Raw genomic sequence first — 72,089 nt, forward strand, 5'->3', positions numbered from 1 at the left:
ATAGTATTCTCATAGCGGGTCAATCCAGTATAAATATTACTCTTAATATTCATACCTATGTTTAAGACTTGATAACTCCTTATCCATGATCCATGAGATGTGATCATCAGTCTATATACATAATAGTCCTAATGCTTTAATGTTATCCCACTTCACAATAAAGCTCAACTATGGATACTTTAAGAATAGTGTCCTTATGTTTAATGTGATCTCATGATTAAGTCATACTTGATAAATTAAACGGACTATTTATTCTAGGGACTTTATTAGACAAACATAATAAAGAAAAAGCCTTTTATTATTAATAAATAATTCAATACAAGTACCAAAAGTATTGGCCTCTAGGGCTTACACCAACACACGCACTGGCCCAAAACAAGCCCATTCGCTCCTTGTCCATCAGTCAGGGGGTATGTTAGTGAAATGATGGCAATATGCAGCAAAAATGCTAAAGCCCAAGCAATCAGAGCCCATACGAAATAACCATTGCAATGGTACACTTCAGCATGCCAAAGTTTAAAGTGAATTGATTCAAAATTTCAAAATAACGCGCCAAGCAAATACAATTTGAATTCATAACAACCAGGTCGTGAACCACCATGGACCACCGTGCCGGAGGTTACCTCCGACAGTGGTGGTTCTAGAAAGCTAAAGCAAGATCGTCATCAGAAGCTTCTTGCAACACTGATCAAGGATATGGAATCGAAATTGGAAAATTCTAAAGGAGGTGCTCAAATCGAAGAAGAACAGATCAAGAACCCTAGAGTTTCAGAGATAAATTAAATTGCATGTATGAGGAATCAAGCCCCAAGACCTTAGGGCTTTGATTCCTCTAGGCAAGGTCTACATGGTGGTAACAAACAATTTGAAGAAAAGGTTGAGATTGAAGATTACCTCGCCAGAGAAGATGACCGGAAAAACGTGCTTCAAGTAAGTTTTTTCCTTCCTTTTTATCTTATATGCCTCGTCTCCCCTTCTTTTTTGTTTTCTATTCTGGAAATGTGATTTTGAGTGAATTCTCGAGAGTGGGGTTCTTATGATGATGAATGTGATTCCAATAAGATTTTGATGATGATGATGAATGTGAGTAATTCCGGTGAGTGTTCAGGGAAGAGAGTGCTCTGAGATGAAAGGTTTGAGAGAGATTTGTGAGGATGATTAATTTTCTGATTTTGAGAAAATGTGATTCGATTGTTCAGTTCTGATGGAATGATTGTTGCTAGCCAATGATCGAATGATGATGATTCTATTTCTGAGTTGATTAGGACCTAGGGATTGGAGAATTTAGGTTAAAATAGTTAGTTTCCAATTCTGAAAATTGAGGCCAGTTAGTTAGATTTTGTTGTGAGTTTATTACTGAATCCAATGCACTTACAGCTAGCACATGGTAGTTAGTGTTAGTTAGATGACCATTATGCTAATATGGTCGTTAAGTTAGTAGGTTCAGGGTTAGTTATAAATTATATTTTGTGATGTAATTGCATGTTATGATTTTTTCTTGGCTAGTACATTTTGCAATGCAGGAACTTGTGTTGAATGATTTTTTGTGTTTGGTTCATTGCTTGGTCTGGTTTGTATGTTGCGTTGCGGCTGTTATGGAATGTTGTCCAACTGGTTTTAAATTGCAATGTTAAATTTGGTATATTATCTGCTTGAATGGTTGCAGGTCTGTTATTTACATGGTGCAAGGTCATGGCTTGGCATAGTTGCAGGTTTGTTATGTTTCTGCAGGACCTTTGTTTCATGTTCTTTGGCTTGATGTGCATGACTGCAGGAGGTTATTGCAATGTTTTCTATTAGACTGATGCAAAGCTTATGGAAGGAAAGGGTTTGATGCCTGGACTGATGCAAGGCTTGTGATTGTGCAGGATGTTTGGTTGGTTCAAGGCTTGGTGCAACAGGTCTTGGTCTGCAAGCAATGTGTTTGATCGTTTGTTGGCTCTTAGCTCATGACTTGGTATGCATGACTGTTGGATTTTGGATGGTGTAGGCATGAGTGGTATGTAATTTGGTGTTGGTTTCTAGTGTCATCTTACTCAATGACAAGGTTTGGCATGATGGTTACTTCATGGGTGATGGTCTGCTGCAAGGTCCATCTGGTGGTCTGTTTGTTGGTTGGTTTGGTGGTTTGGCTGGTCCATTTGGTAGTCTGGCCTGGACATGGACCAAGTTGCTTGGTCATGAAAAAAATCAAGGAAAAGAAGGTTTTTGGTGATGAATCAAAGAAAGATGGGTGGAAATAGGTCATAGGGGGTCAAGGGAGGGTCAATTGACTTTGGTCAATTGGTTGACGAAAACGTCAATTGTTGACCAAAAGTAAACTATAGTGAATTTTGGCCAAATTATAATTTTTGTATGGACATGAACATTTTTGTAATGAAATTATGGAATTGTAAATGGAAATAATATTTGTATTGAATTTGTATGGATTGAAATGATATTGAATCGATAAGAATTGTGGACTTGATTGAACATGCCTTGCATTGAATGGACTAGTGGAAATGAATACTGTAGAAATCCAATGAACCAAGCATAAGAACTAAGACCTAGCAAATTTGAATATGCTATGAATGATAACTTGATTGAAATAAATTTGAATGGACCAAAGATCAATAGGCAAATCATCAAGACATTGAAAGTGAAGTAGAATTGAATTAATGATTAAGGACTAATGAAACCAAAGCAGTCAAGGACTAAAGTGGGATGAAACTTGAATAAAAGATCAATGGCCATATGCACAAGCATGAGTGGACCAAACAATAATGGCAATGACCAGATGAAATGGCCATGAATGGGCTAAGTGGGGCTTGGGGTGCCATGAGAATGGGCTTGGGACCAAAAGGTATCATCAAGCAATAGATGAACACGTGATGACTTGAAATGGATTCAATCCAATCGATGAATCCTCAAGATGAACCAAGAACAAATGGCTTTGAATGGAGCTTGAACAAGTTAATGAATCATGCACAAAAGAATGGTAGTGAACCAGATGAAATTAGGGTTAGGTGTACCCCCAAGGAAGGGTAACCACAATTAGGGTTTTGCTTCACTAAGAAGTTACAAATGAATCCTCAGCACAAACCACACACGCAAAGATTAAAGGGACAACAAGTTAGGTTTTGGTTGACTGAGCAACCTCAAGTTGCTAGGAAACCCTAGCTTCCACTAGGTACACACATCATTGCTCTGAATCCAAGATACATGTCCTCTTGTACTAAACAATGCTTATACAAGTGAAATGACTGACCATGAAGATTAGCACATAATTTAGGGTTATTGACCTTGGTGAACATTGTGAAGGGTATGGTAAAGTTTGGGGTATGACATATTGCATAAAATGTTTCAACCCTTTGAAACCTGGCAAAAACTGATTTCCATAAGTATTTTTCAGTTTCAAAGCAGGTGTAACCGGTTACACCTTTCCGGGTAACCGATTACATAGTAGTGCGTTTGTGTCCTTTGGCTAGGTATGAGAGGTGTAACCTGTTACACCATTTTTGGTAACCAGTCACACACACAATTTTTTCAAATTCTTTAACACCGCTACAGGTGTAACTTGTTACACCCTTTTTGGTAACCGGTTACCACTGAAGCAGTGGCAGTGGTACATTCAAAATCTGACTCAAACAAAATTGTTTTTACATCCCTCAAGCATGGCATCTTTTCATGTATTCATACACTTCCAGAAAGGTTTTATGGGTCTATAAATACTCTACTAATCAGATTTTGAAAAACCACCTCACTCATTGCAATTCAAATTTCTTACTTTCTCATTTTCAAAACAAGTGTCTTGCCATAAAAAAAATTGTTGAAACTTCTGCATACATTTTCATTACATTTCTAAAAGTTTCAACTATATAATTCCTTGAGCAATTGTATAACATATTATGAGCTGCCTATTTGATAGAGAAGATCAATTCTAGTAATTGATATACATTGTTATCAAACTTCAAACTCTTATAAAAATTTAGATTATTATGGAATACCTTGTTGTGCAGGATTATTGGAAGCAAAAGAGTGAATAAGGGAGAATTGTTCTCTTATTTCACTGTGTAGAAATCATAAGGCGGTTGTCCTTATTGATTGGTTAAGGAACTTTTGTATAGTGGCTAGGATAGGCTTGTACAAATTTCTAAACAGATCGTAAAATCTCTTACTGCATAAGGGGACTGGAGTACTCTCGGATTGTAAGAGGAACCAAGATACATCGTTGTGTTCTTTATCTTTCTGCACTTTACCGCTTTCTAATCATCACTACACCAGAAAGTTAAAAGCATAAGTTCACTAAACCGAAAATCGATCAAAGTACCTAATTCAACCCCCCCCCCCCCTCTTAGGTGCAATCACTACAAGTTTAATAAGTTTAAGTTGAATACATGTGAAGATTTAACTGTTATATGGAAGAAATTTCACCGTTACGAAACAAAAGGTCTGATCGAGGTGGATGCGATGATTACAAGATCGACCAGAGATATTCTAAACATGTTGAAATGTCCTCAACCATCTCTTGATGATGAAATGTAATGTTAGATTTATGTTAGCGAAAATCTGGGTAGTGTTCCGTATTTTAATAATGTCATAACAAAGATTTATGTTAATTTATGTTGTTCTCTCCATTTCTGTAACTGTTTCTGGTGTGGGATGACAGGGAGGATTCTGAAAGTTAATTTTCATAAAAAGATTTATGTTATTTTATGTTGTTCTTCCCATTTCTACAATTGTTCCTAGGGTGAGATGACATGGAGGATTCCAAAAGTTAACTTCACCAATACGAAGATTAACCTCCGAATTGTTTCAACTCTTTTCCTTTGACTGAGTTTAGGACTTGATCGTGGTTGCATTTTGGATGCGCCTGGAGTTTAACTTCTAAATTTTATGAACATTATTAGTTTTTCACTAAGGTGGAGGAGCACCACTAAAGGTGCGAAGAATAATCACCTAATATAAATATTTGAATAGTATATCACATTTAAAATATAATTACATTTTATATTTAATACGGAATTGTTAAACTACTATATATTATAATAATATTATGATAGTTAAATTGTTCATTTTCTATCTTTTCTCATATTTTTTAGAGATCGCCCTAGAGTGTAGATGGGTTAAAGATTTTGACACCACATATTCATCAAAAGTCTTAAATCAATAAGAGTACGAGTCTATTCTATTATATATCCAATATTTCCACTATTTTTAGTCGACATGAGGTTTAACCACTCATCACTTGAATCTCTAACACTTTTTATCTTCGTCCTATTGATACTAAGGCCTTTTTTTTCTCTACCTTGGGAAGAAGGAATCAAAAACTTCAATCATCAATAAAGCATGTACTCATACACGGATACGAGACACGACACGGACATGAAGGTCCCACTAATGTAAAAAAAAAACATAGGACACGGACACGTCTATATATATATATATATATATATATATATATATATATATATATATATATATATATATATATATATATATATATATATATATATATTTAAAATAAGAAGCAAAATTTATGTTTATTTAAACTTAGTACTTTCAAATCAACGAAAAAGACATATATCCACCAAAATAAAATGATACAAATCATATCATAGTCACTCCACATTGAGAAAATCAACCTCTAAGTCTGACTCATCCAAAGATAAGTCAACAACTTCAAAAAAATCCATTGTCATCTAATATATGTATAGTGCGGCGACAAAGAATAAAAATGCAAAAAAATCTAAAAAATAAAAATAAAAATTTACAATAGAATAGAAGATGGAGAAAATGAAAAAAACTTGTGAAAACCGAAGCGGCGGTGTGCAACGAAAATGAAAAGAAAATCAAAGAAGATAAGAATATCTTATAGAGACATAAGAGTGGAATATGAAAAAATTAGGAATCCTAATTGAATTGTTTTTATAATGGAGAAGTGGAATATGAAAGGTAAAAAACCCTTTTTATTTTTTCAAAATTCTGAACATTTTTTAGTTGGGCTTTTTTTTTAATTATTAAATTTTTTGAGTTGACTCGAGTTCTTTATTTAAAATAAAGTGTTGCACATGTGTCCATTGTAATTCAAATTTCTTCTTTGTCGTTGTACAATTCAAAAACGTGTCAGATACGTATTGTACGAGTATTTGACACGGCGTGTCGGAGCTTCATAGTCAGTCATGCATGGACTGATTTGCTATGAATCTCTCTCGTTTCCAAGACCAAGATTTTTTTGTCATTGATGGTAAGATCAACTTCCTTTCAAGACCGATCCTCCTTACAACCAATGGACCTATTGCACCAACATTATTCTTTCTTGGATTTAACATTTTATTTTTGCCAATATTCTCAAATGGATGACCTTCTTGAGTAAATCCCCTATGCATTGGAAGATCTACATTATCAAGTTGATCAAGGCAGTGGCGGAACTGAGGGGGGCGTGGGAAGGCCACGGCCACCCCTCAACTTTTTATTTTTTTTAATTCATATATATTAAATTACTAAAACATCCTTATTTTAAATTAAAATTATTTTTTATTTTTTATTTTTCATTCAAAGTTAGGTTAAAATACAAATAAGGTAAAAAGCTCCTACCTTTCCTTTCTTTCTCATATGGGTTTGCTACCGGCACCGGAATCGGAACAGATTAAAGCGATCGGCATCTAACAGGTAAAAAACTTTATTCATTCTTCTTTTATAAAAAGTAACAAATTAAAGTGATTGCTTGATTTGTGTTTTTGAGATTTTTAGGGTTCTTCTTTCTTGATGTGTTAAAATAATCTATATGAGGTTTATTAAGCCAATTCATAACACTGTAATTTACAAATATAGTTATACACTGTAATAAGGTTTATTTAATCATTGTTGCTGCTAATTTCTAATAGTGAAGTTACCGGTATTTGAAAACGGATTAAAGTTGATTAATTAAGTTTATTAATTATTATTTTTTTCAACTTTTATGTTCTCTAAATTGATTTTTGGATCTGATATGATATTATAGAAAGAGTAAAGATGAATAATAGGAAAATTGATTCTTTTTTCAAAAGGAAAGCATGTCAAATTGAAAGAGAAGAGAGAGATGAAGAAATTATAATCCCGACATCCGAATCTGAAACAGTTCTTGAGAATCCAACAATTGAAGAGCATCATCATGGTTTTGAAAATTCTTTGGAACGTGATCCTGGAAAGCGTCCTCCGATTTGGCAATATCCACCAAATCAAGTGGATGCAATACGAAGAGCTTATCTAAAATGGGATCCATATCAAATTCATTTAGAAAACTATCCTTTGTCCGGTAACGAGGATCATCCGAGAAGGTTTCAACATACTTGGTTTAGCATATTTCCATCATGGTTAGAATATTCACCATCTGAAGATGCCGCATATTGCTTACCATGTTACCTTTTTAGCAAAAAACTAAGTGGACGTCCCGGATCACTTGTCTTTATTTCTATGGGTTTTAGAAATTGGAAGAAAGTTAGGAATGGAAAACATTGTTCCTTTCTTAAATACATAGGGAAGGATCCTTGCTCACCACACAACAATGCAATGAAAGCTTGTCAAGACTTGTTGAATCAAGATGGTCATATTAGAAATGTTATTCAAGTGCAAAGTTCAAGTCAAATAATGAATAATCGGTTACGACTCAAGACTTCAATTGACATTGTTCGTTGGTTAACACTACAAGCTTGTGCTTTTAGGGGTCACGACGAAAGTAGCAAATCAAGAAATCAAGGTAACTTTCTTGAGTTATTGAAACTTTTAGCATCCTACAATGATGAAGTTGCAAAAGTTGTGTTGGAAAATGCTCCACAAAATTGCAAGTATACTTCACATCAAATTCAAAAAGAGCTCTTGCAAATTCTTTCTAGTAGGGTGAAAAAGAGTATTCGTGAGGAAATTGGTGATTCTAAATTTTGTATCGTTGTTGATGAAGCTCGTGATGAGTCAAAAAAGGAACAAATGGCTCTTGTATTAAGATTTGTTGATAAAGTTGATTTAATACAAGAGAGATTTTTTGATGTGGCACATGTTAAAGACACCACATCTTTAACTCTTAAGGAAGCAATATGTGATATACTTTCTCGACATAACCTTGATGTTTCTAACATTTGTGGCCAAGGGTATGATGGTGCTAGCAATATGAGAGGAGAATGGAATGGTTTACAAGTCCTCTTTATGAAGGATTGTCCTTATGCATACTATGTTCATTGTTTTGCTCATCGATTGCAACTTACATTAGTTACATCGTCAAGAGAAGTCAAACTTGTTCATAAATTTTTTGAGAAGCTGATCTTTGTTGTTCTTCTACAAAGCGTCATGATGAGTTACTAGCTGTCCAATTAGAAGAAATTGCTTATTTGTTAGAGATTGTAACTGGTAAAGGTGCAAATCAAGTTGGTACATTAAAACGAGCTGGAGATACTCATTGGGGATCACATTACGATTCAATTTCTAGCTTGATAAACATGTATGAAGCAACTTGTTTAGTTTTAAAAAAATTGCAAAAGATAGAGGGAGTTATGCTACACGTGGGGATGCAGATAGTTGTTACAATTACTTGAAGGCATTTGATTTTATATTTATTCTGCACTTGATGAAAGAAATCATGGGAATAACAGATATGCTTTGTCAAGCCTTACAAAAAAAAATCAAGATGTAGTTAATGCTATGAACTTGGTTCGTTCAACAAAACATCTTATTCAAGGTTTGAGAGAAAATGGTTGGGATATATTGTTTACTAAAGTGGTATCTCTTTCTTGAGACAGTTACAAGAGTTGAATAGCAGATTCAGTGAGCAGACAATGGATTTGTTAACTCTTTCTTGTTCTTTATCTCCTAAGGATGGATATAAAGTTTTTAGCATTGATACTATTTGTTCTTTAGTTGAAAAATATTATCCTAGGGATTTTAGTGATCAAGAGAAGAATAATTTGCAATTTCAACTCCAACATTTTCTATTTGTTGCTCGTCAAGCATCAAACTTGAATAATTTATCAACTATTCAAGAACTATGTTCATGTTTGGTTGCATCTGGACAGGCTGAAACTTACTTCTTGATTGATAGACTACTTCGTCTTATCATGACTCTTCCCGTTTCTACGGCCACAACGGAGAGGTCTTTTTCAGCAATGAAAATTATTAAGACTAAGTTGAGAAACAAGATGGATGATGGGTTTCTTGGAGATAGCATGACAGTATATATTGAAAGGGAGATTAGTGCAAGCATTAGTTCGGAGTCAATTATTGACGATTTCAAGTTACTCGGAACGCGTAAAGCATTACTTTAAGGTAGTTTTAAGTCGTGTAATTTAAATTTTTAGTAATTAACTTTGTATTTATTTTAACTTTAATATTTTATTTAAAATACTATTTACATTTTATTTATAATCTTTATTTTACGTTAGCGGTCATCCCAAATTTTTTTATCTGACTCCGCCACTTGATCAAGGGAATATGTTTTATTTTGTCGATACTCAAGAACATATGTGTCGATTATCTCAAGCTAGCTAGCAAATGTTCTACTACTTTTACTCCGATCATTCTTTCTTTGTCAAGGAAATCACCAAAAAGATGATTGGTTCATATAGCTTAATCCATGGATTATACATTCTTTCATTTTCAACAGCTGAGTTTGTTTCTGCTACTAGTAGTTCAGAGAACTATTATACAAACAAACAAGTTTCAAATTGACATCACTACTTTTGGTTCTACCCGGTTCATTCCTTCCTAACATTAACAACATGCACCCTTAACATTTCGACCGTCCCGTCTTCGTGCAGCACAAGTTCACATAAGCATATATCCTTTTCTGTAATCTTGCTCTTTCTACAGAAATCCTCCCACCCTTGCACAAACACTCGGCCATCTCTCCATGTTCGTATTCTGCCTCTCTTTTCGATATGTTTCGCGTTGGTTTGTGGCAAGATGTGATGATATGCAGCTATTTCATTTCTCTGAACATCCTGCCATAACAAAAACAATGAACGCAGACAGTCATCAAATTCTCAACACAACACCATCAATAAAAGCAAACTAGAATTGTTATACCTTGCAGTGACAACATACAAGAGTCATATACTTTGTGAAGCAAAGGCATAGATCCTTAATCACATTTTTCGGAATATACTGCAAAAAGCCAAGCGCGATAAAAGTTTGTTTAAGGTCACAAAATGGAGAATCGCTCGATCAATATCTAGCAATGCTCTTTTCTTAAAAAGAACTGTAAGTTTGTTTAAGTGTGATACATCAAATAGGGCCTTTTCAGGCATTGTTTAAATCTTAAGTCCGTCTTTTACACCCTCAGAGATGGACCTAATAAAGAAATGACAATGAACATAGTTAGAGTAGATCATATAAAGAACGGTACCAATTCGTTCCGTCTGTAATAAATATATTTTGTTAAAAAGTACGGATTTCCCGGCTGAATATACATTTCCTCATCGATTTCCTCGTCTTCAAGTTTCGAAACTTCAGAGCTGCTTCCAATGCACCCTAAAACAAAATAGATCAACAAGTAAACGTTCACTCATGCAAAACAAACAAAAAGTTCTTTTATCAGTAAGATGTGAAACCTTACAACGATTGCAGGGTCTGCTATTCTTTTCCTCCTTATCATTTACATTCTCCTTTTCACACATCGACGATAGTTCGAGGATTTTGAACTCGAATACATGGTTTTCAATATGCGTGAAAACAATGTAGTCATTATCCTCTAAAGAATTTTCTTCTTTGAACCTTTTCCAGCCATCATCAAAATAAAGCTCGTGACCGATACTAAAAGCCTTGACATGCCAATCTCTAGCCCTGGAATTTCTTAGGATAAAATCCGGGATTACTCTCTTTTTTGAATGCAGCAAGTTAACAAAAGCATTTGGTATAAGCTGCAATAGATTAATAAAAGTGATAAAATCAAGTTTACAAAAGCTTTGGTTTATTGCATATTATAAACAAAATATAAAAGCATTATTAAAATAAAAAATACCATTCTCTCATAATCTTTCTCTGTGAGGAAGACTTTGAAGAAATCAGGGTACTCTTTCACCATCTTGTTCTACACTTCAGAGAGATCAGAGAAAAGAGAGAGATGTTGTAGAAGTTGTAATGCTAAGGGGTTGGTTTTTCAGAAACTTGGTGGTGAAGGATGATATGATTCTTTGTTATTATCTGTGTGTACAAAAATACTACTGGTATTCATTTTTCTTCCTTAGTTATTAATTGTTTGTTTTCTTTAAAGGATTAAATGTTAGTACAAGTCTATTTGTATTTCTATTTATGGTATCTAATAATGTGCAATGCAGTAGCATTAAGAGCAATATGGTAGATATGTGTCAGTGGGTCTTATCATCAAAGAATTGTATTATAATCTATTTGATAATTCATTTTGAAATGTTGGTTATTGCTTTATTTGGAGATTTTTTCTCCAATTAAATCTGGCAACCCCAATTTTTTAATATTTTTAAAATGTTCTTGTCAATATTTACACTTTAAATTTTATTTTATTTTTATAATTTTTATTTTTTTAAATTTATTAAAATGAAATATTTGATAGTTAATTAAAAAAATTTAGAACTTAGTTTTACGTATTCATATCGAAAATTTAAAAAAATATGGTTACAAATTTTGAAAATTTCAAAAAATCCGGTATACAATACCGGAAATTTTTAAAATTTCCATGGACAAACAACAAGTACTGGAAATTTTAAGTATATTTGAAATTTTCGATAACATCGCAGAAATTTCAAAAATATTTTAGTTGTGTGGTTTGGAGTTGGTAGGGTCATCTACAGATTCGTGTGGCGATTGTACGCAATTCTTCACCACAAACAAAGTATGTTTTCCTATGTAATAAGTTTAAATTTAATATTTTATCGCCCTTATATGATATTGATAGTATATTTTTTATGTGATGTAAATGACAGATATTTGAGTCTCAATCTGAAGTATTAGTCTGAGTACAAAATATTGGCAAACGACATGGTATTATAGTTGTGAATGTTTATTTTGATACTGCAAATGACTAGCGAGGTAGGAAAGATATATTGATTTTGGATTGTGAGAGATGAGGTAATTATAAAAGGAAGAATATATCTGAAAACAGTAAATTCTCATAGGGCACTTATAGTATAAAAGTGAAATGCCCTTTTAGACTGAGATCTGCGTCGAGTGGTATTGGTTGAAAGGTGATGGTTAGGTGTGGGTTTCACAATCATAAACTATCTGAGAATTTATATGGCCATGACATATTGGGTCGTCTAAAAGTTCATGAGAGACAATTTGTGAATGATATGGCGAAGTACAACATGGCTCCATGGTACATTATTTCTGCCTTGAAAGACAAAGATTCAGGAAACTTCACCAGTGTTACCCAAGTGTATAAAGCTAGAGCTACATACAATGCGAGCAAGAGAGGTTCATTGACGAAAATGCAAATGTTGTTGAGTCTTATTCATAGAGAGAAATATATGTGTTGGACAAGAAATAAGGAAGACTCAAATGTTATTGTTGATATCTTCTGGACACATCCTGATTCAGTGAAGTTGTTGAATATGTTTTATTTGGTGTTGATATTTGATTGTACATACAAGACAAATAGGTAATGTGAGTCGTGATCATGCCTTGATATCATTTCGACATACTTTGATTTATCAGACTTTTGATTATTTGCATCGTGATCATACAAGTATCGGCTACCACTGCTTGAGATTGTTGGTGTTACGTCAACAAAATTGACATTTTCGCTAGGCTTTGCCTATTTAGAGCATGAAAGGTCAGAAAACTTCAAATGGACACTGGAGAAGCTCAAAGAGTTGTTCTCTTCAGATAAATTGCCACCAAATGTTGTCATGACGGATCGAGAACTTGCATTGATGAATGCAATTGAAGTTGTGTTTCCAAATTTAACTCATATGTTATGTTCGTTCCATATTTCAAAAAACGTTAGCATGAAACGTAAATAGTATATTAAATCAGAAAGACATGAGCATGTGATGGATCTATGGAACAACGTCATGTCTGCTAATAGAGAAACTGAGTTTGTCGTGCATTTGGAGCACTTTGAGACTGCTTGTGTTGATATTCTGTTGTTTGTTCAGTATATGATTGAAATATGGTTGACACCTTATAAAGAAAGGTTTGTTGCAACTTGGACTAACAGAGTCACTCATTTAGGTAATATAACAACGAACAGGGTGGAGTCTGCTCATTAGAGACTAAAAAACATGTTAACTGAAAGTCGGGGAGATTTATGCCGAAGTTGGGATGTTGTGAACATGAAGTTGAAGTTGCGGCTTGGTTCAATCATGGTTTTATTCCAAAAAAGTATTGCCAACATTGAGCATCAGTATAACACCACATTCTGTATGAACTTGCACAGTTTTGTTTCAAGGCAGTGTATACAGCAAATAGAGAAGGAACTATAAAGGGTATAATTTGTTGTTACAAGCAAAAACGCTTGTGGTTGCTTCATTAGAACAACAGATGGGTTACCTTATGCGTGTCAACTTGCCGGTTTCCAAATACAAGTCAAACCTATTCCTTTATATCCAATTCATGTTTTTTGGAAGAAATTGCACATTGAAGAGAATGGTGTCAATCATGAAGATAGTAGTACAAAGCTGGATTTAGAAGCAGAGTGTGAACAGTTGAAGACATATTTCAATTATTTGGATATTGTAGGCCATATGGTGTTAAAGAAAAATGTTAGGGAACTAACACATCCATCCACAACTTTGATGTGTCTATCATTGGTGAAGTACAAGCCAAAGAGAGGAGTTAATAAGAGCAGAAAGGATGAAAATAGTGATGTGCATCGTGATCCTTCACAGCGGGAGTATGGTGAGGGCTCGCAGGGGAGTCAAACAACAAAGAGATCATGCATGAAACCAATAGGAAGTTAACCTTCAAGTCTTCCAGGTCAAAGTCAACCTTCAAGTATGTCAGGTCAAAGTCAATCGGCCACTGCATCTTCGAGGCATCTTTACTTGTCTCAATTTCCTGGTTTCTTGCATCCATACATTGATCACATTGTTGATATGGGTGACGATGGAAATTGTGGTTTTCGGGCTATTGCAGCTTTACTTGGATCGAATGAAGAGTCATGGTTGTTGGTTCGAACGCAGTTAGATACTCAAGTTCATCAACACCCTAAGTTGTTTTCCAATTTGTTCTATGACACGGTCTCTGAAGTTAGAAATTCCTTAAAAGTAGAACACTTGGGTGTGCAGGGTCGAGAAAAATGTACGATGATTCCTGATATGGGTTACCCTACTGCTAGTAGGCACAGTATTGTATTTGTCTCCCTGTCAAAGAGACTTAACATACCCTTTTTCCATCTTACATTGGCTCTACCTATGTATACGAGCAGTCATAAAATCATTGTCGGTTTTGTCAATGACAATCATTGGGTTTAGGTAAAATTGAAACCTGATAGTCCATTGTCACCCGTCACTGATAGAATTGTACTGAAGATGCAAAAGCATGGGAATCAACATATGCATGACGAATTAGGCATTGGGAAGATGAAGTTAGGAAATCATCCTAAGTAGTGTTGTAATCTTAGAATAAATTTTGTGGTAAATATGTATCTATTATATGTGATGACTTTTTAATCGAACCATTTATGCAGGTCGTTGCACCAAAAAGAATTGAAATTTCATGTTTTTGAGAATTTTGGGAGTATACCGAAAATTTGGCATAATTTGAAATTTTCGGTATACTAGAAATTTAAAATTTCCAGGACTTTTCACCATTTTACGCAAAATTCATTATTTCCGATATAACTCTTCCGGAAATTTTGAAATTTCTGGTACATGCCTTCTGAAAATTTGAAATTTCTGGTACCTGTCTTACAACAACGGTAAAAACTTGTAAATTCACAAAATTTCTGGTATCCGCTTAAAATTTCCGGTATAAAGCTGGAAATTTCAAATTTTCCAGAATTTTTACAAGGGTGCCATGGTCATTTCGCTCCAAACAGGGGGTGTTCCAGGTTTAGTTGGGTGTGTCAAGTTAAATTCTCCTTTATTTGGTTCTAAAAGAAGTAAGGAAACATGTTCACATTATTTACCCGGTTTGGGCTAGCTATTTTCCTTTCCATTTGGTGCATCACTTTGGGGATTGTTTCTCCCACCTTTAATGATGATTTTTAGCCCCCACAGTGAAAAATTAATAATATTGCTAAAATATGTAACTTAAACTCCGAATGGACCCAAAATGCAACCACATTCAAGTGTTAGACTCAGGACAGAACAAAGCTGAAAAATTTGGAGGTTCATCTTCGTATTTTTTACGGAGGGTAATCTTTGTATATTATATGGAGGTTAATGTTTGGACTAGCTTCATTTATATAAACACGTCAGACTTTTCTTCTTTCTTCTTAATTTTACAAATTTACTTAGAACCCAAAACAATGAGCAAACTTCATTTCCATCATTTTCCAAACTTTGTCACATCTTTTACTGCATTGCACTCAATCCTAGGACATTGCTCAATCTCTAATTCATTTCATTCAATCGAAAATCTTCAACTTATCACATTTGGTAAGTTTCACATTTTTTTTGCTTGTTTTGTGATTCATTAGTGTTAAATTGTAATTCATTATGTCGAAACAGGTTGCTCGATAGAGGCAAGGAAGTTTCGAAACATTTATGTCGAAATGTCGAAGCATGTTGCTCGACGGAGATTTCGACTTAGGCTTATCTTATAATGTTAGCTTAATTAGGTTAGTCGGAGTTCTGCTTAGTGAGCAAGCAAACTCAACCTATAAATAGGGAGTAACCCATATTATTGCACATTTGAATAAAACTTCAGTTTGAAGTGCAAAGAGAAACTCTATAGAAATATTCATCCCCTTCCCCTTTTCTCCAAAACCCTAATTCTCTTTCTTCCTCAATTCATTTTTTTTAAGTTTCCTCTTTAATTATCAATTGTGCGGTGAAATTCTCCATATGTTTTGGTAAATTTTCAAGATCTGCTATCTTGAGAACTGGTTGTGTGATTCATGGAAAGTAAAATACGATGGCGATGAATCATCTGAATGGACATTTTTCGGCGAGTCTCCTAATTCTAAAAGGTCAGAATTATGAGACTTGGTGTAAACAAATGAAGTTTGTTTTCTGTTGTCAAGATCTTTGGAATCTTGTTAAGAGGGGAGTGACGCCGCTTCCAGTAAACGTGACAGGTGAAGAAAAGGACGCACACAAAGAATTGAAGATGAAAGATTATAAAGCTTTTTTTATAATTCATCAATGCATTGATCCATATAATTTTGAAAAGTTCAGTGATGTAGAATCATCTAAAGAAGCATGGGAAATCTTGGAGAAATCGTTTGAAGGCGCGAAAAAGGTGAAAGAGGCGAGGTTACAACCTAACAAAAGAACGTATGAATTTCTTCATGGAAAACAATGAAATGATAACTGATTTCTTCACTAGGGTTACGAAACTGGTGAATCAAATCAAGATATGTGGAGAAACTTTGACATCAAGATCAGTTGTCACAAAGATCTTGAGGTCGTTGGCTCTAAAGTTTGACCATGTGGAAGTAGCCATAGAAGAGTCGAAAGAACTATGAACATTGACGAAAGGACGCTTGAATCTCATGAACAAAGAATGACTGAAAGATTTTCAAGCAAGTCAAATAGCGATGTGGCTTTGCAGGAACAATCAGAAAAAGAAAAGAAAGGCAAAGGAAGTTGGAATGGAAATAAAGGTAGAGGAGGCTACAACAATTTGACTGGTCGAAATCAGCAAGAATGAGGTTGGTCGAATCAGATAAAGTCCTTATACCAAAGCAACCAAAGAGGCGGTGTTACAGGTAGAGGAAGGTGTGGTGGAAGAAAAACTGACAAAAGTCACATTCAGTGTTACAATTGTGAGAAGTATGGTCATTACTCAAGTGATTATCTTGAAAATAGAAGAATCAGGAAATTGATGCAAAGTTTGTAAAACATGAATAAGAATAGATGTTGTTGATGGTCACAACAAGAGATGAAGAGAGATTCAAGGACCAATGGTACATGGACTCATGATGCTCATCACACATGTATGGTAGGAAAGATTGGGTTGCCAACATAAAACCCTCAATGAAGAACATGGTGAAATTTGCAAATGGAAATATCCTAGCAGCTGAAGGTATTGTTGATGTTCTTATTATGAGGAAAGATGGAAAAATGTCAGTAAATTCCAATGTGTTGTATATACCAGGGATGAAAAGTAATTTTCTCAGCATATGGAAGTTGCTCAAAAAGAACTACAAATTGTCGATCACGGATAATATAATAAAAGTTCTCGACTTAATTGTAAGGTTAATCTTGAAGGCTCCTATGTCACATGATAGAACCTTCAAGATTAAACTTAATGTGATGGAGCACAAATGCCTTGCAACTGCAGCTAGCAAGGATGAATGGATGTGGCACTATAGACTTGGTCATCTCAACTTCAAAGACATCATAGATACAAAGAGAAGAAATATGGTTTCAGGATTACCAGAAATCAATATTCCAAATGAAGTATGTGAGGAATGTGTGCATGCAAAGCAACACAAGAACAGCTTCAGCAAGGATGCAGGAAGCAAGTTGAAGGAAAACCTTGAAGTCATATACTCTGATGTGTGTAGACCTATCCAGGTGGATTTAATTGGAGGTAACAAATTCTTTGTCACATTCATAGATGATTTCAATCAAAAACCGTAGACTTACCTGATCAAGAAGAAAAGTGAAATGATTGAGGCATTTGCCAAGTTTAAATATATGGTCGAAAGACAAAGTGGTCGGAAGCTCAAGATTTTGAGGAATGACAGTGGTGGAGAATGTGTCGAAAGACTTCAACACATTATATTAGAAAGAAAGGATTGTGCATGAGGTTGTTCCACCCTACAATCCACAATAAATGGAATGGATGAAAGGAAGAATATAATCATCATGAATATGGTGAGAAGTATGTTGAAAGTCAAGCATATACCCAAAGAATCATGGGGAGAAGTTGTGTCAACTGCAACACACATCCTAAACAGATGTCTGACAAAGAATCTAGAAGGAATCACGCCAGAAGAATGTTGGTTTGGTGTCAAGTCTAGCTTGAGTCATCTGAAAGTATTTGGATCTATAACACATAGACATGTGCGTGATTAGTTGAGAAGAAAACTTGATGATAAGTCGAGTCAAATGATTATAACAGGATATCATTCAATTGGAGGATACAAGTTGTTCGGCCCAATGAACAAGCAAGTAGTGATCAGCAGGGACGTGATCATAAATATGCTTAAGGAATGGGATTAGACTGAAAATGTAAAGAAGAATTCAGTGAGAATCTTAAGTGAAGAACCAGTAAGTGAAGTCGAAAGAGAAGTTCTACAAGAAGAAGTCATAGGTCAAGCAAGCATAAGCAGGCCTTAAAGAACCAGACACATTCCTGCAAGGTTGTAAGAATGAGTGATTACATCAGATGATATGGTCAATGATAAAGGTGAGTTCGTACACTATGATTTCTATGCAAATGTAAAACTAGTCAATACAATTGATGCATTAAAGGATTTTAAATGGATAAAAGCAATGAATGAAGAATTGAAGTTCATCGAAGTCAACAACACTTGGTCACTTGTCGAATTTCCTCAAGGTAAGAAGGCAATCAATGTGAACTGGGTGTACAAGGTGAAGTTAAATCCCAAATGAGAAGTAACTCGACACAAGGCAATGCTTGTGACGATAGGATTTCTTCAAAAGGAAGGAAACGACTTCGAGGAAGTTTTTGCACCTATTGCTAGGATCGAAATAATCATGTTGGTTGTTGATCTAATAAATATGAACAACTTGCATATGTGTCAGATGGATGTGAAATATGCATTCCTAAATTTCCCCTTTAGATGAAGAAGTTTATGTTGCACAACCAGTTGGGTTTATGAAACAAGGCAAAGAAAGCAAGGTATACAGGATGCATAAATCCCTATATGGACTTAAGTAAGCTCCAAGAGCTTGGAATAAGAAGATACATAGCTTTCTAATGGAGAAGGCATTTGTGAATTGCATAACTAAGCATGGAGTATATGTAAGAAGAAGCAATAGTGAATTGCTTATACTATGTCTCTATGTCGATGACTTGTTGGTAACAGGTAGCTACAAGAAAGAAATTGAAGAATTCAAAGGTGATCTTGGCAAGCAATTCAAGTCTGATATGGGCGACATTTCATACTTTCTTTGCGTCGAGTTCTACAAGAGCAATAGAGGCTTAATGATGTATCAAAGAAGATATGCAAGCAAGATACCCAAAAGATTTGAGATGGAAGACTGCAATGCAACTTTGACACCTGTTGAACCAAGACTACAACTGTCTAAAAACTCCGAAGAATATGATGTCGATCCAATGCAATACAGAAGACTCATTAGATCACTTTAATACCTCTGTCACACAAGGACAAACTTAGCTTATTGTGTAGGAATGGTGAGCATATTCATGCAGAAGCTAAAGGTATCACTCCTAGTAGCGACGAAGAGGATACTAAGGTATTTGAAAGGAATTATCGACTATGGCATGTTTTTCCTACAGCTGATGAAGGAAAATAATGCAAGTTAGTGGGATACACCAACTCAAGTTGGTGTAGTGATGTTGAGGGTAGAAAATCCACAATTGGCTATGTGTTTATATTAGATGGTACACCAGTTGCTTGAAGTTAAATAAAGGAACCACTAGTGACATTGTTATCATGTGAAGCAAAATACGTAATTGCTTCTCTATGTGCATGTCAAGCAACAAGGATGGTGAATTTGGTCAAAGATATTACAGGAAATAATCATGGAGTAATTATCATGAAGATCGACATCATGTCTGCTATCAATCTGGTGAAGAATTTAATAGCGTGTGGACGAAGCAAGCGCATCAAATAGAGGTTTTATTATCTTCTAGAGCAAGTTGCAAAAGGAAAGTTGAACCTGATACGCTGCAAAACTGAGAATTAAATTGCAGACATTATGACAAAAGGCGTACTAATTGAAGTGTTCAAGAAATTAAGGTCTACGATTAATGTAGATAGCTTATGCACAATGAATTAGGCGGTGTGTTGAATTGTAATTCCTTGTGTCAAAGCAGGTTGCTCGATAGAGGCAAGGAAATGTCGAAATGTCAAAGCATGTTGCTCGATAAAGATTTCAAATTAGGCTTATTTTGTAATTTTAGCTGAATTATATTAGTGGGAGTTTTGCTTAGTGAGCAAGAAAACTCAACCTATAAATATAGAGTAACCCCTATTGTTGAAAATAAGAGAGAATGCAGTTACATATTTGAATAAAACTTCAATTTAAAGTGTAGAGAGAAATTATGCATAAATATTCATCCTCTTTCCCTTTTCTCCCGAACCTTAATTCCCTTTCTTTCCTAATTCATCTTTTTTCGTTTCCTCCTTCATTATCAATTGTGCAGTGAAATTCTCTATAGATTTTGGTGAATTTCCAACAATTAGGTTGTAGTTAAATGCATAATAAGTTGTTTATGGTACATTAGGTTGTAGTTAAACTCATAATATCTTTTTTGAAGTTTTAAGTTTAGAGCTTAAGGTATGCTATGTTTCTACATTTCTACGTTTTTCTAGTTTCGCATGGTATGCACGTTAACTTCCTTATTTTCCTAATATGCATAGTTTGTTTGATTTTTCCTGTTTTGTTCCTTGAGTTTGACTTATTCGTTTATGATATTATTTTACTAGTTTAATTAAAGGTAAAACATTTTACAACCAAGGAAGACTGAGACATGGTAGAGTGATCCAACATTATTCCGTTCATAGGAAAAAAGGTAGAACCTTGCGTCCAGCCGTTGGCGCCACTTCACTTGATGCAAAAGCATCATCTTTCTGATTTCATGTGTCTTCAACATCTTCTCATCTTTAAGACAGGGATATATATATATATATATATATATATATATATATATATATATATATATATATATATATATATATATATATATATATATATATATATAGAGAGAGAGAGAGAGAGAGAGAGAGAGAGCAGTATTGAACTTGAATCCTACGTCTCATAGTAATAACAACTGCTCCTAAGAAAAATGGAGAGTGGATAGCTAGTCTCCCGTTATTCATAGGAGTGTGGTTGGTTTCCACGACTTCCTTTTTGTCGTTATGAAATAGAAACATGTAATCCACATGATCATGCATTTTAGTACATCAGGGAGAACCCAAGATATACATATATGAGGAAAGGGTGTTCCATATAGAAAAGGGATGCTCAAACCAGAAAGCGAGCGACCACGAAGGATCCAGGGGCGAGATGCTGTACGCACGTGCGTGCGTGCGTGTGTCAGAAGACTTCTTCAAAGATAACCAGCATGAATTCTAATTCATTAATTTTAGGCTTTTAATTATTTTTTTGAACTCTAGGGTTCTACTTGCACTACTTTATTCTATTTTGTTAGTTATTTCACCTTTTTATTCGACGAGATCTCATTTGTTGTTTATCCAATTTCGAGCACATAAACTTATGCGTCATTTTTGTTATTTTTCTTCATTTATCAAATGTTTAAAAACTTGCATTGTTAAATGTAGCAGTTCCATTTTAATAGTCTTTTTAATTGTACTCTCCCTCCTAAACATATTCTTAGATCTGTTGGGGAAAATCATTTTTGATGTTTTGAAGATGACAAACTTTTGTGTGAATATAATTAAGATTACAATCTTATTTATTATTTGACGTGTGCTTTTGAGTGGAAACAAATAAGACAGATATGTATAAAGTTTATCATCAATGAAACTGGAGAATAAATAATTCTCAAGTTTATTATTAAGCTCAATATAAGAAAAGAAAAAACATATGTTTGAAAGGAGCACAAAATATCAAATGTGACAAAGACATAAGTCACATAATGGCACTTTCGTAATTCTACATCATATTAAATATCAAGATAATTCATATGAGATTATTATAATTATGCATCATTAAAAGAGTATGAGTTTTTTTATCCCTATAACATACTTGTAATTTTCTTACATTTGGGCATCAAATAGAAGAGTATCAAGAACTAAGGAAAAGTACAAGATTTTTGATGAAATTTGTAAATTTGTTGATAACGTTTACACTAACAATGGCAAAACTATAAATAGCAATTGGAGTCTTGTAATTATAAATATATTCTAGGAACAACATTGAAAGCATGAAACATGGAGCATCAAGAAGTCTATATATACTTCTTCTCATTGATCTCCAAACCAACAATTCACTCCAAGATAATTTCAAAGAGCAAGAAGTCATCATTCATCATTTCCACTAAAATCATATTCTTAGAATCAATGATCTTCTTTTCTAAGAATATTTGTCTTAAAATCACATCATTTTTTAAGGAAAGTTCAAGAGAGAAAACACATTATTTCAAGAAGAATTCAAGAGAGAAAATTAATAATATTCTTCCAAAATAACATTCTCACTAAAATCACTATAATCAAGAATCTTCATTTCTAAGAATATTTATCATAAAATCATATCCTCACAAACATTCCTTTGTTGAGGAAATCCAAATCCAATACTCTCCAAATCTCACCCAATCATTCAAAGAAATTCTTAAGTGAAAGAAAAACTCCCATATTATTCCAAAATCTTTCTCTTCTAAAATCATTCACTTAGAATCAAGAATCAACATTCGAAAAAGTATTGTCTTAAAATCACAACTTTTGGATATTTATTTATTCGTGAAATTGTGAGTTTGATACTCAAATCAAATTTATTATATATTTGTATATCATCAAGTTACTTTGAATTCGTATGATAGTGTAAGCTTGTTGAAGCATCATAATCAACATTGTAAGTTTGGTGAGGCTAAAGAAAATACATCTTGGTGTAAGAAAAAGATCAAAAAGATATTGATCATTAATTGAAAAATCTCACAAAACGTGAGGACTGAAGTAACCAAGCTTGGTGAACCAGGACAAATCTGTGTGGTATTTATTAAACTCTTTTATTTAAAGATTATTTATTTATACAGAATTCACACACTATAAAGAATTCAATCATTGATTATATTCATAGTTTATTATATTAAAGCTTGTTTCAGCAATTAAAAGCAAGATATTAAAGGAGTCACTATTCAACCTCCTTTCTAGTGACATTTCTGACATTTCTATTTACTTCAATGTTATTCCATAATCTCAAAACAGATGAAACTAGTCCACATGGAGACAATTTTATGACTTCTAATGTTGTGACATGATTCGTCACTTTTAAAATTTCAGATGTGCATAATTATCTATTTTTACAGTCTGATTCTTGTTTCCAACATTTTTCAATAATTTAGATTTAGCTGAAATTGAGAATTCATTCAAGATTCGAATCAAACAAAGTTATGACTTGAGTTAAGGTGTCTTTTGATTCGAGTTAGACACAACCTTGAATCAAACCAAGTCTTTTTTAGCCAAAATCTAAATTTTTGTCTTACTCATGATTCGAGTCAAATAAAATTGTGACTTAAGTAATGCTTTTATAAAAAATTTGTTTCAAGTCTCAAACTTGTGATTTAAACTACATAGCAGTTGACTTGGGTCAAATGTTCAATTTTAAAAAAATGAATAATTCCAACTTAAGAGAGAATCTGAGACAACTGTGAAGTGCGCAAAACAATAATATCTTAAAATGCTGCAAAACAATAAAACGGATAAAATAACCCTATTTCAGTCCGAACAATTTCAAGATCTACTTCATAAGATTTAGTGTAAGTTCTCAAAGTAACTTGAACCCCAAAACTGTTTATAAAGAAACTTCTAAACTTCCTCAACACCTAAAAATTATATATAAAATAGTTGCAAACAAAACAAGTTGACTTCTAACCCAATACTAAAAGGGACCCAAATTTCATTCTGATTAGCATAATAAGCAATAACATTTCAACTATTGTGCAGTATTGTTTTTCATTGTAATCATAACACAAACAGAATCAGACAAGTTTTAAGTTAACATTACTACTACTGTGCCTCCTTGCTTCATTCCTTCACAACCTTCCTAACAACATGCACCCTTATCATTTCTATTGCTTTCTCCTCATGCAACACAATTTCACACAAGCAGCTATCATTTTCTTTGACCTTACACTTAGCCCAAAATTCAGCCCATCCTAGCACAAATACTCGGCCATTTATCCATGTACGTATTTCTCCTCTCTTTTTCCTATGTTTTGTGCTCATTGTTGGCAACATCTCATGATAGGATGCTATTTCATTGCTTTCAATATCCTGTCATAGCAAAAAAAACAAAGGCTAAATCCAACTTGATTATCAACTTATCAACACGAATCAATAAAAGTGAAAAATAGAAGGTACATAATAGAATTATACCTTGCATTGGCAACATACAATGTTGATATGTTTTGTGAAGCAGAGGCAAAAATCCTTAATAATCTTTTTTGGAATATGCTGCAAAAGAAAAGAGTCATGCCACACCAAAGAAGGAACATCTAATAGTTGTAAGTTATATGAAATATGAAAATGTAGAGATTAGAAATAAGCAATTATAGGAGGAAAAAACACAGAATCGAACTAAATCATATAAATATTATACCAATTCGTTGGGTCTGTAATGATAGTATTTTGCAAAAAAGTAGGGATTTCCAGGCTGAATATACATTTCAGCATCTATTTCATCGGTTTCATGTTTTCGAACCGTAGAGCTGCTCCCGATGCCCCCTAAATCAAAATAAATCATGAGGTAAAATCATATAGAAATGATAAAACATAATAATATTTTTTTTCATGTCAAAACTTACATGCTTTGCAGAATCTACAATGTTGATATTCATTTCTACTAACTTCATCGTCATCTTCATCGTCATCTTCATCGTCATCATCATAATCATCATCATCATCATCATCATCATCATCATCATCATCATCATGTCCATCACCAACTTCTCCCATACTATCATCATTCTTTTCCTCCTCATCCATTACGTTATTCTTTTCACACCCAGATGACAGTTCAAGAACTTTAATCTTGAATACATTGTTTTCAATATGTGTGAAAACAATGAAGTCATTCTGCTCTAAAGAATTTTCATCTTTGAATCGCTTCCAACCATCATCAAAATAAAGCTTTCCGCCAATAGGTCGTGCTTTGACTTTCCAATCTCTTCCTCTTTGATCTCTGAAGATATAATCTCTCAATACCTTTTGTTTTGAAATCATTAGCTTCACAAAAGCAACTGGAATAAGCTGCATTAGATTAAAAAAATGTTTAAAATGATGCAAGTGAGAAAGGTGATAAATTTTGATACATATCAAAAAGTGATAAACACCATTCTGTCAGAGTGTTTTTCTGGAAGGAAGACTTTGAAGAAATTAGGATACTCATTGATGGTGTTACTCATGATTTGATCATCTGAAGAAAAAAAATGCAAACATTTAAATCATTAAAAATCTTGAAAAATCAACATCTTTGTTAATAATATTCACTAGATTAAACATTTTTTTTGTATATACTTAGGTTAGTAATACATATATAAAAGAAAAAAAGTAGAAAAGAGAGAGAGAGTTTGAAGGTTAGAATTTACCAGCAAGTTGCAGAAAACAGAGAGAAGAGAGTTTTTTGGCCTTTGGAAATGGGAGAGAAATAAAAGATTACACACACAATGCAGGAGATGGCATCTTAAAACTTCATTGTGTCTATTAATTGCATGTTTCCTTGAATGAATAAATTTTGAGTGGAAGTCTATTTACATTTCTACTTATGACATATTGTCTTTATCATATTTCCAGAATTCTCCCATTATTATATCTATGTATTTGGAAACTCATTCTGAGTTTGAGAGAGACATTGTAATAGGTATGGTGCAAGTAGTACTCCATGTTAGATAAGCCTAAGTGGTCCTTCTCAGAGACTACTTACTTGTATTGTATTATACATTGATGCCAACAAAACCTGTCTCATTCTTATCTATCTGTCTTCCAATTGTGTAATCCTTTCTAGTATTAAAAGGCTACAAATATTCACATAATTTATTTATGCATTTTAAGACTCAACATTCTCACTTGGTTCCAAAATATGAAAACCTAAAAAAAGACATTGTATTTGAATAGAAATTGCTTGTAAAAATGAAAACCTGATTACATTTTTTTTATCTTAGAAGTTTCATAAAGACTCCTCCTATATGATGATTTTCTAATGGGTGCTCCCAATTTGCAATTCAAGACTTGGGGAACAAATCACAATCAAGTGAATCATTTTCAACAATTGATAAATGTCTTACAAAAAGAAACAGTTATTAAATCATGCAGAACTGAAATAATAGTAGTACTATTAAGAACATGAAGTATCTATAAGGACCTTTCCCGACATTGTTCTGGACTCCATCTAGAGATCATGCGCTCTTCAACGGTATAGTTTGCCAAACATAACAAAGACTCGTCACCGTGACCATTTCTATTAACATGCAAAAGTAGTAGAGTTTTTGCAACACTTCCAAGAAGTCGAGTAGTGCAATGAACATCAGACCATACTCTGAGTCTTCCATGTAGATCATCATGATTGTCATGTGATAGAACAAGTACACCGTACTCAGAATGCACTCGAGCCGGATGATGACGATAGACAATGAAGTCTACACCATACTGAGCCCCTGACCTGACTACCCAGTTTTTCATTCGAAGGTGAGAATAAGCCTTGTAGAAAAAAGGGAATGCTTCTTTCTTGGACTTGAAGTAACGCCACAGCTCATCATCATCATTTGAAGGACCGGATTCAGCACCACCATTAATCTTGAGGCATTTCAAGGAGTAACATAGGTAGAATGCTTCCTCCAAGGTTAACTGAAACCAGCACACGTCATTTTCAACGATTCTCACAGGTCGACCAAAGCACGCTTTATCAAGCAGTTCAAGCTGTTCAGGCTGCACTGCTAAGTGTACACAATTATCAGAGAGAAATCCACAAGTATTTGATTGAAGTAAAGAAGAGTGAAGTTGCGATATAATCTTTGACATGGGTTCTTTAAGTGCCTCGCCTTCTGCATCCTTTTTCGACTTTGCATCTTTTCCTTTCCACCTTGGTGCCATTTGTCCTTAAAAAAAAAGTCAAGTGATGTTCAATTCGAAGTAAAGGTCAATCAATTCGGTCAGAACTTTTATCAAACAGTTTGCATGCAAAGACTGAAAGGCATAAAATAGAAGCTTTAGAATAGAGAAGGAGCACAAAATAGTTTCTAACTGAATGTGGATAATTTTATTTCCGTTCTCTGTAGCGTTTATAGGTTTTGTCGCGTTGAGTTTTCAAAGGGAAAAAAAAATGGTTTTCCTGATATTAATCAATACTGATAGTTTATAATTTTTAGCATTATTAGTTTGTTATTTTTCAGATATAAAAATTTGTCATAAGTGTGAGCTTCAAAAATGAAAGGTGTGAAACAATGGAGAAAACAGAGAAAACAGAGAAAACAGGGAAATATTGTAGCTTAGAGTTTACCAGCAAGTTGAAGATAACAGAGAAATGAGAGCTTCTTCACGTTTGGAAATGAGAAAGATTAATAAAAATGGTCACGTAATAGTTATTCGTAAATAGCCGTGGTAGATATTATTATTAGGCCTAATGTTTTTTTTTTCCTTAACTTTAAATTTCATTTTAAATACATTGCTTTAGTCATATTAGTCTTTTCTATTAAATTTTCTAAAAAACTATTAAGCTAGACAAACCTTTTCAACTTCTTTGATTTACATGATATTTTTTTTAATTGACATCGAATATTATTTCTTTCATTAAACATCAATTTAAAATTACAAAATAACGGATGATCGAAATATTTTCTTCATTTCATTAAACATCCGATCCTAACATTTTTCACTTATATTTCCAAACACAATAATATTCTTCAACTAGGTGAAGAATAGCTCTCTCTTTCTCTCATTCTCCTTGTTTCTTCGATAAACTCTCTTCAATCTCACACCAACACCAACAATGAAAGACGAGAAGAAGCTCAAGCCTGTTGTTATTTCAAAACAATTTTTTTTTACACTCAAGACACTTTAATGTTTCAGTATTTCACATAGACTCTCTCACTTCATTACCTATACTTTCGTTCTCAAGCCTCCTCAGAAAAACACTCATTTTTCTCTAAACCTCTATAAAACCCTAAACTCCATTTCAATGGCATCTACTTCAAATCAAACTCCAATGGTGATAGATTCTAGAAAGGGTCTCCAAATCAAGCCCAGAACTTTGAAGCTCAGAGAGGGGGGGTCTAAAGTTGATCATTGAACAGATTATTGAGTTCGACTCTTTTATGGTTAATGGGTATTCATTAAAAGCTTATTTCGACACTCAAGATTGGATGAACTACTTTGATATGCTCAATGGTCCAACCTTTCCCTACATGGTTAAATATTTCTAGGTTAGGGTCGAAGTTTATGATGAAGGTGTAGCTGCTCTTGAAGAGAATCAAAAGATTGCTGAGAATAGAAATCTCAAAGGAAAATCTAGGGTTGAGATGAGTCTGAAGGAATTCAAGGAGGTGAAGATAATATGTATTATGAGAGGGATAGATGTGACTATCACTCAGAGTCACATTGTCAAGCTTCTGGGTATGGACAACATATAAAGATGTGCTATGAACACTAAAGACAACAACCCAAAATCAAGAGTGATCAAGCAATGTTTGTTTATCAAATCTGGTGATTTTGGAAAAGTGAAAAACATGGAGATTGAGTACATGCTTTTGTTCATAATCTTAATTGGTTGCTTGATTCCAAGAGAAGGGAGTATTGGTCAAATCTCTTGGGATCACAAACACTTTATCTGGTTTTTGGTCAACATGGAGAAAATCAATCTTCCTGAATACATCTTTAACCACATGTGTGAAGGTATCAAGGAAATCACAAAATGTAATAAAAAGAATGTTCCTTATGCAAGGCTTCTTTCTAAATTGTTTCAGCAGAGTAGGATGATTGAGACTCTGATGAGTTTTGGTGCTACAGACGATATAGAGGAAACATATGGGAATATTCTTTCAGTTGTTGTGTTGGGAAATATGAATATTATCAAGAAGAGAGATGTTGTGCAACCAGCAGCTGGCCTTAAGATCAGGAATGTCAAGATTGCATACATTGATGACTTCTCAACCATCTCCAAGTTGGACAATCTTTAAGTTATTCATAAATACATCAAGATGGCTAGGGAACAAGTTGGAGTCATTCTGACTATGGATGACATTCCAAAACCCCCAGCAGGAAGTGTGTACAAGCCTTCAAGAAAAATGAAGTAGGTTGCGGCTGAGTCTGAGAAAGTGGTTCAGAAGCCACCTAAGAAGAAGGTTGTACACCAAAATGAGGTTCAGAAGGAGGTTCAAGAAGTGGCCTTCATAACTGTCTTGGTGCCTACCAAGACAATGAGTGGAGCCACTGGCAAAACTCCTCAAAGGACAACCACTTTTGATCTGGTTGTGCCTGTGAAGAAGAAGAAGCTAAGGAAGATGGTGTTGCTAGAAGATGAAGAAGAAGAAGATGAAAATCCTATGCTCAAAAGGACCAAGGTTGTGAAAGAAAGGGCCAGATTGATAGCATCTGCTTTTCTCAATTAGGCTATAGAATAACCTTTTGTTGCTGAAGTTCTGTTGAAGCAAGTGGAAGCTGAAGTTGAAGAAGAAGTTGTAGTAAAGGAGGTTAAGGGTACTCCTGAAGTTGGAACTTCTGTTGTGTTAGAAGAAGCTACTGCTCAGGCTCTTGACACTATTGTGGAAGAAGAGCGGGCTACTTCAGATGATGCAGAGAGTGTCCACACAAGTATTCATCTGAATTCTGTCTTTGATAATATCTTACATTCTTCCATGTCACCTCTTATGACCAAATCACCAACTCTAACACCACTTCAATCTCCCACACCGTCATCAGAACACATGCCATAACCTAAACTTGATCAGAACCTATCTATAGGTTATATCATGCCCTATTCCAAACCAACCTTAGAATCAGAAACTGTCCTTAGGGCATCTGCCTGAGAAAATCTGACAAGTCACCTAGCTGGTGAGTTACCTTCTGAACAAAACCAGCTAGCATGTATCTCTGATTCTGAACAACCCTAACCCGTAAACATTATGCTTGAACCCTCCATTGAGGTTTCCAGTGCTAAGTCTTCAAGCTCAAGCTCAAGTTCTGATTTCGATGAAAAAGACTTAATTCCTCTTAAAGCCATACTTCTCTAAGTCATTCCTCTTAAAACCACACCCTCTGTTGAACCTAACCTTGTTCAGTCTGAAATTCCAGTTCCAACTGAAACTAAACAAGTAATCCAAGACCAATCTATACTAGAACCCTAAACCCAACCTAAACAAGAAAACCCAACCCAAACCATACCTGAACCTCAACCAAATCTTGTTCAACCTCAACTTAACATTGAAACTAAAAATGACCTTAAACAAGTCTCTCAAATCTAACCTCAAACCAGAAACACACCTTAACCAATAAACTCAACCATCTGACCATCACCTTTCTCCTTCTACGGAAGCAGATGTTATATCAGAATCTGGAACAATAGCTTTTACCTAGTCCATGTCCACCTCATCCCACTCTAAACCTAAACATCTCACCTCATATCAAATACCAAATAGAAGAATTTAAGACTATTATCTTTGATAGAATTCAGAATCTAGTTGCTGAGAGGCTCATTGCATTTGATCCCATAACATATGCAGCTAAATGGGACAATCTCAGAACTTATGTATGTACAGTTATGCAGAATCTGAATTCTTTCTCATCTGAGTCTATAGCTTCTTCCAGTCAGAAGCATGACCACTTAGAGGGGAAATTGACTTATGTAGCTGCTAAGCAAGAAGAGATGGATGTTCAATTGAAGATAGTGGTTGCTAGACATTATGACATGGGTTTTGATCTCAAGGTTATCCTGGAGCTTCTGAAGCAAAAACCTTAGCCTTTAGGATCTTGCAACCCTTTTTACTTTGCCTTTTCAATTATTTTGAACATGTTTTCTCAATCTGGCTATCTTCTTCTTTGGTTAACGCAATGTTTTCTTCAGTATCTTTTCTATTTCCTTTAATTTCTATTAATGACAAACGGGGAAGTAGATATACAGAAGTATTTAAGAACATGAATCTAGCAATTACTATCTATGCTTAAATTCTAAAGAACTATTTATTATGCTTTAAATTTTAAATTTAATTAACCTGGATAAAACTTAGAGGGAGCTTACAAACCTCACCCTTTGAACTAGACTCAGTGAGAGTTTACAAACCTCAGACCCTGAAGTCAACTTGTTAATTAAATTAACAACCATTGTTCTTAAATGCTTGTGTTTGTCATCATCAAAAAGGGGGAGATTGTTGGAACAAATTTGGTTTGTACCATATCTCTTAAGTTTTGATGATAATAGAGTATTTAAAGAACAATTTAGTATACTAATATTTGTTCAAGTGTGCAGGGCGATAGACTAAAATTTCATGAATAATTTAAGTATTGGTTCTGACTATGAACATCTAAAGAGAAGCTTAAAGACCATAAGCTGAACACCAGACTCTAGAGAAGTCCAATTCTGAAGAATTCAACGTCTAAAGGTCAGAGTCTAAAAAAGTCATCCTCTGAAGACTAGACTTTGAAGAAGTCTGCCTCTGCTTATCAAAACCTGAAAGCTAGTCAAAGCGCAAAGACCAAGGTGATTTTGATAGGACACTGTCAGACTCTAAGGCTATTTTGTCTTCTTATGGTCATGTGTAGACCTAAGGTTTTTCTCATAGAGTTAGCTGGGATGCAGCTGATGATTCCTCTTGTAGAAAAGAAAATTCAAAAAAGCTTTAAATGTCATTAACCATTTGAAGAAACATCTCAACATCTCTATTCAAGTTTCTCAATGACTCTCTAGTGCGGGATCTTCAACGAATCTTTTCCATCTCTATTTAAAGAGTTGAAGTCTTGAAGAACAAAACAAGAAAAATTGACATTCAAAGAGTAGTTCCTCTACCAAAACATAAGCACAAGTTTAACTTAGGATTTCTTGCCTTTGTATATTCTAGAAATCCATAAGTCTTAAAGTGTTATTCTTATATTGTATTTTGTCTACACCTTTAATTGTATATCAAGTGTATCATCTCAAACAATATTTTATCTATTAGGTAGATTGTTAGAAGTCTCTTGCTTGTGTGCTTGAGCATATAAGTCACTTGCTTGTGTGCTTGAGCATTTGAAGTATCTTGCTTGTGTGCTTGAGCATTGGAAGTTTATTGCTTATGTGCTTGAGTATAGAAGTCTCTTACTTTGTGTTTGCGCATTGGAAGTCTCTTTCTTGTGTGCTTGAGAAAATTATAATCTTGTGTGAATATAGTGAAAATCTTTTATAAGTACAAGGGGACTGAATTACTCTTGATTTGTAAGAGGAACCAAAATAACTTTGTGTGACTCTCTTCTTTCTTGTATTACTGATCAGTGCATTTTCATGCATATTCTTTCACTATTATGTTACGATAATTCTAGAGTGTCTTTTGTTATGTATACTATTATAGTGTGTTTCCTTAGCTTAGTTTACTTTTACCTTTATTTTATTTTGTATTGTATTTTCTGAATAAACAGCTATTTACACTCTCTCGTTGTGTAGGTCATAACTTAGGCTATAAGAATCAGATTGACGTATTCTAATATACGTTGGAGAGATAAGAGAATAAGCTAAAAGTTTCATGTTAAAGTCAAAAGTATATTCGAAATGCAGAAGACTCGAATAAATCATTTTAGTTTCAGACTTAAATAAAATAATTAGTTTTGGGCCGGTTTTTATGTTTTTCGACCCGGTTAGGATTTGAACCTGAATTCTTTGTTTCCTTTAACCTAGATCAGTTGCGGCTATTGTTCATTCATCCTATTCACTATTCACAAAAATTAGCTTTGCTTTGTACGATTCATGGAGAACTAATTCTTACGGTTAATCTGTTGAATCGTGTTTCCATAAGGCTTTGAGGTTTTTACTTTTATCAATTCAATTTCGTTTCTGTTTCAATTATGTTCTCTGTAATTCAATTGCTTAATTTGTTATTTTGTGGAATAATTTTGATTAACTTCGTATGATTGCATCCTAAATCATAATCGCTTTTGACGTGACTTTGTCGTTAAATTGCGTATGTAAAATCATGTTTGTTTAATCCGTGAGTATTTTAATTTGTTTGCTTTACTCGGATAATAGGTGTGTCAACCAGTATTGTATCCTTTGTCCTTTGCGATTGTTAATCGATATAATGATCAAATAGAGATCGAAGTCGCTTAGGTAGTTTGTGAGGTAGAAATCAGTGATAAGCCAGAAACTGAAACAGTAGACTAACTAGCTCATAAAATTATGTTAATCGTTTATCTTCATCTTAATAGAAACTTAAGAACCCCCAATTGTTTCTTTTCGTTGGTAAAAAGAAATCCAATAATCCTTGCGATACGAATCTTGAGTGTTACTTCCCTAAACTACAGTTTTTAATTACTCGATTTTGACCTGTGCGCGACATCGAATCAATTACGTATCCGCTACCTATTTGTTACCTCTGATTCAGATTTTATACTTTGTATTTAGAATCTGACAAAAGCTTTAAAAAGAAAGAAAAAGTCTAACACAATTCAACCTTTTTTCTTGTGTTTTTCTCACTTTTAATAATCGTTTCATGTGAAACACTATGTATCGAATTGGGGGTCGTCCGATTGATCTGGACAGTGTGTGATGAGTCAAGGACTGGGATTACATGTACTCAAGAGTATGAAGGTCCTCTTTTCTCGCGTGCAGTCCTCAATAATGTTTGGTCTTGTGCCTCTCTTCCTAGGTCTTCTGGGCGGGCCATGACAAATATACTTATATGTTATATTTTACATCAAATCTATTATTTTATCATATATTTATTATACTAATTTAAAAAATCATAACTTTTAATTTAAATATTCAAAAACTGATCCAAAATCATTCACATTAAATTGGATTAGATTATGTATTTTTAGTTACTTACCTTAAATCTGACCGAAGGTTGATAATTTTATCGTTCGATCAAATAAATTTTTAACTCAAAACTAATCTAAATCACATCGTAAACATCCTTACTAAAAGTATTGATTTTATGTATTTTCTCTTCAAATTTTAAATTAGGGCCAAAAATAGCTAGTTTTTGCTTCAAAATTTGAATTGAGATCAAAATTGAAATAAAATTGGATTTGTCACAAAATAAATTATGGAAAGACTTGAATTGGTTAAATATAGTGTGAGAAATATCAGCTTCAAGTTGAATAATGAAAATCTTATGATGTTGTTTGTGATTTTATATGTGTATACTATTGATAACTTCTTCATAACTTTATGTATATTATTTTTAAATGAAACTTGAACTACTAGGTTCTAGACACAATTGTACATAAAATATACATTGTAATTGCTTGATTTCGTTAAATTTGAATGAGATCATTTAGATGTAAGTTTTAGTTAGTAATTAAGTATTATTGATTACAATCTGTCACACTATGTTTTTAGTACTTAAATTTTCTATTTTAAAGAGTTTTTATTATTAATGTGTTTCTATTTTGTAGATTTTAATAAAGAATTCAAATATTCGTGAATAATACCAAACTATATTGAAATTATACTAATCACACAAATTCCATAGTATTTTACTGTTAAACTTATGAAGAAGAAGCAATGGGAGGGATGGTACACGAAGAACGGAAGAAAATCATTGAAAAGTACAAGAAGCATGCAAATTGTGGTGCACCCATAAGTATAGTGGCACCATTCAACATCAACAAGTAATAGAGGCACACAAAATTTGGAAGGTTTTCTGTTTGATCCAGAAATTGAGAGAATAACAAGAGCAATCTAGACAGCTACCCGAGTAGCTAAATAACAAGACAAAAAAATGAATGAACCAAATGATCGTACTCTAGGATATTTATATACATAATGTGTTATGCCCATGGCTCTTATGAAAATCGCATAATCTTGTCTTATTGGTTATGGATGATTCTTTCTCGGGGAGGGGTTCCTCGTTGTGACTTCCTTGATGTCCCTGTTGGCACATTCCTTCAAAATCTTTTCCCTCGATGTATTGAGGGGGTGTGTAGGATGAAAATCTGGCTAGAGGGGGCCGGTGTGTGTGGGCGTCCGTCGTCGTGACGCTGGTTAGAGTCTCTTTCATCCAAATGGTTATTTGTCGAGTTCCCTTATCCTCCATCCTTTCCACTTCTTCTACTAGAATTTTCTCTTCGTAGTTAATATACAAATGGGACTTGGTAAGGAGGTTGCTCATACTTCTGACTCTTTTTAACGCTAACTTTTCCAAAATCATACAGTTTGTCTTTAACCCCTTTTCGAAGATCAATCACTTCATTTCGTTTTTCAATTCACCTACCTCGATGGCTACCTTAGTAAACTGTTTGATATATTCTCACTTGGTTTCTTTTTCTTTTGTTGGATTTCACTAAGGACAAATATCGCCTTAGGTTGTCGTTTCTAGGTCGTATACTGAGCCGTAAAAGAGTTACACAATTTCTTCAAGAGTCGATATAACAATCGGGAAATGTTTTAAACCATGTCACAGCTTCCCCTTGAGGGTTAGGGCAAATAATTTGAACTTCACTACGCTTTTGGGGTGATGGTAGCACGGTATCTATGTTTTCAACATGTTCATATGGATCATCGATCTCGTCGTAACTATCTAGTTTTGGTGGTTTTTCAAGGGATTTCGGGATTCAATTGTCAAGGATGTGTCTAAACAACATACTTCTCCTGCGGTCGGGGTTTGGGCTCTAACGTATTGCTTGTTCCCTCCTTGAGGCTGGTGCGACAGAGATCTATGAAGGCAGGACTTTCGGGAGGAGTGTCATTGTCGCCTTTATCCTTGGAGTTGTAAGGAGGGGAGTAATGATCTCGGTATGGATGACGTTTCAGACGCTCTCGTGTTTCCATGATGTTGTGAGATGTCATCATCGAGAACCGCTTGAGGCATGGCTTTGTGATTACCGTGAGTTACCACTTCTTGTGGTGAATAACATCGACGCATAGCAACTTGTAAATTTTCTTCTACTTAGAGAAGTGTTCCATCCAGGGGTGCGCATTATGCTGCTACACCAAATTGTAAATATTTGTGAGTAGTTTATTAGCTCCTTGAATGCCTATATTGACTTGGAGTTAACGGAGATTTTGGAGTAAATATGGTTCAGGAATTTGCGCTTGCAGTTTAGTCTTCTTAGAGGTTTAACCTTTAATTAGCTGCTGGAGAGGTCAGAAGAATGGCATGATCTAAAAAGTCATTTAACTGATAGGGGATTGAAGCCTACGAGGATGATACGTTTGGAGAAGTTATGAGGATTGGATCGGTTTCCCCTATTAGAGGAGGCAGAACTTCTCTTATAAGAGCGAGAGCATGTGTCATCGCCTCAACGACAATGTTAACATTGCAATGTACGATTATCTTAACTGACTTAGACGATACTATTGTCATCAAGTTAACCATAGATTAGAATGCAAGATGGATCGGTTGTGGTGGAACAACGGTTAGGATATGGTGGATTTTTGTGGAAATTCATGAGAATTAGAAGTCAGTTCCAACAAACAACATCATTGCCCCGTAGAAGAGCGAGAGATCAATGATATTGTAAAGGGAAACTTCTCTGATGTGTTGGTATTAACCTCCAATACGGTGGAGCAAGGGTGCACCTGCAAGGTTAACACTAAAACACCAAAGTCAGTGAGGTGTAACTTAGAAAAGTCAGAATGAATTAGCATATGTTATGGTGTGTGACAGTTATGACACGTGACGAGTTTATATATTGTGATCGGCTAAAACCGCTCTCGCCTGATTCGACGTGGGTTGTGAGAGACTGTTTGATCATATATGACAGTTTCTGATGGACAAGTAACTCGAATTAGGTGTGAAGCCTTCTCGTGAGACTCTACATGTTCACTGCCCTTGAACGAGAATACTTAGGGTTAGCCCTCCAGAGTTGAGTTAATCTTGTTGAACTTTTGGTCGGCCTAGAACAATTTTCAAATTTTAAAAATTAACAAAATAATTTTTCAAAATTAAATCAAACAGGCCTGAGCCCTAAATCTAGACAAAATGTTGGGAATTTCTTAATGCACCCTATATGTTACTTACACACCACGCGAAAATACTAAAATGCCCTCCAGATTCTAGAGATGCATCTACGGACGCACCTCAAGCACACACACTTTACTCGATTTTGAGTCACGCACCAATTTTATGAATAAATTTATTCCGAAAATGCATTTCTTGAACCTGCTGAACCAAAAAAAAACATAAACTTATGTCTACGCCTCTTCAATTTCGTCGCAAAAGTCACAAAACCAAAGTCTCTATCATCAGATTTTTTGACATACTGGATAAAAATAGACATGTGGGTTAGCTACCATTCAACACTTGTTTATCTTTTATTTGACATCCTGCAAAAACTTATGTCTAAACCTCCTCAGTTTCGCTGCAAAAGTCGGCAATACATGTTTATACAATGTTTTGTTGAGTCTCCCTTTGAGTAATAAGTAGAATTTCAATTCAATGGACAATAAAATTCATTTTAGTTGAGTGTGGAGGTGTTACAATTTACATCATGCTTCATGTCATATTTGAGTTTTAACTAATCAAAGATAATGTATTAAAGCAATATTACACACGAAGAGATTGTTGAATTTATGTTTAATATCCAACGATTTAGACCATCTCTCAACATGGACATAAAATTATATTAGTTACAGTATGTTGTAAAAATCTTAAGGATTACCAAAAGATAAATTGCTAACTGGAAGTCGTTAGATAATTTGTAATTGTTGAATTAAAATAAATAATTTATGAATCTGAATTCTGTATTTAATTACTGTCTTGATGTTTTATTATTTTCTAAACTAAAACTGTTAAAAATATTATCCAAGATCTACTATATCAAAGGTATATTAAATATTTCCTTTTTAATTCTATTGAAAAAACTAAGTACTTTGGAATTATGAATGAAATATTAGTAAATTTTGTAGTAAAAATTACAAATATTCAATGGATTAATAGGGCACAAAACTATGCAGATATGGTAAGAGATCTCTTCTGATTTAATAGGAGAAAGTTTTTGGTTCGAACTCAGCCTTAAACACGCATCGATATTAAATTCTCTCGAATTCTCGGGTGCAGTTGCGTGCATCGGAAAATATGAATATCGATAATTAAAGGCCTCGAAGCCAACTAAGAGACAGAAAGATCAGTTCAGAGAATACAAAGCTTCCTTCATATGAGGGAAGAGCCAAAAATAAGTGTTATCTATTCAGTGTTACAACTACTACATAAGATTTAGAGGAAGTTATCAAATAACTATGAAACCTAAAAGCTGTTTCTAAAGCTCTAATATGAATTCCTGTAATTAAGAACCTAATTTTCTCACATTCACCAAATTAAAACTAAACAAATATAGATGAAGAAAAAAGAAGCAGACAGAAACTGAAATCTTACAAGGGAGATGTAGTTCCTTTGGAGGGGCGATGCATGTTGGCGAAACTCAAGCATAAGTGACGGTCTCTGTCGTCCCCCCATCCCCCCCAACCTTTAAACCCGGCTTTATAGCCGGGCTGATTTTCATAGACATGGACATTCCAATCAGAACCAATGTTAGCAACCTTGTCGGGCTCTTCTACATGAATGTTCGCCACGCCGTTATCAATACAAGCCTTATTCTCTCCTTGACCCTGATGCAAACCGCATTTCCCAAAATGAACGGCACTAGTTCTTGGACCTCGTAGCGTGTAGACAGGACTGCCAAACGAGGGGTAAACAGTCGCCCACATTGTGATATCCCAATTATAATCGTCAAAGAAACAAAACTCACTAGCTTTATTGTGTATTTTCTTCCAAACCGTTCGATTGAACGAGTAACCTACGTTTCCCATTCTCTCTGCGATTAAACTTTCCCACTCTTCGCCTCTTGAGTTCACATCAGAAGGTGCTAAATTCGCAGCATAGCAATCAGGACATTTCATAGGCTTCAACGAAGTTAGTATCTGAAGATTGCGATACGCGTTGGGAAATATGAAATGGTCTTCTTCAATAAACAGAATATGACCAGAATGCGCTCTAGTTTCGTTCAATCCATCCCATACCGTGTTCATCATCCACCACCAATGATGCTTCAACGATACAATCTTCGGCGAACGGTGGTTCCCATACTGATCAGAATTCCCCTTGCAATGTTTTCCTTCCGCGTCATCTTTCTCCTTACAATCACCAACCGATACACCGGGAAAACTATTCGGAAACAAATGAGGCGAATACGGAGCATATATCTGTTTCACTTGACAAAACCTTATACCACTAATAATCTTGTTCATTTCCTCAAAGTAACCATCATGACTAACAATAAGCAAAGTCTCATTAATCCCTACAACCTTAGAAAGACTCTCGACAACTACTCGGAGATACTGCGGCCGGTTATGAACATACAAAACAACAATGATAGCATCCTTAGCAAGATTTGGATACAAATCCAAGTTTCTTGGAGGCAACAAATTCAACTTCTCCAATCTGAGTGACAAATCACTCTGTTGTGGAAGAGTTTGCATCTTCGTAAACTTCAAGTCGCGACGGTATCTCGAACCATCATCAACAATATCTAAATCCTTAATTCCATTGTTCAATGTTGAATTTGATGATCCAAGTAGAAATATCAATATCAAAACCCCACCTAACGTAACAAACACCACAGATAACAAACGGCGCAAAGCTAAATCTCTAAGACGAGGTTTCTTATAAGATGCCATAATATACACAGACAATAACAAAGATTCTAAATTTATTTACAAACAAAACTATAACACATCAAATCTATGAATATGATGAACCTTGAAGGGTTGAAGGGTTGAAGGAGAAAACAAAAACCCAGTTGTAATTGAAGTTAAAGATCAAAACTTTACGCTTACCCTTGAAGATTGCAGTAAAATCAGATGTAGAAATCAAGTTTGTGAGACCAAAAGCTTAGACCCAAGTGGATTATTGTATCAAAAATGGATTATATAACAAAAGGGTAAGAACAATAATTTGAGATGAAGAAGAGGATCAGATTAGAGTTGAAGAGTGAAAAGGGGTTTGGAATCAAACGTAGAAAACACGATAGAGAGAAAGATAGAAAGAGAGGTTTGAACTGTCAACGCTGCAGGCACAAGGATATTCGGGTTTGGGTTGTTGTTTGAGGATCCGAAAAGTGATTAGAGACTAATTAACTTATTTAATGAATAATTAATCATATACTATGAATATGTAATGGAATAATTACTTATTTCATTTAAGTTATAAAATTAGGAAGAAAAACAAAGAGTATGAAAAAATACCATAGTATTTTTTTTTTTTGAAGGAAATGGTGGAAATAACTAGATCTAGCTAGATTGGATCAGGTCTAATTTTGGATTTATATGATATAAATATATTAAGTCTAACATATAGTCCATAGATATTTTTTAGATTTAGATCTAACTTTTTTAAAAATATGTTATAATATGATTCTATATAAATGAATGTGTTTTTTTTGTTTTTTTATTATGAATTATATTAATGTGTTTAAAAAATTAAAAAATTAAATTTTAATTAAATATAAAATTTATCTTAATATTTAACATTCGTATGTAAAGAACATGTTATATATGACAATAAATTTAATTGAATTTTATAGTAATATATTTAAATATGTCTAAAATTAATATAAATTAATATAATTAAACTAATGAGGGAGGAATTTTTAGAAAAATATTAAAATATTGAATATAAAATACAAAATATGATATAAAATAATTATTAAATAATTATTTATATTTATTTTAGACTTTTAAGCTAAATAGAATTTTGGTTTTACTACAACTTTATCCCCTTAAATTATCTTACTCAAGAAATTTTTTAAATTCAAATAGTTTTGATTTTATTTTATGTTTTTGCAATTAAAATTAACTATGTATTCATTTTTAAATAATATATTATTTGTGAAATGTGAAAAAAACATTGTATAAAATTTTCGTAAAAGTTTAAATATAATAAATAAAAATTATGTGTTATTAAAGAATGAATATATCATCAATTTTTAGTACAAACATGTAAAAAATGGATTAGAAAACATTCAAAAAAAATTAAATATAAAATATATGAAATATACATCAATAAAAATTGACATATCATCAATTTTAAATATAAAAAAGTGATGAGAGGATTAAAACTATTTGAATATAAAATATAGAGGCTAATTTCATGAATGAGGTAAAATAAGGGAACACAAAATATAATCAAGTCTATTTTTTTTAAAGTTTTAGTTTGATTTATTTAAAAAATAGTATGGTTGGTCAAAGTTTGAAGCAAGATTAGTTGTAGGATTCATATCCTTATTTTTATTACCCATGACTGGTAATATTTTGTAGGCAATTTGTAAAGCAAGATATTATGTCAAGTTGAGAGAGACATCATGTCATAAAGTGGTTACAATGTTTTAGTGGAAAACAACATAAGCAAAATCGCACGCATGGTGTGAGATATCATGTCTCGCTCTGAATGTTTCAGGCGCAAGGATGTTTGTAGTATTTCTCGCACTCTTGAATTTGTTTCCTTTAAGAAAGATTTAATCTTAATCGATTTTAGCAAGATTGAATTTTATATATTTAAGATATTCAGGTTTATTCAAGATTTGTTCAATCAAGATTGTCATCAACATTATTTAAGATTGATCATATGCACTTTTGGAGGTTCAATCGCATTCAAATAAAAAATTCCACTAGGTTTTTCAGTTGGACTTTTGTTGCTATTTAAGGAGTCGTTCTCCTTTGTGAAGACTAAGACGTTGCACTATTGGCTTGACATGTTTAATTGTTATTGAGTCTTTATTTTGCTTTGTTGTGTTTTATAATACTCTATTCTTGGATCATATTTCTAAGTAAGGAGAATAGAGTATTTGAGTTGGGTTAGTGTTTCATCTTTCATATATCTTTGTAATTGTCCAAACACTTAGGAGAGTGTTTAAAGTAAAAATGAGAGGAGTCTCAAATTCAAATGAAGGTTGGATCAAAGTTCACATGTAGTATTATGAAAAAAGGCTTTGGACTAAGAGAGTTTAAATAAGACCAAATTGTACTTCTAACTATTAAGAGTGAATTTTATTTCATTGGGTTAATACCCCAGACATAGGTAACTTTGAACTGAATTTGGTTAATAATTCTTTCTGTCATTTAATTTCTTCTTTTATCCTTCTTATTACACATTCATATTGTCATACTCATTGTTTTAACATTTTGTCTAACATCTTGACGTCACTAGAAGAGAATTTCACTTTTTTTTTCCCTTACTTGTAAGGATGTAAATAACAACTTCAACCTTATAAAAAATATAGCAATCTCATTGTGAATTTGAAATGTTAAATCGCACCAATAAGTTTAAAGTGTGAAGGACATAAAATAATGGAAACCAAAATAAATGAACATAATAACTTGTTTACTCAATCCAATCAAACAATATACTTCGAGAAAAATAATAACTCTCTAATTTACTATACTTCCAAGAATTGTTCTAAAAGATTACAAATAAGCTTCAAGAAAATAGTTGCTAAAGTTCCTAATAATCCCTATATTATACATAATTGTTTCTCAATCTCTCCAACTATCTATATATAAATCACACAAGTTCAAGGTGCTTAAAAGTGTTTCTCAATACCACTTAGATATCTCCAAGGATTTCTAAAATTCTAAGAACACGCTCTAAGGAATTTACTCTTACCTCTCTAAGACTACAACTAGAATTCTCAATCTCTTTAATCAGTCTTCAGATTTAAAGTTTTGAAAGTTGTAAGGACATGAATGATGGAGATACATATTTATAACTGTTGAAACCTAACAAATATTTAACGGGCCAAACACACAACTCTTTAATAAACTGAGCTACAAATCGAAAAAATCAAGCCCGATACACAAAAAAATCATGGACCATATCTGATACCCGGTGAATCTGGGTTGCTTGCCAAAACCGACTTGCCCACTACCGCTACTGACCAGTCGACCACCACTACTTGTCGGTGATTAGAACTGTCGCACCGACCTCTATCGACTTTCAGACTGATTTTTGGTTTTTGCAATCTAGAAACATACTTCATTTTTATTTATCACTTAAGGTTTTAAGGCATATTTAACACTTAAAAATATAACTTAAATTGAAAAAATATGCAAAAATGTTTAATAAGGGGACAATGAGCAAAAATATTTAATAAGCGGAGAATGAGCAAAAAATGCAAAAGTGGAGTTAGGACCAGAGATAATGGTGGATCTGAGCTTCCGGTGCGACGGAGAGAGGGTTGACCTATAAAGTTAACACTCCAATGCTCGAATTGATATGTGAGGGAGAAGAGTGAATTGAACTTGAAATTCAGTACCTGAATTGGCGCTCTCTCTCTCTCTCTCTCTCTCTCTCTCTCTCTCTCTCTCTCTCTCTCTCTCTCTCTCTCTCTCTCTCTCTCTCTCTCTCTCTCTCTCTATATATATATATATATATATATATATATATATATATATATATATATATATACTAGAGAGAAAATAACAAACTGTTATTTATTAGGGGTGGATTGTGAGGATCCATTGGATGTACCTAGAGTTTCATCCTCTATACTTATCTGCAAGGCAGTTCATGTGTGTTGAGAAGGTTTTAGAAGGGTTAGAGCTCCTTCAAAGTGGTTGTCGGGGACCAATATGGTCAACCCATAATAGTTTCCTCCCAAGCCTTTGTTTTTGGTTAGTAAGTTGAGGGTTTGTCGTACTAGCCTCGACGGTCAATCGCTATGTCGTTTATCCTGAAAAAGCAAGAGTAAAAGTTTTAGTTTCTTAGGGATTTACGCCTTTATTTCCCCATATCTCAAACGTATTTTAAGAGGTATCCTCATTATGACCCTTGGAAATCGAGACACTTGAGTGTTGCGTGTGAGTGATTTGAAACGTTTGATAGAGTCTATTTTCTCTTTCTACTTCTTTTTGCATGCTAACATACAATTCTCGAAGAGTCAACTTTGTATTTCTTTGAGTTATTTTTTGCATTTTGGGGTTATTTTTATTCATTTGATAACTCGATTTCCTATATCTGGAAAAATTAGTATATCATAGGTAAAAAATCACAAAAGAGTACTTAAAATCCCAGAAGAACATTCAATCTTAGTGGGTGGACTCTACTTATTCTTACACCATTTTTGCTTTTTCAAGAGATGGTAATCTTGTTGGAGTTTTTCTTGAGAAGGGTCCATATTCGAATTGGGTTGTGTTGACCCTAGGTGAAAAAGATTGTATATGTAGCGAATATGGAGATTTCCTTTTATGAATGTATTTTTTGATCATGAACCTCTGACAACCCTTTAACAATTTTGAGATGGATGTTCTTAAGAATTTGGTAGTGGCTTTGTCGTAGCTTGATCCTGCGAGTTTGGCGTATGTGAAAGTCTTTTAGCATTGGTGCCAATACTTTAAGGGGAAGTGTTTTGTAACTCTTTTCTTTCATTTATTCAACGTTCATCGTGATCTTATAACTCGAACACGGCATAAAGGTTTAGTTTCTCTCGTGTCGACCATTCAGAGCTTCGAGGCTTTCTTAGAGGATATGTAACATTGTGAAGATCGATTCTTTGTAATTACCCCTATCCTTTCAAAGGCTCATGCAATATTTTACATTGTTAGGAACAAAGTGGGGGGCAAAAGTGTTGACTTGTTCCCCGAGTAATGAACCGAAAGTCATTTCCTCATGGGAGATGGGGTGTATGTATACAAAAAACCTTTCTCAAGAAGATCTATATTAGAAGAAGTTAGTGATGAGCTTCATTAATAACCTGGGTTATCTTAAGGGAAACATTCTCAGAATAAGGTCGGATGGAAATGTTTAAAATGTCGCATTTATACCCGCTTATTGGTGAAGGCTTATTCCTGGGAAGAAAGGAAAATTATTTTTGGTATATTCTGAAAGCTTTTAACTTTTTTGCTTTCAATTTTCTTATTCATGACATGTTTGCTTTGATAATGATTGCTTTTTCCTTGCTTGCTAATGATGTTGTGGTGATTTAATGCCAAATGAAGTAAATCTCTATCTTTTAAGGTAGGGAATATGGCCAAGAGGAAATGTAGCAGGTCTTTCCACTATTTTGGAGCCGTTTGTGAGTGTTGCTGCTTCGAATGCTCTCTAGAGGCCACATAGTGCTTCAGATCTTTCAGCGCTTCTATTCCTGATGGGTTCTGGCCCACGCTCCTCTAGAGAACTTTAGGTTCCTTTAAAGGAGGATTTCTCATATTTGGCCAATCTGTTTGGACGTTCCCTGGAGGAAGAATTGGCGACTCTTGCATGGTATACTCAACGCGCTTTTGCTGCTTTGGATCTTGGTTGAACCAGTTGATGGGACGCTTTTTGGTTAAACTAGCAATGTGAGGACAAGCATTGGCTAGAGGAAAAGTGTTTATAGCCTAACACTCCAACAAGATGTGTACCTGCAAAAATACAAGTAACTTCGACCTCTCTTACTGGGGTAGGTGATGTTTTACGAGCACTTGGTCTCCCTAGATCTCTTATTGACCGGGTGACCCATTTGGTGAGGAGTGTATTAAGGAACAACTAGGCTCTAGTTTATGCTTGGGGAAATTTATCATTTTCTCAACCATTTCTTTCAGCAAATTAGAGGGAATTAGAGTTTATGCGCCTTGAGAATTCTTCTTTGACTCAACATTTGGTTGATTGCATGACTGTCATCTTTGGGGCAGTTTGATAGTCTTTTGGAAATGCCTTGCAACAACTGGAGAACTTTCACCATCCTCTGCGCATCTTAAGGGAGCAGGTCCGGCTAGATCAAATGCTTAAATACGTGGAGGTCGTCTCCTTTCTAGGGAAGCCCTTTCAGCCATTTTTTTTGTATTGTATGTATAGTACACTTGTAATAAAAAAAATATATGCATATTTTTGTATTGAAGTTCTCTTTTACCTACATGAGGCGTATTTGTGTGATCTCGAGTGCACAACTCCGAATTATGTGTGAACTTATGAAGTCTTCCCTCGAATTTTATAGGACATCTCTAGGATTGCTCCTGGACAAAGGTCGGATCACCTTCCCGCACCTAGGTGAAAACCCGATCTAAGGTCGACATATTGCCAACCCACCGCGGCATCTGAAGTGTTTTGCTTGTAGATGGTGGATCGTTATTTTATGTGGAGAATTGATTGATGTAGTCGCACATGCAAGGCATTTACGACAACACCCCTAGCTGCGGGGAATTGATTGATGTAGTCACATGTGCAAGGAATTTACAAAAACACTGATTATGGATAATTGATTTCTATACTCGCACATGAGAGGGGTTTGTGACAACACCCTTGATTATGGGGCATTTATTGTTAAATTTGCATGTGCGAGGCGTTTATGACAACACCCTTAAATTTCTTTGTGTGTGCTTTACATTGTGGGTAATTAATTATTGTAGTCACACGTGCGAGGCGTTTGTCATAAAACTCCTGACTATAGGGAAATGCTTGTTGTAATTGCATGTGTGAGGCATTTACAACATCATTGCTGAATTTCTTTGTGTCATGCATCGGTCTTGTCGGTCGTACCCCGGACTCATTGTTATTGTGTACAATCACAATGAAAATAATATTTCAGAACTTGTCGAATTTCATTCATAATTGAGAATTACTCTTGTATATGAGGAGAGTGATTATATAGACATATCGCTTATTCTCCAATTGTTTTTTATTTTCCTAGCCACTTCTTAGGGGATAGATGCCCATGCTTTTGAGCTGGCCAATTATGGAAGTTATGTTAATCTCCATTAACTTGCCCTCTCCTTGGTCTCGCTGGAGTGCTTAATAGATTCTCTTTTCCCCTTCAAGATTGACATTAATGGTTACAAGATCCCCTTGCAGATTATAATGTTTGAGCTTAAGGTGGGCCGACAAGGTGAGGGCATCTAGGGTGGTTGTGGAAAGTCTTCCCAGAATGCAATTGTAGACACTCTTGCAGGGGACCACGAGGAATTGTGAACTGATAGATTGAACGTCTTTCCATTTTCCTACTTAAATCTTTCGCTCGACGTGCCCCCAAGGATGCGTGGATGTGCTATTAAATACTTACAGGTTTGAACCTTCATACGACCATAAAGTTCCTTTTTAAAGGCCCATTTTTTCAAACGGTTCAGAATACATGATATCACACGAGATTCCCCCATTGATTATAATTTGGGAGACATTAAAATACTTGATTGTTATGGTGATCACCAAGGGGGAGATTTCATTATGGGTGTCTCCCACATTCTCAGAGTCCCAGAACCCTAGCATATGTCGGTCAGGGGATTTCACCAATGTACTTCCATCTTTTTATGGATGGCCAACATCTCAGTGATATTTCTCTTCATGGTTACCTTAGATTGGAGGTTTTCTCTGGGCGTTCTTCTAATGATAGCGACAATATATTGGCGCTTACATTTGCTAACCTTTTTATCCTTGCCATTGGTCCTTGCTTCGACAGTTTTAGACGTAGATTTACCCTTGGGTGACTCCTCCCTTTCTCTCATTCCTCCCTTAACACACTCGGCCAGTAGGATTATCTTGATTAACCCTTCAATGGTATCCTTTAGGTGGATGCAGTCGTAAATGTTATTGCCATGTCTCTTGTGGAAGAGACAATATTTTGAATTGTCGGTATGGGATGACTCTGTGATTTGAAAAGGGGTATAATCTTTCCTTTCAAGAATTTTGTATTGGCACAATCTTGGTAGATCTTTTCTCAAGATGCATTCAGCGACATGTTCTTGTCGTATCGTCCCTGAATTTCCCGATCAGACTCATCCTTTCACATATGAAACTCCTTCCTGGCGGGGAGACTAGAATTGGTGTCGACATAAGTGGGATTATTGAATCATTTTTTTAGTTTTTCCTCCAGTATCATGTAAGATTGAACCATGTTCATCATTTCTTGAGTGGTTTGTACTTTTTTCCTTCCTATCTATGACTTGAAGGGATAATACCCTAAAAGGTCATTCTCAAAGATCCAACACTTAAGGCCTTCTTCGTCTCCCTCTAATTCAACATCAACTTGTGTAAATCAGTTGATATATGACTACACGGTCTTTCTTCCCTTGAACAATCACACTAAATGCAGCTACTGTTATAGGCTGCCTTTTTTGCATGGTAAAGTGCATAGTGAACTGTTCACAAAAATCCATCCATGATTTTATACCCCCGTCCAGAAAACTATTGAACCATAGTATGGGCGGCCCAACGAGTGTTATTGCGAACATCTTGCATTTGGAGGCTTCGTCAGTATCATACCCCAAAATTTCCCCTACATTTTTTCTCATTTTCATCCGGCCCATGATTCCTCATTTCATCTGCACAGTCTTACCCTAGTCATTTATCATAAGATCATTTCATGTTCATTTACATTTTTGAAAGTAACATCATTGATTCAAAAGGTTTCTTGATATTTAAGATACAAAACATGGAATTATGGTAAAGAAATTAATTCATGAGCTAGGGTTTCTATGGTGCACTTTCGAAGCAAGCATATAGATTTGATTATGCTTCATCTTGACTTCTTGATTATGGGCATAACAAACTTTTGGTGGGTCACTTTATTGGCTTAAGTCTTTGGGAAACCCTAATATTGGTCTAGACATATTGGTTATGTGGGATTACATCTTTGTCAAAGGGATTTGGGAGTCATTTGCAAGTTTGACTTTGGTCAATAAAGTCAACCTTTGAAGGTTGACTTTGTGTTGACCAATTTCTCATGAGACCATCTTTTACATGTTAGTATAATTGGATATTTGATCAAGGAATTACAAGTTCAAGGATTCAATTCAAGAATTACATATTGCAAATTCAAAATTGGAGGGAATGTTCATATCTTAGAAGAGAAGTTACACATCGCAATTCAAGGCCAAAGTTTCCATTTCAAACATCCAAATTTTGTTACAAAAGGGAAAAGTATAAAACTACACAAGAAATCACATTTTTGACCTGAAGTTGACTTTTGGTCAAATAGTTGACCAAAGTCAAGTTAATCCTAAACCTACTCTCAGTCTACTTTTTCTTCATGTGATCCTCCAAGTTCTTCAAATTGCATGCCATTCTAAACTAAGTCTTGTTCACCCTACCATATATGCATTAACCCTGCACCAATAAGAAGAAATTAACATCATGGCCATTACAAAAACTAACACATACATGCACATCTAACATTTAGAACCATACATACACATTTGCAATATGTAAACCAACCATCCAATTTCATTCAAATCAATCATCAACAAACCAATATTAACATACTTAGTTCATCATCCCTGTAATGGTAAATTTTTTGAGATTAAGCTATTGATTAACTTAACTCATAAAGCAAGAGTCGTCACCGCGCTTTTATTGTTTCCAAAGGAAAAGGGAAAAAGTATGAATAGAACCCAAAGAAGTTTTAAAATAAAACTTATAAAAGAGATAAAGGTCTGGTGGTTGATTATGCAAAGGAAAGGTATTAGCACCCTAAGCATCCATGGTACTCCATGGGAACCTCTTTGAAAATATATACATTTTAGTTTGAAAAGGGTTTTGTTTGTAAAAGATTGGAGAGACGGGAAAAGAAATGATTTTTTAATGATTTTTGGTGTTTGCCAAGACCTTTTGAAGTCTCATGACTACGTACCAACAAAGTGAAATGGAGGATCAAAGCCTCGTAGTTCGTGGTAAAAATAAGAAAGGTGTTTGTTTTGATTCATTTTTTTATGAAAAAGACATTTTGTCATTTTAAGGAGAATACTCAACTAGTCACCCACAAGTATGAGATCTTTGCATCATCGTGAGAAGGGCTCCAACTTGGATAAGGATCAACAAGTATGTCACTAGCTCTCTTAGATGGAAAAGAATAATCGTCAATACTATGGGGATATGAGAATTATATCTCAACTATTAAAATGACTCATGTCTAAACTTTGAGAAAAATGTTAAAAAGAAAAGTGCACCAAAGGCACAAAAATAATTTGAATGAGTTATGCATTTTTTAAGTCTTTTGAAATTGGTCTAAATATGCTTAAGATGAATTAGCTTTTATTAGGAAAGGGATTTTAAAATCACTTGACAAAAGTCAAGGTTTATTAAGAAAATGATTCAAGTTGGAAAACAAGAAGGTTTTGAAAAAGAGATAAAATTTTGAAAATTAAAGAAAGGGAGGAGGAGAAGAAGAGACTATCCTAGAGCATAAAGTAAAAGCTAGGGAGAGAAGATCTAACAAAGAAATAGAAAGCTTTATGACATAAGTCAAGAAAAAATTCTCTCATTTGGATTAAGTCTCAAGCAAACCAAATAAGCAAATAGTAATTCATGCATTAGATGAAATCAAAGTAACTCAACCTAGTCTCCAAAAGAAATCCAAAGTCAAAGGTATCAGATGAATCTCAAGGTCTCAAATCAGAAGTCTCAAAGCAAAGGTCAAGGTCATAATTCTAAGTCCATAACTCCACAATGATGCCAAAGATAGTAACAACAAGTCCATGAGTTAGGAGAAACAAGTTTCTTTTCAGTTTTTTTTCTTTCTTATTAGTGTTTTCTTTACAAGGATATAAAACAAAAGTCCAAATGGACAAAGAACAAACGACATAATCATAAATAATATGATATGGGATGCTAAACATAAAGTATAAAGTAAATAGCATAAAATAAAATAGCATAAAGTAAATGACTTTGAAGTAAAAGTTAATACAAATAAGAATGTTAGTAAATGATGTTAGTAATCAAGAATAAAGATGGTTTGGTCATTTTTTGAAGAACACTCAACTATTTACCCACAAGCATGAAAACATGAACCTATACATCATTATGAAAAGGGCTTCAACTTGGATAAAATCAACAAGTATGCCATTAGCTCTCACAAATGAAAAGGGAGCAATATTTTCACATAATACCATGAGGAGTAGGAGACTTACAACTTCATCTATAAAAATGCCTTTGCTTTTAAAACAAATTTAGCATTATGTTAAGCAATCGTAATTGGACTTATGTAGAAGTCACAATTATCTGAGGCCGGTGAATAATAATGTTTGTGTTAATATATGCTAAAGAAATTATATGTAAATCATTCTCCTAAAGTGACGCAAAAAAAAGAATAATCAAGCACAAAGGATAGGAGGATTGTCCATTACTTTAAGCCATACTTCATGACACTTGGGACAAACTTGTGCATCAGTCCAAAATACCTTAAGTGATCCATGATCAATTATGAGGTAGATTTGAAATGATGAAAGTTCATTAAGTACCAATCTACACATCATGAACAAGATGGACACAAACCAATCAAAGGGAAAAGAAGGAGATGACAAGAGAGATCACACCCAAATTGGATCAAAAGTTTGATCAAGTCATCATCAAAATCAATCATCCATTTTGGTGGATTAGGGTTTTCACCCCATCAACACCCAAGATCCATTGAGCTTGATGAGACTTATGATCTAAACTATCATGGTCCAAGGCCAACAAAAATTCACAAAGGTCACACAAATATAAAATGCAATAAAATGAAATAAAAATGCACCAAAAGTATTTTTAAATGAATTTTTAAATAAAAATAAAGTGAAAAATCCATAAAGTCCTTCAAAACACCAAATAAATAACCAAAAAATTATGGGAGGATGGAAATAAAATAAGAAGCATATAATAATTTTTTCAGAATTTAAAAATGTATAAAAATATTTTTAAACCAATTAAAACAAAGGAGAAAAGAGAAAATTCATGAAAAATAGAAAATCAGTGAAATAAAATGTGGAAAAATAAAAATCAGATGAAGAAAAATAAAAGAGAATTTTAGAAATTATTTTGGATAAAAAAATATGAAATTACTATGAATTTTAAAAGAAAAAGAAATTTAAAATAATAAAAGAAAAAGAATTAAAATCAGAAAAAATACGTAGCGTTGGATTACGACTCATTAATTTATGTGTCAAATCCAACACTCCTCAGATTAGGATGCACGATGGAACGCACTACAAATAGCACACGAGATCCAATTCAAAACCAGCCAATCAAAACATTTCGTTTGTCCAACGTGTCTGGCCAAACTCAGACGATCTGAAACACTCCGATCATCTTCTCTGGTGAGCTCTCAACGAAGTTTCATTGTTTGGTAAATTCAGAACACAAGACCACCACCATTATGATCCTCTTCTCATACCGAATTCAACCTTATGCTCCAAATTCATTTATCTAAATTGAGCAAAGGGAATTTCAAAGACGTTTCAGAAGCAAGCCACGAAAAATAAAATTAAATGATGAACGAGATCAATCAACACCAGATAAGTTAGGGGAAAGCATCAGAGAGTGAAGGACTACATTGTGGTAACTTGTTTGAGTTCAAAGGACGCTCAGAACTACCTTGTCCAGATGGTGATCAGAAGTTGATGAAGCTCAATCTGGTTAGAGCACTTTAGAAGGTCTCAGAGCTTGGGAATTGTTGCAAAAGTTTCAGAGCATATCAAAGATGCTAATGGAATCAAGAAATTGGATTGAAACAAAATGAAACTCAAAACACGATAATTGATTTTTTTTGGAAAATTTTAAGTTGCAGTAGGGATTTCTTGGCTCTTAAAAGCTTGGAAATGAATGCAGTAGCTTCCTCTATTTATAGGGAATGTGTTTGGATCCAAATACATGTGGAATAACGTTGAATTCGTGAAAAACGAATTTGATCAGAATGTGAGAAAAGTGTGACTTGCAACTCATCAAAACTCAGCCAAATGATGCGTTTCAAAGGTCAATTAACTTCTGGAGACTTGGTTAAACATGTTTAGGTCCAAACACATGCTAATTTTGCTTGGAATCGAGATTGGTGAAGTTTAAAATTTGGGCAATGGCAATTTATTCAGTTCCAAGTCACCATGTTTAGCCCAATGGGGCATCCTACTCAGGAATCTTTTTGGCCCCATTCTTTTTGCAATGTGTTGACATCATAACAAAGATTATAATGTGCTAATAAAGGTTGCATTTGGATGTTTGAGCACGAAGTTATGTCATGTTGAAGTTGGCATTAAAAACTGATCATATAACTTAAAAAAATTCAAGTGTTCCATGGCTGAAAATGACCTGTAATGTCTCAATGAATTCCATGGCCTTCCAAGCATATCTTGACCTTGACCCTTGAAGCATATTTTGCATGCATTGATCATTCATACATCACAGATCATGCATAACCCGAAATGTGTTTCGTGCTCACCCGTGTTCCCAAAGACCGTTTCTCCTTTGAAGGTTCATTTTTAAAACCAATTCTCATTTGGAAACCTAATCTCTTTCACCAGTTCCCACTAGTAGCATATTTGAAAGTCAGTTTCTTCCTGACATTAAACCAAAAATAAAGTTCTTGTATAGTATACCAATTTCCAAGTCAGTTCCCGTGTGAAAAAAGAAAACCAGTTCTCGTCTGGTAGACTATTGGAAAGTTAGTTCCCATCTGACAGTGAATAAAAAATCCAGTTCCCGTATGGCAGCCTATTTTAAAAATTCAGTTCTCGTATGACAAAAAAAATACTAGTTCTCGTCTAGTAATCTATCGTTTGAATCCAGTTCTCTCCTGGAAGTTCACCTTCAAGGCCCAAATTTCCAAGACCAAAGTCCAATTTTCATTGACATCTTCAAAATGAAAAACCAATCTTCATTGGTGTCCACGTCAAATTCAAATTGTTACCGACATCCATTTCATAATCTGGTTGTTATCAACATCCATTACAAAGTCCGGTTGTTACCGACATCCATTTCATAATCTGGTTCTTACCGACATCCATCTTTAAAGTTCGGTTGTTACCGGCATCCATTTTAAAGTCCGGTTATTACCGCTGTCCACTTCAAAGTCTGGTTGTTACCGATATCCATTTCAAAGTATGGTTGTTACTGGCATCTATTTCAAAGTTAAGTTGTTATTGGCATCAATTTCAAAGTCCGGTTGTTACCAGCATACATTTCAAAGATGGTTGTTACTAGCATCAATTTCAAAGTTCGGTTGTTACCGGCATCAATTTCAAAGTCCGGATGTTACTTACATCAATTTCAAAGTCCAATTTTTACCGACATCCATTTCAATGTCTGGTTGTTATTGGCATCAATTTCAAACTTTTGTTTTTACCAGCATCCATGTCAAAGTTCATTTGTTACCGGCGTCCATCCATAAAAGTTCGGTTGTTACCGACGTCCAGCCATAAAAGTCAGGTTGTTACCGGCACCTACCCTCAAAGTATGGTTGTTACCGGCACTTACCGTAAAAAGTCCAGTTGTTACTAGCATCATCTGTAAAATTCTAATTGTTACTGGCACCTACCATAAAAAGTCATGTTGTTATTGGAACCTACCATCAAAAGTCCAATCGTTATTGTCACCTACCTAAAAATATGGTAGTTACTAGCATTTCCCAAACGTACGATTGTTATTGGAAATTACTCCAAGGTCCAATTAAAAGTCCAATTTTTATTGGCATCACGTAGTCATCCGAAGTCCAATTTGTATTGGCATACCTCATAAAAGACTAGTTTCTATCACTATCTTTCAAAAGTCCAATTGTTATTGAAATCTTCCAGAAAATGTTTTTTCCAACATCCATGCATCAATCATCTCATGCATATCGTAGCTACATATGTGGATGCATTATGAAACCTCAGGAATATTATGCATCCGCAAATACATCAGCATAAAGCATGCATGCATAACATAAGCTAGCATTCTGCGACTACTCGTGGAAGTCCAGTAATCCCCAACAAAACCAGTTACACCTCCCTAATTGATTTTTATCTCCATGGAACTCCTCGTTATAAACTCCCTAATTGATTTTTATCTCCATGGAACTCCTCGTTATATGTTACCAAGAAGAACACTTCCTCAGGGAGTCTCCCTTGTAATCATTCCTTGGAAATTTCCCCTTGCAATCCTCTTGTTAAGTCCCAGGTAGATATTTCCAGCGGCCTTGTTGACAATCTAGATATCAAGACTCGTATTGACGATGATTTGTCTTGTTGACAATCTAGGTATCAACACTCATACTGACAATGATTTTTCTTCTTGACTATCTAGGTATCAACACTCGTATTGATGATGATCTGTCTTACTTTCCATTTGTCTTGTTGATATATCATGCATAGAAGCAAAATTCAAAACCATGCATAACCCGAAGTATACTTCTTGCTCATTTGCATTGGACAAGGTCTTGTTATGATCAACAATTTATCCCATGACCAAAATTCCAACTTTGTTTGGCACCTACATATAATTTGTATATGTTACTTTCCGGGATATCTCTTTGGTTGTTATAATGTATTCCTACAAAGTCGGTTGTATGACTATTTATTTTAAGGAATTTTTAGAACTTATGCTCAGATGAATTATTTCTTAAGAATCCCTAGAGTTTATATTTTGATGAATTTCTAATCATAAATATCCACAACCCTGTCTTGGATGATTTCTTTCTTAAAAAAATCCAGAGTCTTTATTTGGATGAATTTGTAATCAGAAATCTCCACAACCCTGTCTTGGATGAATTCTTTCTTATGAATCTCTAGAGTCTTTATTTGAATGAATTCCTAATCAGAAATCTCCACAATCTTATCTTGGATGAATTCTTTCTTAAGGATCTCAAGAATCTATTTTTGGATGAACTTCTAATCAGATCATATCCCCAGTAAAGAAAAAAAAGAGTCCTCCATAAATTGATAACATATTATATCATATTATTGCATCCAAGGACAAAATTCGGGTCTTTCTGTATTTAAATATCTTTCACCAAGATTCTATGAGGATTATCATCACTTATGTCACTTGGTAAAGTTATTTAAATAGAGCACTTGTCATACCCTAAATTTGCCCCTAGATCAATAAATTAATTTATTCATCATGACATTTGCATCATCTGCATATCATTATATGCATTTCTTTAAGCATACTTCCTAAAAAGTCAACCAGAATAAAATTTCAGTTTTTCAGACAGATCGGTTGAAGCGATTTTCAATTGCACATAAAATTAACAGGCAGAAAATTTCAAATTCAGGCCAACAATTTTCTGTTTTATTGACATACAGTTCGCGTAGTTCAACCTTGTATGCTCATTTTTAATTTTTTCGCATCCGTGTGAGGTCGCATTTTGATCAGTCAAAGCCCTTTCATCCGTACATTTTTAGTTGCAAGATTTGATCTGCGACTGTCTATTTTAATTAACTTTATTTCACATAGATTATTTTAATATGTTCATTTTATTTTTCTCGCTCGATTTTTATTCATTTTAATTCCATTTATTTTTGTTTTTAATCAAAATATCAAGAAAAAATAAATAGAGATAAATAAATAATCCATTTGATTTTTATTTGCTTTATTAAAAGTTTGTGAATTTTATTTCATTAATTTTTTTATCACTCATTTTATCACCTAAAACATCTAAAGAGAAATGTGGGCATTTTGACTAATTTGTTAAACCTATTTGTTACTCCCTTCGTCCCACAACGAGTGACCCATTTGTAATAAAATAGTGTCCCAAAATGAATGATCCATTTCAATTTTCAACGCACATTTTTCAAATTTTATCCTCTAATTACTTTCATCTTTCTCAATACATAATAAATGTACTTTAGTAAAAATATAATTTTCTTTCTTTCATTTATTCATTTTTCTTAATATGTATAAAATGGTCAACTGAATCACTCATTGTAAGACGGAGGGAATAATATATATATATATATATATATATATATATATATATATATATATATATATATATATATATATATATATATATATATATATATATATATATATATATATATATATATATATATATATATATATATATATATATCATAACTCTTGGCCAATGGAAAATACATGAGCGGTGTTACACCAATCACTGCTACTCTCGATTTTTTTTTCAAAATAACCAATTTTTTCAAAAAAATTCGAAAATAATCAATTTTAAAAAAAAACCAAAATAACCAAGTATTGTAGAGGATGCGCCAGATGAATTGGTGCACCCCCATACCAATAAGAGTAGGCGCCAGTAGCATTGGCGCACATGCATTGGGCCTCATAAGGAGGCGCCAATGCCTCTGGCGCCTGAGTGCATTTTGCATGGTGGGCGCCAATTCATCTGGCGCCTGCATGTGATGGTCATGTGGACGCCAATTCATCTGGAGCCCATGTTGTTTGTCCAATAGATGTTCCGTTTCTATAAATACCATGCATTGTATACAATTATTTTCACTCAATTTCATCTCCTAATACCATAAGTTGTCAAGTTCAACCATCAATTTCAATTCTCTCTGTTTCAGCAATGTTTGCATACATTCATAAACAAAATGCTGATGTAATATTTTCTGTTGTTGCGGCTCCGATACAGGTTCGACTTTGGAATACAAGTACGTTTGAACGTCTTAATCGGATGTTGTACAGTTGGTTAGAGGGAGAAATTGGAGAGGATGAACGGATTAGAAGAATACAATGGCGTGTGTCAACGTTCAACCAACACAGAGAAGTGCGCGAATGGGTGGATATTAAGACCGGCCAAGACGCTCGTAGGATGGTGCATTACATGTTCAAAATTGTTTTGATGGTTGTAATCGCATAGTTTTTGTATTTTAGTTGTTTTAATTGTTTGTGTTATTTTTTATGTAATGGTATTTTCGTCACAAACATCTACTATGAAATAAATTTAGTTTTTCATATATTGCAACAGAGGTACTATGAAATAAATTTAGTTTTTCATATATAGCAACAGAGGTACATCTGAATTTATCTGGTTGTGCTCATTCCAACACTATGACAGTTATTATGATTGTGACCTGGTTGACGACATGAACTACATAGTCTACCATTTTGTTCTCCGTATCCATTTCGGTTCGAATCCGGGTGCTGTTAGGGTGACCATTTTTCTTCCTTCGCATAACTTCGTTGTGCCAGACGATGTCCCCTTGATATTCTGGCCAATAATCCTCTTTTGCCACTATTGAAAAACTAATTTTATAAACATTTGAAAGGCTGGCGAATTTGTAAACTTCAGATAGCAAGTAGGATGGATCCCTTCGAACCTTTGAGCACGCCGCAATGACATGTGAGCAAGGGGTATGAAAGGCTTGGAATCTTCCGCAATCGCACCAACCTCTATCTAGTTCGACTCTGTATTGTCCCATCGGCATGCCCTCATTGTGATCCATGGACTCAGCAACACTAAACCAACCTTTAGTTCGATCAAATAGTGTAACCACGTGTGTGTTTGCTTTGGCAACTTCATTTTTGATGAATTTCATTGAAGCATCACTGAACAACTGTCCAGATTGCAACATTGAACTTCATTTTGAGCGTCTGGTTTCAAACAACGCTCCTAGAATGAAATATGTAGCCTGCACCAAAGCGGTTATTGGTAGGTTACAGATGCCTTTGAAGACAGAGTTCATTGATTCCACAAGATTTGTTATCATATGGCCCCAACGCTGACCGTTGTCGTATGCCCTAGTCCACTTCTCCAATGGAATACTATCGATCTACCGTACCGCATCTTCGTTCGACAATCTTATTTCCTCGCGGTAGTGTTTGAAAGAAGGTTCTGATAATGCATAACCTACATTGACAACCTTCTTACACAACGTCTTATCTTTGATTTCCCGCATGAAATTCTGAGCAATATGTCTAATACAAAACACATGCGTCGAAGGAGGATTTTGCCAGCCATTGTCAATGTTATTATATGCACTGATGATTGAGGGATGTCTATCAGAGATTAAACACAAGTTAGGCTGAGGTGCAACGTGCAATCGGAGATTTCTTAAGATTAAACTCCATCCCTCAGCAGTCTCCCCTTCAACTAGGGCAAAGGCGATTGGAAAAATATTGTTGTTCCCATCTTGTGCCACTGCCATCAGTAATGTTCCTTTGTATTTTCCATACAACCATGTACCATAAATTTGTATAATTGGTTTACAGAAACAAAAACCTATGGTACATGGTTGATACGCTCAAAATAGACGGTGAAATATTCTATTTCCAACAGCACACGTACCATCTGGTGTATATGCGGGCAATGTTTCCATCTTGACAATTGTCCCGGGAGCATAGTGTTTTAGAGCCAACAGGTATTTCGGAAGTTGTTTGTAAGACTCCTCCCAATTGTCAAACACTTTTTCAACAACTTTTGTTCTAGCTATCCATGCCTTCCTATATGATGGAGTGTACTCGTACTTTGCCATAATATGCGAGATTATTGTACTCACCTTTAACGACGGATTATCGCCAATGACAGATAATATTTCATCGCATATTAGCCGAGAGCTTAGTTTACGATGATCCTGCATTGGGTTTGTCAGCATGCATGTGTGATCTGGTCTCATTGATCCAATCTCCCAAGACTCGCTCCTCTTCCGGTACGAAGCTGACAACCTAAAAAGGCAGTGCTCATTCGGACAATAAACTTTAAACCTCGATGCGTCAGTTATGTCAACTCTAAAATCAGCTGATAGTTTCATGTGGAATTTCTTAATGGCTTTTACACATTCCTCTTTTGTGCAAAATGTGTCTCCTTGTTTCAGAGATCCTTGTATTTGCATGTAAGGATTGTACCATACATCTGTCGAAGTTCATCTGAACCCAAATTTAACCTTGTCATGTGTTGGGGCGGGCAATATACATGACTTGCTGGTATTGGCTCCTCTTCCTCTTCGGCATTCACCATCGAACCAACCATGATCTCAGGTTCCTCTTCTTCGTCGTCTGGAACATTCACCTTAGCTTGTTCGTCATCAGTCTCACAAAACACTTGTGACTGATCAATGTACTGAGACTCCTGTTGTTGATGTGGTAATATATACAACTCTATATCATTGTAACTGGATTGTTCGTGACTGCCAAACATATGTTGAACATCATCATCATCTCGAATCTTCTTCTGATAAAATTTTACCTGGTTTTCTGCAAACCAAACCGGATTTTTATAGATGATCTGACCCACATTATTGCACTGTAATTTATTTTCTATTCTTTGTTTCAGATGTGAAAAATTTGATCGTCGATTTATTGTAAACCGAGTCACCTCTGTGTTTCGAAAACAAAAACCGAACAACTGATGATCAAATATTTCACCTTCGACATGGGCACTGATCATGTAATGTTGTGTGGAAGACATTATGTTGAAATATTAAATATGTAAATAGTTTAAATGGAATTGGAATTGAATGCATTGCTAAGTTGTTCATCTGCACAACATAAATAGCTTGGTCATTGGTAAGTTGGTTGTTGCATTGATAAATTGGTCATTGTCTGTACATACTTGACTATGCATGCAGTAGAAGGAATCTAACACACAGAGAAAAGATTGAAAAGAATACACATGCGCCAGGGAATCAAAGAATCTCTGAGCTTTGTGCCCTAAGATTCCAACCTAGGCGCCCATTCCCTAGGCGCCATAAAGTAACTGAGGCGCCAAAGGGTTGGGCGCCTCTTCACATAGGGCGCCCCTTCCAATTGCCCTACACTAAGGCGCCAAGAGAAAGGGCGCCTCTTCCTTGCATGTGAGAAATCATATGTAGGCGCCAAGAGGGAAGGCTCCTCTTCCCTTGCATGTGCTTTCTTCACATGCGCCAAGAAGATTCCTCACATGCTAAATTTCTCTTCCATTCTGAATTTTGTCATCCGTGTTAGTTTCTGACATATTCACAATATTTCGTGGCTTACTATACAGTTTGCCACTTCTAAGTTTCATGCAATTTCACAACTGCTCTAGCACAGTCCCACCAGGTGTGCCATTTTGTTTACTGTGGAAATTGGTAAACAACCGTTGGTCCTCCCTAGGCTTTAAAACAAAGGGTTACTTGCAGGATCGACCAGTTGATCCCAAGACATGTGCTAGTGCAAGTGAAGCTTGTCCAACTCGACAGAATGACTTTGTGAGGAACGGCTCCTGACAAAGTGTCGAACAAGCGTAGGGTTTTTCCACACGAACGGTTTAGACAATGTTATAGCCTACAGGTGACTCGTGACCGACAGTGCTATAACATTCAAAAGAGGTATACGACGAACATGCTTTTGGTAAACTCTATTATCGTAATAGAATTAGTGTCGACAGCGTAAACGACAACGTAAAATGATAACTCAAAAGTAAATGAAATTAAGATAAAATGTTCAACGGGAACAATTGAAAAGTAAGGAAGTTGCATTGAAATAAATGTGGTGATTCACGTACATAGCACTCTCAAAAAACTTTTGCTTCCTCGTGATGGGAATGGGAAGTTTTCTTACAAGTGATTTTCAGTACAAAGTGAACACCCATGAGCCCCTTGTGGGACATTCTATTTATACTAAACTAGAGGAACTACCCATAAGCTAAAACTCCTAGAAACTAGCAGATGTTATGTCAAACGATCTGCACAACCGTTGCACCCATGTCTTGCCAACTACTCCACATTCTGGCGCTTCTATTCTTTTTTGTAACTGCTGGTTAGTTTAAATTTCAAATTTCTCCCGCCTAGACGTTAGGGCGATGTTGTCTTTTGCATATTTGGCTATAATTCTTTAAGTCCCAAACTCCACGTTGGTCGACAAAATGGCCCATCGACCAGGCCAGCTTCTCTTGTCGGCTTCATCCTTTGACTTGTGTTTTTCCTACTCTTGCTTGCTTCCAACACCTCTTCATCCTTTGATGGGGTATAACCCCGAAACTCACAGGACTATGTCCTTAACTATGCTTTCAGCATGCCTTAGAGACTTTTTCGTGGTAACAAAATGCCCCCCAGAGATGCCATTTTCGACTGTCGAAGTTGGTGAGATGATGGCATCTCTGAAACGTCGATTCACCCCTTACTGTTTCCACTTATACTTAGTGGGACCTCTGTTTACCCCATGTTGATGACGTCATTTAATCATGGCGGACGTTTCCTTTTCCCCTCGAGACGCACAAAATCATGTATACGTCATTTCGCGTCTTTATGACTGAAATGTGTTTGTCTTTTCGCTTGCCTTCTCTCCACTACGTGTCTGTAAGCGTGAGAACATGGGCAGACGTGTCGAAAATGGAAGTTCAACTGCTCACTCTTCTCTGCTCAGGGTTTAAACTCTATAAAACCCCCATTCTTTCTCCTTCTTCTCTTTTTCCGCCTTCTTGCTTCAGCATTTACTTGTCTTCTGCGCTCTTTGAAAAACTCTTCTTCTCTACAACGATTTTTTTTCCTATTCTCTCCATGGCAAGCTCCAACAAACCTTCTGCTGCTAAACTCACACATCCCATCAACATTGATGGTAGGGAGTATGTTCCTGAGCCTCCATTTGCAGAAGAAAAGGAGAAAATCTGGTGTTCTCAGGTATTGATTCCTCTTTCTTTGGCTCATGAACCCTTAGCGTTCTTAGGTCCTCTCCCAGAAAACCGACACCCAGAGATTACCAAAAATGACTCTTCCCTTTTCCCCGCCAGTCACATTTCTGAAACTGTGATTTCCGCTCAATAACCCTTCTCCCTTCGATACGTCGACAGGAACTTCAGGACTGCTCCTCCCAGAAATTGTCCTAAGTTTTGCGCTTGGATGAACCAATTGGAATCAGAAAAAATCGACCACTGGAAAAGGACAGGCATCTATACCCTTTTATAGATTGCCCGTTGTAGCCCTACCCAGCCTTGTGGCATGTTATTAGTTGCCCTTCAATTTTGGGAGAGTTCGACCAACTCCTTCCATACTAAGTGTGGCATGATCACACCGACACTTCTGGACAATGCTGCCATCACTGGCTTGAAACCAACTGGCGAAGTCTTCGACTGCGAAGCTGTAGCGCCAATTTCCTTGAGGTTCGATGTTGGTGACTCTCGCAAGCCAACATATAACAACTTTATTGATCATCATGCCACCTCTACAGGCCCTGTGACCGACGAGGAACATGTGGCTTTCTTGACCCTTTGGATGTCCCGCTTTGTCTTCTGCTCTAGATCTATGCAGGTAGCCAAGCACTTTGCTCTCCTAGCAACCCAACTGCACCAAGAGCGTGACGTTGCCTTGGGCCAACTGATATTAGCTTCTCTCTATGAGTCTCTATCTGAGGTTGTCTGCCAGATTAGGTTCTTCGACCCCGAGAACTCCAGAAAGAAAAATGTGTTGGTCCATGGCCCTTTCTGGTTTCTGCAATTATGGCTCAATGCCACTTTCTCCAAAGATGTAGCCCCCTATGGAATGAGGAGGGTTGCGTGTCCCCCAGAGGAACGACATCTTATCTGGAAACGGTTGATCCCCCTGACGCCTATCGACAAAAACTTCCCAGACCTTCAAGTGTTTCGACTCTTATTCAATATCATGTTGACTCGTGTCAATTTCCTACCTTCTATGGCCCCTTTTAGCCATCGAACTGAGGGTCCTGAGTGACTCACTAGACCTTTCCCTCTGGCTGACGGGGAACACAGAGATGAGGCATTCCTCATCTGAAGGCGTTTTCTAGTCCCTCGATTCCTGTCGGCGGAAACCTCCAGCAGCAATCCTGGCTTAGTGGCTTATCAGCCTAACCTTGTGGCCATGCAATTTGGCCTTTTCCAATTCATTCCCAAGCCTTTATTCTCCTCCCAAGAATTTCTTGCCAATATCCTCTATGTAAGACCCCAATTTTGACCCTAAGATCCCTCATGGCATCATAACATTGCATTTGCATTGCCTCAAGGATCATAAGCATCTTGGCTCCTTACCTTTGGGTGGGATCTCTTCTTGTGAGTGGTTTGAGATCACCAAGCATGCTTGAATTTTATATCATTGCTTTTCTAATTTTTGTTTATTAACCAAAAGCACAAAAATATGTCACTAACATCTTTTGTTTGTAGCTTGAGCAATCACAAGGTCAAAAGCCTCTAGGAGATCATAAGTACAAAGGTATGGCCAAGAGAAGATGAAAGCAAGCATGGTAATGGTTCCCAAAGCTCTCATCCATCAAATATGCCTCCCTAGCATCTCAATTCATCATTTTGATCAAAGCAAGTCAAAGGGTTTGAGGTTTGTTCCCCAAGGAAACCCTAGTTCATCTGATCATCCACAATGCCTTGCTCTTGAAGCAACCTCAGCCCATGGTCAAATACAATCAAGGGAAGTCCTTTAATTCATCATTTCATGCATATTTGAACTTATTTGAGTGTCCTCAATCATCAATTCGTCAAGATATGAGTCATGGACTTGAGAAGTTGATCAGTCAATCCATCTGACTATTTTGAAATGCACTGAAACCTAACTTTTTATGTGTTGGTAAAATGGAGATGATCCCAAAATAAAACATGTTCTTAAGGACAATATGAACAACTTTCATGTTCATCAAAAATTGATTTGAAGCTTGGAAGGTCATCTCCTATTCCAAGACATTATAGGTCATTTTGACTGAAACCCTAATTGTGGGTCAACTTCCCAAGAACATAACTCATTCATTTTTTATGATTTTGATGTGGGATCAAATGCATTGGAAAGATTAAGATGTCTAATTCAAATGTTATGTTGAACAAAATTTCAAAATCCCAAAGGAAATACATGTGATAATGAAAAACATTATAGGTCACTTTGGACCAAATGCATTGAAAGGCAAAAAAGTCCAACTTCAAGTGCCCATAACTCTTTCATCAAAAATCAAAATGATGCAAAATTTAAGTCTATTTTGATTGTCTTGAAAATATATACAACTTTTATGTTGGAGGTTTTTTTAATTTGAGGCTTGCATCATTAAAACAGAAGGGCTTGAACATTGGCCAAATTTGGAAACTTTGCCTTTGCATGTTTTGCACCTTACACTTTAAACTCAAATTTCACCAATTTCCACACTTCAAATGGATTTTTGTCATACATAACATTTGTTCCTTACATCAAGACCTTTCCAACCATTACTCACATGCTCATGTTTGGATTTGGCAAATGGCATTTTCGAAGAGGAGAAGTTTTAGGCATAATTATGCATAACATGTTGGAACTCATTATGCAAGCTTGTGCATTGCCAAATCCACGGTCATTTCAGCTCAATTATGCTTCAGAGTGCATTTGGAATTGAATTTGGGCCTTTTGAATGATCATGCAAGCCCATGCAATGAATATCTAATTCCATGCACACGACTTTGATCACACTTGCCTTGCCTCTCCATCTATAAATAAGAGCCTCACTCCATTCAATTTTCATCCATGAATCAACCTGAAGTGCTGCAGAAATCAAAACCGAGCCACACCTAAAGGAACTATTCCAATTTTCTTCAATTTCTCAGATCTGAAATTCAACAAAATCTGGTTGAATCTTTAGATCTAAAGTTCCTAGACCTCTCTCTCATACTCCATTGATCTTCTGTTTGGCCAAAGGAAGCAAGGAAGCAAGCTCAAATCTCCAGAATTCAAAGGTGGTTCTCAATTGGTTTTTTCTTCGAAACTCACCATTTATTGATCTATTTGCTTGGATATTGTGTTGGCTGAAGTCCTCTTCATAGAGGCAATTTTTTTTTAGTGTTCAATTTTCAAAATCTAACAAGTTCATGATGAACACCATCAAGTTTCATCCTCTGATTTCTCTCACTATAAAGATCTAGAGTAGAAATGGATGGTACAGGGGTGATGTACATCACCCTAGCTTTAATTTGATGCCTGGATCGCGTGTTTTGGTGCACATTTGTTCTTCTGCAAATTTGAGCTCTCACCGGAGCTAGCCGGAGAAGACGGTGGTGCTGGCCACCGTCTGGTCTCCAGATCCAATCGTGGCCGTCCCTTCTTATTTCCAGATCTAATCCTGGCCCTTGCTTCTTTTGACTTTTAATAATGCCATGTGTTTCGCTGATGACTTTGGTATACCATGGAAGCGCGCATGTGGAGCGTCTGATCAGCCACGTCAATTAATGAGGCTTGATCAGACGCTCCTTGTTTTTTTGAATTTCCTATTTTCTGATTTAATTTCTTTTATTACCATTATTTTCAAAAATTCATATCTTCTTCATTTTAATTCCAAAAAATATGGGACCAATTGCATTCTTCTCCAACTAATTTCTAGTTTCTAATTTTGATTTTGATTTTTTTTATTTTGTCATTTGATATTTTTTGTGAATTTTCTCTTTTCTGGTTATTTTTAATTCATTTTAAATAGTTTTTGATATTCAAAAAATACAAAAATATTTTCCTAACCTATTTGAATGATGATGGATCTATGAAAAATATTCTCATCAATTTTTTAATTGATTTGAGATTTATTTGAGATTTTAGTTCAATTAGGTTATTTTTATTCATTTTTAATTGATTAAAAATAGTTTTTGACTTTTAAAAATGCTGAAATTTTTTGTCAAACTTTGTTTGACCTTGTTGAACTTGGGATAAATCACTTGGACCTTTCAAGGTTGATTTGAAGTGATTTTGAAGTTTGACCTTTCTTTTATTTTTAATTCAAGTTTATTTTAATATTAAAAATGCCAAAAATATTTTGCTTATTTGTTTAACCTCCAATCTTCATCTCACTTCTGATTTCTCATTGTTTGACTTTGACTTCCAATGTCATTTGGTCAACACACATGGATTGGTACATTTTATTCACCTTATGCACTTTATTCTTTCCATTTCCTTTTCCATTATTCATCTCTTTCTTCTTCTTCTTTTTCTTTTTTTGATCAATGAGTTGAAGGTTGATAAGTTAGCATTGATTAGGGAGACTTAATCTTCCTTGATCCAAATCTAATTCATCTTGATCAATTGATCAAGTGAATGGCTTTGCATTAAGGATAGGTTGTTTCCTAAAATATGCAAAAGGCTTAAACCAATACAAGATCAATTCTCTTCTTCTTTTTGGCATGGCAAGTTGTTGGAACTTGGTTCACTAATCAAGACTTCTAACTTGTGTTTGTTGCCTACATTATTATTGACCGGCCTCAGATAGTTGTGACTTCTACATAAGTCCAATTACGATTGCTTAACATAGCGCTAAATTTGCCTTATGGCACATTAACTACTAACACTAACTATTAACCATTAACATTTACTTTTGCTCTTTACTTTTATGCAATTTACTATTCTTGCACATATTATCCATTTGCTTTTTCCTTTGCTCACTTGAGCACATGTTTATGTTAATGCAATTTTCCTTTTGCTCACTTGAGCACATAATTGTGTATATATTATTGTGCTTGTGTTTTGTTTTGATTGTTGTGGACCAAATGCAAAGAAATGGACAAATGGACTTAGTTTCTAGGACTTTCCCTATGTAAATTGGAGTAAAAGGACCTTAATGGTGAAGATGGATTAGAAGGACCAAATCTCTAAACTCACTCTTGTCCATTCTTGATTTACTTCATGGAACTTTTGATGTGTGTGTTCTTGTGCTAGGGATTCCACCTTGATTCAAATTTGAGGAACCATTGCCATGAGCTTCTAAGAGAAAGAGTTACAAGATGCCTTGAAGAGCCTTCCAAGAATTCATTTGATTGATGATTGCTTGAGTTTATGCTTATGTGATTGCTTATTCCAAAGGATGGGAGCTACTTGGATCATCCATATGATCTCAAGAGAGGAACTCCTTTTGTGGTTTTGTTCTTTATCCCTCACCTCTTTGTATGCTTAGGACTTTAGCCCTTCTTCTTCTTCTGTCCACTCTAAGCCAAGCCAAAACTTTTTGTGCAAACATTTAACCATTGTTTTCAAACATTAGAAACCTAAGCCTTATGCCTTTGATTTGCAAACTCTCTTTTCATAATACTTACTTTGAACTGAACTTTTAAGTCAACTTTGACCATATTTTGTAAACACTTTTCATTGGTAAATATAACCCATTCAAATGCTTTTTGTGGTTTCAATGGCCACTTCTTAATCAAAAACTTTTCATAACCTTTAGCTATTAGGTTTGAGTTATCCTTGAGGTAGATGTAATACTCCCTTATATCCTTAGTGATGGACAATGAGTCTTCCATGCTTATTATAGGGTTAACCCCTCACTAGCATGTTGAAGCTATCCTCATATGGTGGATTTGTGGTTTTAGGTTGAGTTTTCTCCCTTGGTTAACAAAAGACCTTAAGGCTTTTGGGCCAATCAATTCACCAACTCATTTTGAGATTTTTACCCCGAACTACGAGGTTTTGATCCTATCTTTTTTAAGATGGTACGTAGACAATGGGTTTATCCATCCAAACACAAATGTAAATAACTTGTATATTCTCATCTCATCTCTTCAATCATGTTTGCACAAACAAATTTTTCACAAAACAACAAACTTTGCAACAAGTATGAAAAGGGCTCCCTAGGAGTACCTAGGATGTTTTGGGTGCCTAACACCTTCCCATTGCATAACCAACCCCCTTACCCAGATCTCTGACATTTTTACTAGTTTTTGATTCAATAAAACTATTAGGTTTTTGTTCGCTTTCTAACCATTCCTTTGGATAAATAAAAGTGCGGTGGCGACTCGACTTGTATGATTTACCTTGGATTTAGTCAATATCTCTAATGGTAACGAATACCCCGCTACACTCTACGGTCAACCTTAGAGCGAGATCGAAGAGGAACTCGAGACCATTTGGAAAAACCGACCACGTCTCCCTTCTCTTCCTTTTCGACCAACCTACTACTGTACCAAAGAATTCCATGATTGGTGGCAGTCGTATTTTACCCTTTATGTTAGCGCTCTTGATGCCAAACTATCTGAATTAACTGAGGCTTTTGTTTGTTTGCAGGCGAAATCGACCAAGTGTAAGGCTCTTCATGTCAAATAAATTCATTCTTTCCAGAATTATTTCCAAGTTGTGTATCGACCAGATAATCTTCGTTGGACCATCTGGGAGGCTGCGGTCGAACTAAAGGCGAAAGTAACCGACAGGCTTTCAAAACTCAAAATCCCTGGTTACGCGAAAGATAAGTATCTTTACGCCCTTCACTTTGGAAACCTCAAGTTCCCTCCTCTGCCATCTATCCCTTTGGATTTGGCCTTTGGTCATTTGGTTCCGGTGTAGTTTTATTGTCCCATTTCATACGTACAAAACGCCTCTAAGAAAAAGGCCGACAGAGTGGTCCCGATGAAGTATATTCTGCCCGACTATTCAGGGCCGCTTCATATTGATCCTTAATATGTTAGCGTGTTCGAAACCACACAACTTGGTAACACTTCTCTGGAAATTTTAATGCTCCCTTCTAGATGGATTTCGTCGCTCACTTGCGTTTCTTTTGTTTATTCGCAGCGATCCCTCTAAATCCTGCAGGTTCTGCATCTGCTAACCAACCTACTCCTTCGACACAGGAGGCTCAGGTTCAACTCCGGCTGAATTGCTATTTCCTTTGGTCTTTTGTTTTTACTCTTAGCCATCCTCTCTCTTCTTGCAGGCTGCTCTTGAGAAATCCTCTGACGATGATGGGCGCCCTATTGCTCAGGTCTTGAGGAAACCAAGTTCTTCTGTATGCCCCTATCTGAAGCAGTCCTATTTACTCTTGTGCCTTCTTAAGAGAAATATTACGTGGTTACTAATGTCTCACTTTATGTGCAGGGTCAACCACGTTCGACAGAACCTACTGTCTCCTCTCACTCCAAAAAATCCAAGAAACAAAAACGCTCTGCCCCCGCAGGCTCTGAGGTATTTCTTGTCGGCTTGTCTGCTCTTCTGGCTAGAATATCTGCTTATAACCTCTCTTCGTGTCTCTAGCACACTTCCCAGCATAAATCCAAAAGTCACCATGGCCACAAGAGGAAAAAACCTGAATCTCCCTCCAAGAGTGGCGAAACCAAGAGGAAAAAGCACCAAACAATGCCTCCTCTAGAGGCTCCTGTTGAAGACGTCGACACCCTTGTGGTCGACACTTTCATCCTCGATGCGGTCCCTGATCCAGCCGTGGGAGTTTCACCGTCGACAGGCATCTCCCCTGTTGCTGCCTTGGGGAAAGCAAATCAGGATGCAGTTTCTCCTGCGTCGACACATGTATTTACCCATTTTCCTGTTCAATCCCTTGGATTTGTCTACTTCTCTTACACATTTTTTCTTTCTGCAGGCTGATGCCTCTACTGAGCCGACTCAACCTGTTGCTGACTATACTCTCGCGTCGCCGGTCTCTTCTCCGACTCGCCCATTTCAGTCTGTCGACACCGCTGGTGCGTTCATTGAATTCCCTATCCAGATTAGTGATAGTGACTTTGACTCCGTCACTAGTCCTGCAACGCATCCGGACTCCAGTTCGACTAGTTCTAACTCTAGTCTCTCTTTAGCTTCCTTGCCTTTGCAGGATCCACGGGGGCCAGTAGGTGTCGACACCAACAAACAACAACCCTCTCAGACTACTCCTTTGTCGACTGCTTCTCCCTCTTCTCAGATTACTCCTCCGTTAGCTGCTTCCCCTTCGATATTCCTGGGGCTGACGATCAAGCCTTCTGCTTTAGAAGCAATTGCCAGGCTCCGCAATCTGGTGAAATCGCGTAATGCCTCTTCAGACTCTGAGCAGCTCCATTCTGGCAAAATGGCCCCTGAGGCGACGAAGGCTAAGGCTCTCATGGAAAAAATTCGCGTTCACGCCTTGAATCCTGATCTTCCTTTCGTGCTCATGCATGAACCTGTTGTCGGTCCAGAGATCCTAAGCGTGCTTGCCCAACTAAAGGGTCTCCAACTCTCTGATTATGCCAAGCGTGCAACGGCGACTCTCGAACAAATTCTGGTGCCTATGTTGCGCCACATTGACAGCGTCCGGAATACTGAACGCCAGATTGCTGCTACTGAGGCCTTCGGGAAGGAGAACGGGAGTTGGTGACGCATGTCGATGTGGAGGTCACCAATATGTTGGGGGCTATGGAGGAGCGGAAGAAAGAATTGACCTCCAAACAAACACAAGCCACTGAGATACGTCAACAAATTGATGCCCTTCGGCGTAAAATTGCCACTCTGGACAGTGAATTGGAATCAATTACCAAGGAGGAGTCACGTTTTGTCGACGAAGTGCTAAAACCTGCCCAGGCCACTATGGAGCAAACCACCAGTGATGCTTTAGCAGTCGCTGAAGAGCTTATGGTTGTCAAAGGGAAGCTTGAAGAGCTCAAAGCCCACGTCGACACCTTGGAGCCTTTGTCCTTGCATTATAATTTTGAGCTTAAATCTTTCCAATCTAAGTTCGGCCAGCTTTGACCGTTTCTCTTGTCTGTATAAATTTTGTAATGTTTAAACAATGGCTTCTTGCCACTTTAATGTTATCTCTCTTACTTTTAGCAGTGTATATTTTTTTGTGTGCCTTTGCAGCTGGTTTCTAACATAGTTATCTCCAATCTTATTCTTTCGGCAGTTATTTAGTCCGTCACAATTTTGACCTCTTGAAGGAGAGACCTATATTTTTTTAAATACTTTCCATTCACTCTTAAGATTCGCCTATCTGGTGCCACCTTTTCGACCTCGTAGGCGTTGTTAGAAAAGGCCTACAAGACCTTAAATGGACCTTCCCAATTAGGGGACCATTTGCCCAAAACTCTATCATTTCTGTCCATAGGCAGGATTACTCTCCAAACCAGATCGTCGAAAACAAACGTTTTACCTTTCACCTTTTTATTGTAGGCTCGGGCGACTTTCTCTTTCTGCCTTTGTAGGGAGTCCAACGCTGACATTCTTTCTTCATCTACGTCGACCAATTTGTCTGTCATCATACTCCAGTGATCTTCAGAAGGTATTTCGTACTGCCTTTGGGTTTTGACCGCCTGGACCTGAATCTCTACTGGCAACACTGCGTCATGCCCATACACCAGTCGAAATGGGGTTGTTCCAGTTGCTTCTTTCGGTGACGTTCGACACGCCCACAAAGCTTGGTCTAACGTCTTATGCCAATTTCTTGGCTTCTTTCCTATGTGTTTCTTTATTAAGCTGATGATCACCTTATTAGCAGCCTCGACTTGGCCATTCGCCTGTGCGTAATAGGGGGTAGAGGTCAGTAATTTGATTCCCATTTCTTTTGCAAAATCTTGCACTTTTCGACCAGTGAAAACTGGCCCCTGGTCGGTTGTAATAGTTTCTGGGATGCCAAATCTGCAGATGATGTAACTCTGAACAAAGTCTATCACAACCTCTTGGTCCACATTTGTTAATGCTACGGCTTCGACCCATTTCGTTAAATATTCGATACCGACCAACACATACCTTTGTTGTTTCGACGAGGCTGGCTTTATTTCTCCTATAACATCCAGAGCCCATCCT

General features: G+C 35.5%; 4 protein-coding genes and 1 pseudogene across 5 annotated transcripts; 1 reads left to right on the forward strand and 4 right to left on the reverse strand.

The window, feature by feature from the left end:
• Window positions 1-9,524: 9,524 nt before the first annotated feature.
• On the reverse strand, window positions 9,525-11,197 carry LOC127098362 (B3 domain-containing protein REM21-like; annotated as a pseudogene).
• A 970-nt stretch (window positions 11,198-12,167) lies between these two features.
• Window positions 12,168-12,581, forward strand: LOC127095243 (uncharacterized). The gene has a single exon (XM_051033957.1). The coding sequence runs from the start codon at window positions 12,168-12,170 to the stop codon at window positions 12,579-12,581; it is 414 nt and encodes a 137-aa protein (XP_050889914.1).
• An 11,205-nt stretch (window positions 12,582-23,786) lies between these two features.
• On the reverse strand, window positions 23,787-25,752 carry LOC127098363 (B3 domain-containing protein REM20). Of its 2 annotated transcripts, XM_051036941.1 has the most exons (6): window positions 25,513-25,752; window positions 25,258-25,340; window positions 24,730-25,174; window positions 24,525-24,649; window positions 24,302-24,379; window positions 23,787-24,199 (listed from the first exon to the last, which is right to left on the reverse strand). In XM_051036941.1, the coding sequence occupies exons 2-6, from the start codon at window positions 25,327-25,329 to the stop codon at window positions 23,951-23,953; spliced, it is 969 nt and encodes a 322-aa protein (XP_050892898.1). In that variant the 5' UTR covers window positions 25,330-25,340; window positions 25,513-25,752; the 3' UTR covers window positions 23,787-23,950. The 2 variants fall into 2 exon arrangements, with proteins under 2 accessions (XP_050892898.1, XP_050892899.1); XM_051036942.1 differs by lacking the exon at window positions 25,258-25,340 and having other exon boundaries at window positions 25,513-25,733.
• A 252-nt stretch (window positions 25,753-26,004) lies between these two features.
• Window positions 26,005-27,538, reverse strand: LOC127098364 (tRNA-splicing endonuclease subunit Sen2-1). Its single transcript, XM_051036943.1, has 2 exons — window positions 27,420-27,538; window positions 26,005-27,018 (listed from the first exon to the last, which is right to left on the reverse strand). The coding sequence occupies exon 2, from the start codon at window positions 27,011-27,013 to the stop codon at window positions 26,276-26,278; it is 738 nt and encodes a 245-aa protein (XP_050892900.1). The 5' UTR covers window positions 27,014-27,018; window positions 27,420-27,538; the 3' UTR covers window positions 26,005-26,275.
• A 10,633-nt stretch (window positions 27,539-38,171) lies between these two features.
• Window positions 38,172-40,168, reverse strand: LOC127098365 (alpha-1,6-mannosyl-glycoprotein 2-beta-N-acetylglucosaminyltransferase). Its single transcript, XM_051036944.1, has one exon. The coding sequence runs from the start codon at window positions 39,714-39,716 to the stop codon at window positions 38,412-38,414; it is 1,305 nt and encodes a 434-aa protein (XP_050892901.1). The 5' UTR covers window positions 39,717-40,168; the 3' UTR covers window positions 38,172-38,411.
• Window positions 40,169-72,089: the final 31,921 nt, after the last annotated feature.

The sequence above is a fragment of the Lathyrus oleraceus genome, chromosome 6 (genome assembly GCF_024323335.1).
Source record: "Lathyrus oleraceus cultivar Zhongwan6 chromosome 6, CAAS_Psat_ZW6_1.0, whole genome shotgun sequence".
In the NCBI taxonomy this organism is placed as follows: Eukaryota; Viridiplantae; Streptophyta; class Magnoliopsida; order Fabales; family Fabaceae; genus Lathyrus; species Lathyrus oleraceus.

Coding starts and splice junctions, on each gene's coding strand:
- LOC127098363 (XM_051036941.1), bottom strand. CDS start 25,329: ATGAGTAACACCATCAATGAGTATCCTAATTTCTTCAAAGTCTTCCTT. Junction 25,175..25,257: donor AAAAACACTCTGACAGAATG/GTGTTTATCACT, acceptor AATCTAATGCAG/CTTATTCCAGTTGCTTTTGT. Junction 24,650..24,729: donor TTGTAGATTCTGCAAAGCAT/GTAAGTTTTGAC, acceptor ATTTTGATTTAG/GGGGCATCGGGAGCAGCTCT.
- LOC127095243 (XM_051033957.1), top strand. CDS start 12,168: ATGGTTAGGTGTGGGTTTCACAATCATAAACTATCTGAGAATTTATAT.
- LOC127098364 (XM_051036943.1), bottom strand. CDS start 27,013: ATGGCACCAAGGTGGAAAGGAAAAGATGCAAAGTCGAAAAAGGATGCA.
- LOC127098365 (XM_051036944.1), bottom strand. CDS start 39,716: ATGGCATCTTATAAGAAACCTCGTCTTAGAGATTTAGCTTTGCGCCGT.